Source organism: Chionomys nivalis, chromosome 18 (genome assembly GCF_950005125.1).
Source record: "Chionomys nivalis chromosome 18, mChiNiv1.1, whole genome shotgun sequence".
In the NCBI taxonomy this organism is placed as follows: Eukaryota; Metazoa; Chordata; class Mammalia; order Rodentia; family Cricetidae; genus Chionomys; species Chionomys nivalis.
The window spans coordinates 12,060,356-12,132,444 of NC_080103.1; the positions used below are offsets into that span (position 1 = coordinate 12,060,356).

The 72,089-nt window shown below is 40.6% G+C and overlaps 1 protein-coding gene and 2 pseudogenes across 1 annotated transcript; all 3 read right to left on the reverse strand.

Moving 5' to 3' along the window:
* Nucleotides 1-2,874: 2,874 nt before the first annotated feature.
* LOC130889983 (olfactory receptor 5V1-like) lies at nucleotides 2,875-13,396 on the reverse strand (annotated as a pseudogene).
* A 4,998-nt stretch (nucleotides 13,397-18,394) lies between these two features.
* Nucleotides 18,395-19,354, reverse strand: LOC130889984 (olfactory receptor 5V1-like). Its single transcript, XM_057793878.1, has one exon. The coding sequence runs from the start codon at nucleotides 19,352-19,354 to the stop codon at nucleotides 18,395-18,397; it is 960 nt and encodes a 319-aa protein (XP_057649861.1).
* Nucleotides 19,355-25,706: 6,352 nt separating this feature from the next.
* On the reverse strand, nucleotides 25,707-36,333 carry LOC130889986 (olfactory receptor-like protein HbT3; annotated as a pseudogene).
* Between the last annotated feature and the right edge of the window lie 35,756 nt (nucleotides 36,334-72,089).

The following is a 72,089-nucleotide window of genomic DNA, read 5'->3' on the forward strand; positions in this document are numbered from 1 at the left end:
AATCAAACATTTAAATTGGTCAAAAAGGTAAGAAAGGAGATTCCCCCTGCCCTCGCAATTTAAGCAAAACCAAAAGTAAAAATAGTGCCAACCCTGACTATGCCAGTGACAGCTTCCTCTACTCCCTACCTGAGCCTCCTTTGAACAGGCATCTTCTATTACCTGGGGGTGGTCAAAGCATGGGGTGTGGAATTTGATAATCAATCTGACTTGAATTCTTCCTGGTGAAGACTTAGAAGAGCCCTTGGGGATGCTAAGTTTACAACCTATGGGAGGTAAGGCATGCAGGGAAAAGATTTCCTGATTCTTCCCCATCCTCTTGAGCTATGCTTGGTATTTCCAGTGCAAATTCAGCATAATCAAAAGGTTTCTATGCACTAACCAGTCTATCTGAGACTCTAGAAGGAAAGACAGCATTGAAAAGTCCTTGTATTTTTATATCAACAGGCAAAGGAAGAATTACAAATATTTGAATCCAGTTGAAGACACATTTGTATATTGTGTAGATCCTTCACTGCCCTTAAACTGATTTTCCTCCTGAAATGTCTCCTACAGGGATTATAGCCCAAAAGGATAAACCTTTGGAATGGATCTATTCACATCATAAGGGTCATAAAATACTAACTTCTTACTCTTCTTGCTCAGTTAGTAAATCAGGGATCACCTGATGTCAACAATTATATAGGTTTGATCCTTGCTGTATTATATTACCCTTAACCAACAATCAGTTTTTTTTAATAAGAGAGCTACAGAACTCTATGGGTTTTCAAATTTCATTTGCATATTTTTATGGAAGGATAGAAAATAATTATCCAGCTTGCAAGCTATGGGATTTCTTCTTAGGAACTGAATTTGTAATTACAAAAATTGTCCAACTTTCTCCCAATCCGCAGGCTCAATAAAATACTTATTTTACTGATGGCTCATCAAAAGGCATAGAAAGGATTCATGGTTCAGATATTCATCAATTAAAACTTTTTTTCCCTCAGCTCAACAGGTGGGACTTGTTGCTTTGAGTCATCTTACAGTAAACCTAATTATTGTTTTATTTCACTTCTGTTGTAGGATTATTTCCATCAATAGACTCACACGTATGCACATTCTAACCTTTCTGGCTTTATTGTAGAAGGAAAGAAACAAACTGATGCATTAACCTGCTTGGTGTTTACTTCTCCGGGAGAAAATTGGGAAGGGGTATGCATCTGTCATTGCAGATGGAGCCACCAAAACATTAAGCCCTTGTCGGTTCCTCTGGTCCCAGGCCATCAAGGATAATGGTAGAAGGCAAGAAGACAGTGGAAGTAATCATAAAGATGGCAAATCTCCAGCTAACGGGTAAGAGAAGATATCAACCATATCATTAGAAGTCAAGTCTGCCCACCTGCAGTTAAGTTAAGGCCCTCTGCACCAAGGAAGAAATTGTTCTATGAAATGCACAGAGCCCTGCGCCACCTGAGAATATTTTTCTGGCAATGCTATCTGCTTTGACCTGTGTTTCTTTGGTGAGTGCTTCTGAGCTAACGTATTGATCTTTTGTTTCTCATCCTCCTCCTTTGCTTCAGCTAGTAGATTGGATGGATCCAGCACCTGCTATCTTTACTGATGTCTCTGTGCTTATGACTGGACCTTGGGACCATAATAGACTCATTCATTTCATCTGGAGAAGGAACAGCATTTGATCTTTCCTTGAGATTTAAATCACTTCCTATTTGTATAGGACACAATAACGTTTGTATTCCTATTCACGACAAATATGGGCTTATGTTCTATAAGATACCAGAACTAGTAATTATATGGGTCTCTTTTGAAGCTATTCTCTAAATTTTTTCTGATCCATATAATAATGTTCCCAATAGTACTGGTTATAGTTTGGATCCCTGTTCTCTACAGAGCATTACACACAATGCTTTCACTGTTCCAATGTTATTTATTATGTTTATAATTTGCTTGCTTATAGAATACTCATGCATCAAATGACAATTAAATTTCTCTACAACATCTCTGGTCAAAACCACTCTGGATATTCTTCATTTAGAAAATAAGAAAGGAGATGTTAGAACACAGTCCAAGAATGGAGTCTTGTATCCAGGTAATGGTGGGGCACGCCTTTAATCCCAGCACTCAGGAGGCAGAGGCAGCTGTATCTCTGTGATTTGAGTACAGCCAGGTCTACAGAGTGAGTTCCAGAACAGGCTTCAAAGCTACACAGAGAAACCCTGTCTTGAAAAATAAAAATAAAATAAAATAAAATAAAATAAATGGATTCAGGCAAGAAGAATTCTTAGTGCTTGTGAGGAAACTCCAGGAAGAAGACTCTTGTGATCTCAGTTCCTTCAAAACATGGAAATGTTCTTGGAATGTGGTTTTGTGTTTGTGCTCCTCCCTGGTGGAGCAGATGAGGTGAGTTTATTTCATATTGGTCACTACAGCTGGTTATTGTCATTTGTTTATCTGGCTCTATGGAAAAGCACATTTTTGCCACAGGTACCTTGTTTTATGTTGCATGCCTTACTCATGTTGTCTTCCTAACCCTCAGAATATAAATTGTCCGATGCTCCAGATAAAGGCTATTGCAGCAGACTTTCATCCTCTTCATTTATTGGCCCTGTTCTTCCAGGACCCACCACCTCTGGGTGGTGTGACACCCACGGAGAATTTTCTTCAGGTGATTGCATGTTCCACTTTGAAGACTATTGGTTGAGGCACATCCAACACATGGCCCATGGGGCACAGGTATGTTAGGTTACTTGTGAATGAATGCAATTGAACATAAAATCCTAAACTGACTTAAATGTTCTGAGTTTTCTGTGATTTTTGTTTTGTGACTTGATTCTGTGGCTCTGGGGTGTGAACTCTATAAATGACAATGTTGCATTACAAGCACAGAGTGTTGGGATACTCTCTAGGCCTTGCTATTGCCAGAGAATGTGCACCCTCCAGCCAGCTTCCTCAGAGCACCCTTGACCTCTTTGTTTCTCAGGCTGTAGATGATGGGGTTCAACATGGGGGTCACAACACAGAAGAGCACAGACACTAAGATGTCCATGTCCAAGGAGTAGCCTTCCCTGGGTCTGTCATAATTGAAGTTAGCTGTTCCATAAAAGACCACCACCACGGTGAGGTGGGAAGCACAGGTGGAGAAGGCCTTTCTCCGGCCCTGAGCAGAGGGAATCCTAAGGATGGCAGAGATGATGAGTACGTAGGAGCCTGCAGTGAACAGGCAGGGGCTCAGGCCGATGGTGGCACTGGCCACGTGGAGCACAGATTCATTGACAGAGGTGTCTGAGCAGGAGAGCTTCAGGAGCAGCGGGATGTCACAGAGAAAATGGCTGATCTGGTTGGGCCCACACAGGGTGAGTGTGGCTGCCAGTGCTGTGTGAGTCACAGAATTCACCACGCCACACAGCCATGAGCCAGCCACCAAGCAGACACAGACCTTTGCGCTCATGAGAACCGGATACTGAAGAGGGCGGCAAATTGCCACATAGCGGTCATAAGCCATGGCGGCCAATAAGACACATTCAGTTCCAGCACACGCCACAAAGAAGAAGATCTGGGAGAGGCAACCCTCGTAGGAGATGGTCTTCTTCTCCCTGAAGAAGTTCACCAGCATGGCTGGAATGGAGGTGGTTGTGTAGCAGATGTCTAAGAAGCTCAAATTGCTGAGGAAATAGTACATTGGGGTGTGGAGGGCAGGGCTGACCCTGGTGGCCGACATTATGAGTGTGTTTCCCAGGAGAGTGATCAGGTAAATGGCCAGGAAAACCAGGAAGAAGACACCCTGTAGGCTGGGGTGGTTGGAAAATCCCAGGAAGATGAATTCTGTGACGTGGGTTTGATTGTTCATTTCAGGTGGAGCCAACTACAAACAGAACAAAGGACTCAGAGTAAATACGTGTTGAGGACACCGTCAAACACATGGCTGAGTTACAGGGCCATGCCCAGTAACATTAGGCATGCATCTGTCTGGGCTACTGAGAGAGGTTTAGAAGAGAGTGTCCCCTGATATCCCAGTGGTTTTTTGTATGACTTCCAATTGGTAAGAACAAATACAGACCTGGGAAAAATCCATAACAAATTGTCAACTTCTGTGTTTCTTTGGGTCTGCTATATCTCCTTTCAAACCAGAAAATCGCTCTTAAATTCTTCTTTGCATGTATCTTATTTAAGTAATAAATTGTTATTGTGAAAATTTAAGAATAGCAAAGAATGTTGTAATGGTAAACATACCCATTCTTGGGTCCATGCTACCTTTCAATGTATTCCTTTATAGGCCTCCTTTCTCTGTGCTCATCTTTTAATCTAATTATGTGTTTAAAATATCAGGAGCACAAACCCCAATGTTGCGTTGTATTCTATAACACAAAAGAAATTTCATCTCCGTGTTGACTAGACACTCTGATGACTCCCTTTCTTTTTCTATAAACCTTGGGAGGAGAATACGCACACAGAACATCTGGGAATGTTTCTCATGGCTTCTCCAGAATGGGATTTTTAGTCAGTCTTTAAAATAAGTTGATGTCATTTTTCAATAGAAACCTTGATCTTTTCAGCATTTATAAGAAAATATAAACAATTGAATTACTGATTTTCTCTGAGGTCTCTTGCACTTATCTCTGAGTCATTGTTGGCACTGCTAATTTCCCGTCAATCTTGGAGGCAGGAGCAATTGTGGATTTCCGGTCTTGAAGTGGCTTGAACTCCTACCCCCGTTGTTTGCTGACAGTGGGGGCAGTGCCCCCCTGCATTGTGAAGGGTGTCTGTTACACAATTGTTGGGAAAAGAAACATGACCTTATATTAATAATCTGTGCCCTTGGCATTACTCTTGCCCAGTATCTTTACTGAATTGAAAAGCCCCTCTTATGTAGACTTTTGAGATAGTCTTGTTTGTGTTTGTGTGTTTTGGAACTGCTGAATGGACTCAATATTTTCTTTTGTTCTCTACTTCTGAGACCACATGCAGCCTCATATACTAAAACACACACATACGCGCGTGTGCATGTGCACACACACACATAATCATGAGCTCATATTTAATTTTCTAAAAACATTATTAGATGTACTGGGATGATTTTACTCTTTTGTAGCATGTTGATATTATATGGCTCAAATTTTTGAATGCTGAACCAGTCTTACATTGTAAGGCTTGATCTCAATGACTGTTATGCCATCCTTCCTATATGCTTCTAGATTTGATTTGCTAATTATTTGGTAAAATATTCATATTCATGAGAAATGATACTGGTGTATGGTTGTCTTTCCTTGTTAATTTTGTTATGAGGAAAATCTGCCCATATAAAATGTTTTAGGAAGTTTCCTTTTATTCTTCTAGCAGAGATTATACACATTCTCTATTTTTGTAATATGCCTATTTAAATTTAGCAATGAAGTCATGTACGCTTGAAAGGCACTGTTTTGAAAGGTTTTAAGCTTCAAATTAAAATTTTCAGACATTCATAGAACTACATAGGCTATTTATTTCTTCTTGAGTAAGTTTGTGTTTCCTGTGTTGGGGGGTGATGAACATAGGATAGCATGGATAGCGGCCCATAATAGTCAGTACCTACTTCTCCTCTTTTGCTCCTGATGTGCTTCCTTTTTGAGACATTTTTTAAATGATATCTAATTTAGATAGTAGTTGAGCTAAATTTAAAGTTTATTGTTTCTATGGTCACTCTGAATAAGTCACAAGCTTCAGTGGTAGATGCTTTGCTTTTAGGGACTGGACTAGCGTATCCACACGTATTCTGCTTGGTTTCGGATATCCTTCTGGTTTTAGTTCTCTAGTGATAATCTGTTTGGTAGACTGTTTCTCAGTAATAGAGAGGTGAGTTCTGTTCTAGATGAGGCTCAGCCTGTCCCTTCTCCAGCTATAGCACTGCACCTAGTTGTGTGTTCCTGTCCTCACCCAGGTTAGGCCTTGTTACCCACTCGGTTCCCTTTCCCACACACAGTGGTTCTCATAGTACCTTAATGTGGCAATTTCTGCTACTCTTGTTCTAAAGATTTCATGTTTGGAACTATGGCTATGAAGCATGGCTGGTAGGAGTCTTGCCTACCGCTGTCTTTCCCTCCTCAGCCTCTATAAGAAAGAACACCTTGAAAGACACAGTCCCAGAATATGTTCTGTCTTTCCTGTGAGCACTTGGTAGAATTCATAGAGAAAAATTAAAAAGTAAAAACAAACCATCTCTGATGGCTGTCAAGGACTCCGTGTTCTGGTATTAATCTATATTTAGTCTAGCAATTCACCATTTATTCTTATTTGAGTCTTACTAGCTTCTGTGACATCTAATATCTGTTTTAGGAAAAACATATACGGATTATTTTGGTTGCTGATGTCTCCCAAGATTTCAGTTTAGTTATTTGTTTTTCAATCTCAATTCTCCAATAAATCCAAGAAAAACTATTGATGTGCATTTTCATCAGATTCTTTCGAGGTTGTTGTGACGACGGAAACACCATTGTTTCTGGTTCTCCAAATCTTCACAGTAGAATCAAAGTCTGTACATTAATTTTTAAAGTAACTTGGCAATTTCCAATAAGTTATGGATATAGTTATTCTATGACTTGATGGTTTCAGTTTTAGAGGAGTCTCAATAAAATGAATATGTCACAAAAAATCTTATATGACAACTTAGAGTAGCCCAAGGAAATGGTATGTCTATCAACAGAACAGACAACAAATTGTGGCATATCATAAAATAGAATGATGAATGCAGTTTTAAAAAACACAAAATACTAAAACATTAATAGTATTGTAAGCCTAGACAGTTGTTGTTGTATGAAAGAAGCCAGACACAACAGAATAGCTACTATATTTTTCCTTTAAATGAAGTTCAAAAAGTAGCTAAATCTAAGTTATGATGATCAAGTAAGAATAGTGATTATTTCCAAAACTAAAAAGTAGCTAAATCTAAGTTACGATGATCAAGTAAGAATAGTGATTATTTCTAGAACTTAGAAATGGTGTTGTTTGGAAAAGAGAATGAAGGTGTCTTCTAGACTGAGGAAAGTGTTCTGTATCTTAATTTTGGTGGTTTATATGTGTAAAAGTTTATCAGTGTATGTTCTTACAATTATACTAAATAAAGAGTATAATTTGAAATTTCGAAATAAAATGAAAAATGAAATAAAAACAGGAAAATTATTATTGCAGTTTTCCTCTCAAGATTTGTTAAACCCTGCTTAGTTTTTGAAAAGGTTATTAACATTTTCCTTTCCCTTTTTTGGCATTATTTATTTTCTTTTTTATTAACCATAATTTAGTATGTAACACATTTACAAATGACATGTACTTCTTTTCTGACAATGGCTTATTTGGGAGATTGAATGTGATTGGTGGGCAAATGGAATTTGGGTAACAGATTCAAAGTGTTCGTATATGTCTCTGTGTGTATACATATGTGCACACACATTATGCGTATTTCTTTGAGCATGTCGTGTCTGAGAACACTGGTCTGTAGCTAAGGGGAGGTAAGCTGGCCTCCCAGGTGATGCTAAGGTGGAAATCCCAAGGAAAACAATCTGGATCTATTCATCCAAGACCAAATAAATTCAAAGAAACAAAACGTGTGAAGCTCTGTCAAGCCTGCCTTTTTGGACAAAGTCAATGGGGGCATACCAGCTAAATACTTCTGCTCTAGGGATTCGGTAATTATTGTCCCTCTTGTATGGAAGCCAGACTGGTGTGAGAGTGGGCAAGAACACAGAGTATAAACAATAGGGGACCATAGATAACCCTTTAGATGAGGGCAGACTGAAAGTGGGGGGACACCTGGAGTGAAACAGCTTCAGTTTTAGAAAATCATCAGCTTTGAGAATATGAAAGCAAACAAACAAACAGTATTGCATGTCTAGAAAATGCATGAACATCCATTCATTAAACCTTGCATGAAATTGTGAAACCCAATGAACAGAGTCCCCCACAGTTCCAGTGCCTCAGATATAAACTGCTTTATTTAGTCCAAGAGACTCTTCTAAATGCTAAAACAAGAGCCAAATGAAATGGTCCATAGCTAAAAGTATAACATCTTGGAGCTTGGGAAAAGAAATAAAAACACGCTCGGAAGCACCATAGAGTCCGTGAGGACATGGGGAAGACACCCATCAGTTTGGGATCACTCTTTAAAATGGGTATCATGTTAGATGTAGTAGATTTTGGAGGACATTGTAGATTAGATTTGAGCGACGCTAAATGCCAGTCAGTATGGGATATTCGCAAAAGTGACCTCCAGACAGGCTAAAATTGCTGATGTGCTTTCGAGATTGATCATCTCAAAGGCAACTGCTATAGCAGTGGGTTTGTACTGGGGAAAGCAGAGGGAACAGCTGGAGAGGAAGGCCAGGATGAGCACCGAGATATTAGCGTTTATAAGATGGACTGAGCATGTGCCGAGGAAGGACTAAGAACACCAACTTGGCTAGGTTAGCCGTGTGCCTTGCGGTCCCTAAGTAGTCCCCGTAACTGATGAGCGTGTCTCTTGTCAGCACTGAAACTGCACTGGGAGCCACATGTCCTCTTATTCAAGGGCCTTATGTGCATTTTCTTCTGTCTGCTGCACAGATGAACTTCAAGCTATTCTAAAATCAGGGGCAGGTATTTGCTTTGTTTACACTTTCCTTATGTGATATCTCCTGGTATAGGAAGATGTCCAGATGTATACACCGAAAGAAATGAAAGTCTTTACCACCTTTTCTCCATCTTTATCCTACTTAGGGGAAATTGGTACATGAGCTGTGGAAGTATAAACTAGGAAAGTGTAAATAAATATCCACGGTTCAAACAATGTATGTTTCTTCCTTTTGTTTGGTCTGAGATAAGCTCCCACTATGTAGTCAGGACTGGACCAGGACTTAGAGGCCCTCTGCATGAGTTTCTGGATTAGAATACAGTTTCTGAAGCTGTATATTCTATCTATTCTAAAGTTCGTAGAAACTGCTGATTGGGTGTCATCAATTCCCAGGGAATACCTCCACGAGGCATTATTTAGCTGTGTCTCCATATGGGTGTTTCCATGAATTTCCTTAGCTAATCTAACTTCTCCTGGGTCAGGAGTGAGGTGCGGTACGTGGTGACATCCATCCTGTTTTCCTTATCCCTGATGCTGAGTCTGCCAGCGTAGGGCAGCTAAGTTGAACTACTGTCATCATCAAAATGCGTCAAATGTCACCACTTACACATAACACTCTAAGGCGATGCGCATTCACCCCTGGGAATTTACACGCTACTGTACAGTGATCAGTAACCTTGATGGTCAGCCTTCTGCTGTGTAATAGTGATCTTACTTTCCACAGTCACTCAGGGTGTATATATCACAGAAAAGTGAATTCGAGAGTGAGTTTTATTTAAAGATTCTTTTTAACTTTTATTTTTGTGTGCATTGATGTTTTTACCTGCATGTATGTCTGTGTGAGGGTGCCAGATCCCTTGGAACTGGAGTTACACAGACAATTGTGAACTGTCATGTGGGTGCTAGGAATTGAACCTGGGTCTTCTAGAAGGGCTGCCAGTGCTCTTAACTGCTGAGCCATCTCTCCAGCCCCTAGAGTGAGTTTTCTTAAGGTGTTTCAGTATATGTGGTTGTCTGGCTTTTTTAAAACGTTTTGTATAATAGTTTAAAAGAGGTACATTTTTTTCTTTAAAAATTAAAATTGAATTTAGTATAACTATCCAATTAAAAACTCAGTGTGTTACTGTGAAAAGATATGTTTTACATACCTGAATTTACCCAGGATTTTCCAAGCTGAATGAGAATAGAGAACACAGTAAATCTAACGCTGCGCCTACATGTGCTTATTGTGGTAATCTTTCACGTGAACTGCATCTAGGACTCAGACACGCTTTGGTTCATTTGGCTTTGCACAAGAACCTAGGAAAGGATGCACCATTTTGCAAATAAAGAAACTGGGGTACAGAGAGAGTTTATTTCATAACAATCATGACTTATGACAATATTTTGCTACGGATAATGGTATATTTGTAAACTGTTTTGTAGTCTTCAAAGCCCAAGAATTCTTATCTTTGCTTCTAAGAATTCAGTGCACATGATTAATAGGCCAACACAGCTTTCATTAGAAATTCCAAGTCTCAGAGCCTTAAGGAGCTTAAAGTATTTAAATTTCAATAGAAAGTTGGAGCTAAAGTGAAGCATAATTTTCAAATCTAAATATAAACAAACTGTGGAAAATAAATAACCCTAGAGGTCTTAAAAGAGATTTTTTTGCAATAAATGAAATTTTCTGTTGACTAACCTTAAGGGGTTCATTTCCCCAAAGGAAACAAAATGGGCATGAACGAAACGAGAAGCTGGCGACTGTGAAGCCCCCGCAGCACATTAGAGAAACATCTATTCATATTTGATTCCAATAGCACAAAGCAATGATTAAAAGTTTAAAATCTAATTCTCATGGAGCCCAGTAAATTGTTAACCTACTTAACACACACGCGCGCACACACACGTGCACACATGTGCACACACACACACACCACCACCACCACCACCACCACCACACATACACACCAATTTATCTAATTGAAAGTTCAAATGATTTCAAGGGCTTGTAGCAACGTTAAAGTATTAACTGGAATATATGAGCTTTTGCTTTTGTTTTGCCAGGCCCTAAACTCAGCGCAGTTCCCTGGACATGGAAACTGAGGAGCAGATGGAACCTTCAGAGATCCTATCGCAATGCTACTGCTCCACTTTGAATGTTCGTGTAAGCCTTCCGCAGCTCTCATGGGCTCTCAGGCGATGCTGATGTAGCCGGTCCGAGGACCACATGTTGTTTAGTTAGACTGGCCTGGACCCACATAACAGGCAGAGCTGCACCTACTATAATCTGTGGGTTAAAAGTCTTAAAAAAATCACAACATTGCTCAGAAATTTATCTTAGCTTGTAATTCGTCCAGCACGTCATACTTCCTTTGTACTTCTCCATGTTTGGGGGAAGGAAAGACAAATGACTCTTTCCTTTGATATCTAAGGGCCTTCAAGCCACAACATCCTTTGAATTATGAATTCTTTCTTCCTCTCAGTACTCGCCCTCAATCTTTCCTTGATACAGACAAATCTCAATGAAATCCATTCAGTTCTGTTGTGGGATCTAATACAACCCTGTGCCAGTATTGGGCAGAAACCCAGGATCTGGCCCTCACCCTTGACCCCATCGAAAATAAAATAAATCCTGAGGCATGCTGTGCAATTCTAAAGTTATTCTTTGTTTATCACTTGCTAGAGAGCCCCTACTTGACTACGGATTACCTGCCCGGAGCCCCACACTCCATCTTGAGTGCAAGCTCCTTGAGGTCTTAACTTGGGTCTTTCAGTTCTGCATGGAAAAGCTCTAAAGGGCCTTGTGCGAACGGAAACTCAGCAAGTCTCCAGTGAATAAAGAAGAGCTATCCAGTGCATTTATGGAAAAGAGACCTCAAAAGGCTCTTTAATGACAGCCTTGAGTGAGCACTAGAAGATTTGGACGGGGATGGGAGAATGCTGGGGGACGTTTCTGTCCAGCAATTCTCATGCAGATATCCTAACGACCTGAGGACCTAATGGCTGGCATGGGCAGAAATGTGGCACTCTGACCCTTTGGTCTGTGAAGGATTTACTCGGGGTCTAGCTCCTCCCAAGAGCAATGGTCCTGGTGGAGACTGTTTGGAGGCATTGACTTGGTTCCCAACTGAAAGCAACAGCTCTGCTTCTTTCTTTCCCAACTGACAATCATCTCCAGGAGAGATGATGGAGGATGAAATGACTCAAGAGTAACTCCAGATACATGACATTTCTAACAGGATGTGGGGCAAAAGCAATCACTCAAGAACTTGAGGTCTTACAGCTGCTAATAAGCTGCTTGCTACCCGTGCCCTAAGCATCACTGTGTTTCAACAAAAGACGAAATCCCTCAACAAATGAATCCAATGACTTTTTGTCTTATTTTGCTTCCCCCATCTTATTGGTCTTTGGCATATATATATATATATATATATATATATATATATTCCTGTTTTGTGTGCATGTGTGTGCATGTGTGTGTGTGAATGTGTTTGTGTGTTTCTTGTTTTTGTTTGGTTTTTTTTGAAGAGAGTAAGAGGAAGAGGACATAAGGTTAGGTGAGTAGGGACTTGGGGATGGGAAAACATGATCAAAATATATTGTATGAAAAAGAATTTAAATAAAAAGAAAAAGCCTTTTGTTGGTGAATAAATATATCTCTAAACCCATTTGTACTAAGTTAATTATATTTGTTTAAACAAATATTTTGCTCACATATATCATCATACCGTACAGGAGCCTGGTGAAAATGTGTCTCTGTGCTTTCTCCATGGAAATTATTTCTTTCTACCATACTTTTCCAAAGCATAGGATAAACACTCAGCATTGCATATTATTTACCACAAATAAATTTTCCACTCGTACAATTTCACTTAAGAAATGCAAAAACCCCTGGGTTTTATACTAGGTGATCTCTGAAGTGAACTCCACCCTGGTTTTATAAGCACCGTTGCAGAAAGTTATACATATACAGAAAGATATTTAAAATGTCATTACATAAATGCCACCAAAACGGTAATGGAAATGCATATACTACCCTACAATGTTTTTCTTAAGATGTAGCTATATCAGATACTTGAAGTCTTTTTCAATAATGACAATAAATACACTTACTCTTGACTCTTACCAAAAGCCTTAGATTTCTGTCTTTGGTGCAGGACTTGCTGCTTTTCAAACTAGTACTTGAAAGTACATTCTTCGCTAAAAGCTGAAAGTTGACCTCCAAGCATCGTGAAGGAGATTCTTCATTCTGGAAGCTTCATAGCGCACATACACCAGCTAATACAGGAGCTGGAAATTCTTTGCTTTTTTCCACAATTCACTTTTCCAGAATGGCCATTTATAAAGGCCCAACCTTTTGGGAACGTCCCATCTAATCTGCCTCTGAGCAGCTGTTCTGGGACTCCTTGCTGTGCAAGCACAAGTCAAGGGCAACAGCCTGAATAGAAATTGTAGAGATGAAGAGCAATTCTCTCTTGGATTCATTAAAGTCTTGGCAACCATCTTTCCCAAGTATACAGTGCGGAGATCAGTTTCCTATCTCTTTGGGGACATTGGTAAATGAAGTTCACTACCAGATTTTTGCTAAGAGGCAGTGGATGGCTAAAAGAACAAGGCTGGCTTCCCCTTACCTTAGAGAGAGCATGTAAGTACTGATGTGTGTTTTCCTAGACAGTCTGCAAGCTGGGTACTGCAGTATGTCTGCTGTCTTTAAGGCTGGACCACACCCAGATAGGACTGCTCAGCTGGACACAGTCTTGCCTACGTCTCTGCCAGTACCCACTCTGCCATTACCCATGCTGACTGATGGTCCCTCAACTTCTCATGACCTGCTGACATGCTGCGGAGGGTAAAGGAGAGGAAGGCAGAGCCATCAAGCAGTTGGGCAGAGCACATGTGGAGAAGAAGCCTGTAAAGCTTTAAGTCTTGTCGTATTTTACTAAGCAAAAATAAAAACATTAAGCCATGCCAAAAGTCAAGTCTTTAAACTCAACCATCTCATTAATAGCGTGATTTCCATATGTGTGGTGGCTCAGCACTTAAGAATGATTTAAGAAAATCATTACTGATTTTTCTGAAGACCTGATTCCAGCTCCCAGCATCATATTGGGTGGTTTATGGCTACCTGGAACCTTAGCTCCAAGGGGATCTGACACCTCTGGCCTTCAGCACCACCTTAACACACACACACACAGTCTTAACATTTTCAAGTGTTTTTTTTGAAAAATAATCTCTAGTAAATAAAAAACAAAACAAAATAATGAAACTACTTTAGATGCATTGACCATTAGGGACTGCTCTTCCTCTGAGCTATAACCCCAGCTATAAACTTGGAAACTTCATTCTAAGCGAAAGAAGTCAGATCCACAAGGCACGTACTATTTCAGAGCTATGAAATACCCATGATAGGACTATCTATACACCTAGAGTATAGACATAGGTTTCTCATAGGTGTACAATAAAAACATCACAGAAGCACAAATTATAGTTACATTTGTTATAACTCTTCACATGTGCTGGTGGTGGCAGCAAAAGTTGGAAAGCTGGAAAGAGTTATAATATAGTGTTTTGAAGGGAGAAAATGGTGCAAATATTCTAAAAGGATCGGAGGACACAGAACACATGAGATAAACACCCTGCAAACTGTTGAACCCAGTGTACGGTGACCATTGTTATAACCACAGCTGAAATCTGCCTGATTGTCTTAAATTAAGAACATTCCCAGAATGTGAAATGCTATCTAGAATTCAGAGAAGGGAGACAGTGGGTTAGGAGCACCTATAATTTTCCTGTGCTTCTGGAGTTCTGGCATAAACCATCAAGCAGCTGAAAAGGCTGAGTACAATAGTGACTAGAAGACAGAACCAGGCAAGTCTAGAAAACAGTCAAAGGACTCTAACTAACATCAGGCACTAGATCATGTGGCAGGGGAGCGGAGGAACCCCTAGCAAGTGGAATTTTCCTGGAAGAAAAAAGGAAAGCATTGGTGATCTCTGTAGAGACACAGTCTGGCACGCTAGAAAACAGAGTTAAGGTGAGGGATCAAGATGGGTGAGATGACTCAGAATGTAAGTGCCTGTTGCTAGCCTAGAGAACTGAATTTCATCCCTGAGGCCTAAGTGGAAGAAGAAGGAAATTGACTCCTGAAAGGTGTCTGTCCTCTGACCTCCACACATGCACTGTAGCATGTGTGTGCTTCCAATAAAATAAACAAAGTAAATGTAAAATTATGAGAAATAAATGAGAATGTGCATGCAGTCCCTAAGATGGATATGGTGGGAACAAAAAAGCAGAGTCCTTAAATTGGCCAAAAAAAAAAAAAAAAAAAAAATTGCAGTAAAAATAAGGCCCAACTGTTTTTTGTTTGTTTTTTTTTTTTTTTTTTTTTATTTTTTGTTTTTTACAAGAAACAGCCATGGACTGATTGACAAAGACACACCCATACTGAAAGTAAAAAGATGGAAAATAATATTTCAAACCAACAGGATCCGAAAGTAAGGTGGGGTAGTGATCTCACAGAGCAGACATCAAACCAAAATTAGAAGAGATAAAGAAGGTCACTATATAATAGCCAAGGGAAAAAAAAAACAATCAAGATACAACAATTATATATACATAAATTATATATATATATCACTAAAATAGACAAAATAATCATACCGCTCATTTGGAAATACAAAGAAGCCTGATTAGTCAATCTAATTCTGTGCCAAAAGACCAATACTAGAGGTGTCAAAATATATAAATTCAAATTACATTACAATGCTATTGTCTTAGTATTCTATTGCTGTGAAGAGACATCATGGCCACAGCAACTCTTATAAAAGAAAACATTTAACTGGGGTTTGCTTATAGTTTCAGAGGTTTAGTCCATTGTCATCATGGCAGGAAGCATGGCAGGATACAGGCAGACAAGGTGCTGGAGAGGTAGCCGAGCGTTATATATCCGGATTAGCAGGCAGTAGGAAGAGAGAGCCACTGGGCCTGGCTTGGGAGTTTGGAAACCTCAAACTCCACCTCCACTGACCCATTTCCTCCAACAAGACCAAACCTCCTAATCCTTTCAAATAATGCCACTCCCTGGTGACTAAGCTTCAAATTTATGAGCCTTTGGGGGCCATTCTCATTCAAACTATCACAGCTATAGGGACAAAACCAGCATGGTACTGCCACAAAGAGACCCCTGGGACAGAACAGACAATTCAGAAATAAGGCCACACAGCTATGATATCTATAGCAGTGCCATACAGAGCTGCTGGATAGCCACATGCTGAAGTCTGAGACTAGATAGTTAGCTCTCACTCACTAAAAAATCAGCTCAAAATAAATCAAATGCCTCAAAGTAAAACCTAAAGATTTGGACCTATTCAAGGAAAACATAGAAAAAGATTCTTCCAAGATAAGAATGGAGGGATTGACTAAAATTCCAATTGTTCAGAGAAAAGAAGCAAGACTTGGCATTTGCATAACTAATTAAAAGGTTTCTATAGGTAAAAGAAATGGTTAGTGGGTTGAAGAGACAGGTAACAGAATTAGAGAATATCTTCACATATCATTCATTTGACAAAGGATTAATACTTGTAATATGTAAAGGACTAAAAAGCCACCTCTCAAAACCAAATAAATCAATTAATAATAGGCAAATGAACTGAACAGACCCTTTCAAATAAAGAAGTACAAGTGGTCAATCAAAAAAAAATTTATGTATTTAGCCATCATAGAACTGCAAGTGAAAGCTATAATGATATCCCATCATAACCATTCAGGATGGCTTAGAATCAAGAAAAATAAACAAGAAATAAAATACTGGGAGAGCACGGGGTGGGAACCTTATAAACCATTGCTAGGAATGTTAATCAGTGCCTCAGCTGTGGAAATCAAGATGAAGATTCCTCAGAAACTTAAAAACAGAACTTTTCTATGATCACGTTTTGTAACTTCGGACTATAGAGCCACAATTACTCATACTTATTAAAGTATACGGATGTTTATTACAACACTTTTCAAAGAGCCAAACTGTGGAATTAGCCTAGGTGTGCAACAGATGAATGGATAAAGAAAACTTGGCAAGTACACGCAATGGAGTTTTAGTCAGAAATAAAGAAGAATAAAATTCTGTTTTCAAGCAAAGGAATTAACCAGGAGACCATCATAATAAGGGAAATAGATTCATAATGACAACCATCACGTTTTCTTTCATATCCCAATATGAAAGAAAGGGATAGACAGGAATGAGAGGTAGAAGGGAAATAGGAAGGGTTATAGAGACTAGGGATGTAGCTCATTGGTAGAGACCTGCCTACCATGCATAAAGTCCTGGGCTCAGTCCTCGTATCTGCATAAACTGGGTGTCATAATTCATGTCTGTAATAACAGCACTCCAGAGGTGGAGGTAGGAAGATCAGAAGTTCAAGATCATACTTGGCTACATAGTGAGTTGAAGGTACATAAAACCCTGCCTCACGAAGAAACAAAAAAGAAAAAAGAGAGACAAGATCATAGAGGAGATATATGAGCAAAGTATATTGCATGCATGTATAAGAATTCATAATGAAACATATTAGTTTGTATAACTAAGCCATGTCAGTAAAAGGCTAACAAATAAAAACCCAGCACCAGGAATGGGTGATCTCTTTTGCAATCGTTGGGCAGTCATGTCCCATAGATCTCCAAACATTACAGATGATTGCCAGTGCTGTTGGTTCACTTCCAGAGCTTGATAGGAGGAACCTATTGTAGAAGACACCACATACTTGAGTCATAGAATATACACGAGAATATAGCTAGCACTGACCTGGGAGTTTCATCCCTACTGGCTGACTTTTGTATTGCCAGAAGATGCTGTGCATGCTACTGGAGGTGAAAAGTCATCAATATTTATCAACTGTGAACTCTGAGAGCTGTGAAAGCAACTTGCCTGGAAAGATGCACCAACTGGTACAATAGTGGCACAAACGTTATGGGGATGACCAATCAATTTCTGATTGGACTGAAGTCCTGCTCCTCAGGTTAAAACCCATTCGCAGCATCATTACTGGGCCAAGAACCTGTGGCTAGGTCAGGCATAGGCCCTGGGGGGAGGGAACCTGCTACTAGTAATCTGACACATGGATATAGTATTAAACCAATTCTTCATTATTCTCCATCATAGTCATAGATTAATATATCTCTCAATCTTCTATTTTCAGTAGAAGCTGATTAATGCAGAGACTGATAACTAATCAAGATGCAAACAATCAGAGATTTTGGAAGGCTCCACATAAACGGGACATCTGCATCACCTGTCTCACATCTCCTCCTCCCCAATTCAGGGTCGCTGATAAGAGGAGGCAGACAGAACATAGTAATCAGACACAGTGGTTGACTGCCAGGAAATAATGTCTTCAGACATAGCTGGGAAGCTGTAGGAACTCACAGTGGCTGGGATAGCATGCACAAGATCTGTGCAAGCCCAATACAGCCCAAATCCCAGCATGAAGATGGGGAGAGCCATCCAGTCCTACCCCTAGCCAAGGAGCTGCTGGCAACTGATAGCTTCCAGGAAAAGAAAGCCCAGTTTTTCCTTTAAGAGTGCTACTCTTAGTAAGACAACCACACACCAGGGGAAGGCCGCACAGTCAAGAAGACATGTGCATCATAAATTGAATTTGATGGATGTTTAAAAGAAAAGAAAAAACATAATATTGGGTAGGTAGTGCAAAGGGGTGTAACTGGGAGGAGGTGGAAGAGGGGTTGAATATGATCAAAATACATTGTACAAAATTATCAAAGAACTAAAAGTTATTTTAATGTACTAGGCAAAAAAAGGAGGAAAGAAAGAGATGACAGATATGTAATCTAGTTGCTGATTTTACTGGAGAAGCCATGTGTTTTAGTAAGCTTCCTCAGGGCACCCTTGACCTCTTTGTTTCTCAGGCTGTAGATGATGGGGTTCAACATGGGGGTCACAACACAGAAGAGCACAGACACTAAGATGTCCATGTCCAAGGAGTAGCCTTCCCTGGGTCTGTCATAATTAAAGTTGGCTGTTCCAAAGTAAACCACCACCACGGTGAGGTGGGAAGCACAGGTGGAGAAGGCCTTTCTCCGGCCCTGAGCAGAGGGAATCCTAAGGATGGCAGAGATGATGAATACGTATGAGCCTGCAGTGAACAGGCAGGGGCTCAGGCCAATAGTGGCACTGGCCACGTGGAGCACAGATTCATTGACAGAGGTGTCTGAGCAGGAGAGCTTCAGGAGCAGCGGGATGTCACAGAGAAAGTGGCTGATCTGATTGGGCCCACACAGGGTGAGTGTGGCTGCCAGTGCTGTGTGAGTCACAGAATTCACCACGCCACACAGCCATGAGCCAGCCACCAAGCAGACACAGACCTTCGTGCTCATGAGAACTGGATACTGAAGAGGGCAGCAAATGGCCACATAGCGGTCATAAGCCATGGCGGCCAAAAGAACACCCTCTGTGCCAGCACATGTCACAAAAAAGAAGATCTGGGAGAGACAGCCCTTGTAGGAGATGGTCTTCTTCTCCCTGAAGAAGTTCACCAGCATGGCTGGAATGGAGGTGGTCGTGTAGCAGATGTCTAAGAAGCTCAAATTGCTGAGGAAATAGTACATTGGGGTGTGGAGGGCAGGGCTGACCCTGGTGGCCAACATTATGAGTGTGTTTCCCAGGAGAGTGGTCAGGTAAATGGCCAGGAAGACAAGAAAGAAGACACCCTGTAGGCTGGGGTGGTTGGAAAATCCCAGGAAGATGAATTCTGTGACGTGGGTTTGATTGCTCATTTCAGATGGAGCCATTGCTGCAAATGAGAAGAAAGGACACAGAATAGAAGTGCTGAAGGCACCATTAAGCCTGTTTCGACACTGGCAGAGCCATCTCCAGTAAGGGCTCATAAAGGCGTCTGGATGGTGGTCGCCTGTGGGGTTAGCCTTGCAGTGATCATCGTAATAGGCCAAGCCAACTTAGGCCCCCAAACCTCCCACAAACTGGCATGGTGGATGAGGGGCAAGAATAAATGGCAGCACACTGAAAGCCAGCACTAACCCCCAGTGACTGCATTGCTGTCAGCTCATTGTCTCAGTGCCATCCCTCCATTATTATTGTGCCTTTTTGTAAACATCTAATCTTTCTCTAAAGGCATGAATTTTTATTGCAAAAAAAAAAATAAAGACAATCACAAGAATTCAGTAATCTACAGATCAGGTTGCTTCCATTTTGCAAGAGAGAGAGAGAGAGAGAGAGAGAGAGAGAGAGAGAAAGAGAGAGAGAGAGAGAGAATGTCCGTGGACATGAACATGTACACATACTTATACATGCATATGGATGTCACAGGTCAGTCTTGGGTGTAGCTTCTTAAGTGCTACCCACATTGGTTTCTGAGGTGGGGTCTCTCCCTGAGACCTTGGGTTGGTTAATTAGGCTAGCCTGACTTGTCAGTGTCTGCTTCAGGAGCTCTGTGTCTGCTCACCCAGCACTGGACTTACAAGTGTATGCCAACAATCCCCAACTTTTTATTTAGGTGTAAGGATTGAACTCAGGCGCTCATGTTTGCAATAGCAAGCATCTTACTGATGCATTGTAACATGAAGGGCTGGGCCTGCTTGTTTGTTGTTTTCTGTCCCTCCTGGTGCCCCTCAACTGTTTAGCCCCAAAGAAAATCACACATAGATCTCTATAAGTTATAACGCTGATTGGCCCATTAGCTCTAGTCTCTCACTGGCTAACTCTCACATTTTGATTAACCCATTTTTCTGATCTATGTTAGCCATGTGGCTCAGTACCTTTTTCAGTGAGGCAGATCACATCCTGCTGCTTCGGTGTTCTGGGCAGGAGTGTGAGGAATCAACTTCCTCCTTCCCAGAATTCTCCTGTTCTCATTACATCATTTCTACTTCCTGTCTGGTTTTCCCGCCTATATTTCCTGCCTGGCCAATCAGCATTTATTTAAAACATGATTGACAGATTACAGACAATTCTCCTGCACCACTTCCCCCTCTTTAAAAAAAAAAAAAAAAAAGAAGGAAAATATCCATAGTTCATTTTTTGGGAATGTGGGCTTAGTATTCCAGGTTACTTCCAGCTGGTTGGGGGCACTGATAATTTTATGGGGACCTAAAGAAAATTTAGAGTTCTGATCATGTCCTGACTGAAGTATCCTGTGAGTCTTGATCATCTCAGGCAGTGGTCTTGAACCTGTTCTAGATGAAGAACTCAGACATCTGGGCCATCTATTCCTGCTGGAGATTTCTCAGGTTGTCTTCCTTGATCAAAGCTGATTTTTCTTAACTCCGAATACACCCACAGCCTCTCATTTTCTGTGGAAACAAAAGCAAAATCTCTTCTCCAAAGTAACATACCTTTTGACTTTAACTGTGAAGTCAAGGTATTTTCAAAATACCTATCTTGGATTAATTCTGCAGCATTTATAAGCAAATATCTTTTAGCAGCTGTTGCTCCTTCCTCAGCATTTAAACAATTCAAAGAGAGTATAATAACATACAGTATCAATATTCTCTGTATATTTTCCATCTTTACATGGCTTTATTTTAGCATCAATTTCTTTTATTTTTACTTTTAACTTTTGGCTTTTTGAGACAGGTCTCTGTATATCTTTGTCCTGGAATTCCCTCTGTAAACCAGGCTATCCTTGAACTCACAGAGATCCATCTGTCTCTGCCTCCCAGGCTTCTTTCTTTTCTTTCTTTCTTTCTTTCTTTCTTTCTTTCTTTCTTTCTTTCTTTCTTCCTTCCTTCCTTTCTTCCTTTCTTTCTTTAGAACTTTAATCTTTAGCCTGTATATATTTTTAACACACTGTAAACCACTTAGAGATTTTCTTACTCTTTGAATCTTTCTTTACTGTATATCTCTCTTTTTCTGACCACATGGGTCTTTAATTTGCTAAGGAATATGAGGTTTTTTGCCACAACACTATGGTGTTTTAAGGTCCTTACCAGGAAGCAAGCTGCAACAGTGTGTAAACAGCACTGAAAAGCTCCTATGGCATTTTAAGGTTCTTGCCAGGAAGCAAGCTGCAACATTGTATCCATAGCTCCATAGTCTGGACTGCATGCTTGAAAGAGTCAAGAGTTTTCCCTGGCAGGAAGGCCCAGAAAGCAGGCATTTAAAAACAGCCATCTTTTTTCCTGGTACGGCTGAAAACCAAAATGCTTTACTCTAGTCTTTCCTAAGCTTTCTCAGGCTTTTTGTGGATGAAGTTACCAATGATAGCCTGGTTTACAGAGGGAATTCCAGGCCAAAGATATACAGAGAACCTGTCTCAAAAAGCCAAAAGTTAAAAGTAAAAATAAAAGAAATAGAGGTTAAAATAAAGCCATGTAAAGATGGAAAATACACAGAGAATCTTGATACTATATGTTATTATGCTCTCTTTGAATTGTTTGAATGCTGAGGAAGGAGCAACAGCTGCTAAAAGATATTTGCTTATAAATGCTGCAGAATTATTCCAAGACAGATATTTTGAAAATACCTTGGCTTCAAAATTGAAGTCAAAAGGTATGTTACTTTGGAAAAGAGATTTTGCTCTTGTTCCCACAGAAAATGAGAGGCTGTGGATGTATTCAGAGTTAAGAAAATCCAGTTTGATCAAGGAAGACCACCTGAGAAATCTCCAGCAGGAATAGATGGCCCAGATGTCTGAGTTCTTCATCCAGAACAGGTTCAAGACTGCTGCCTGAGATGATCAAGACTCACAGGATACTTCAGTCAGGATTTGATCAGAACTCTAAACAAGAGGAAATATCAGTACATAACAACAGCTCTGAAGGAAATCCAGAGAATCATCAGGTCACACTTCAAAAACCTGTACCTCACAAAATTGGAAAACTTAAAGGAAATGGAAAATTTTCTGGTTGCCACATACCAAAATTAAATCAAGACCAGATAACCAATTTCAATAGACCTACAACCTGCAAGGAAATAGAAGCAGTCATCAAAAGTCTTCCAAGCAAAAAAAAAAAAAAAAAAAGCCCAGGGCCAGATGCTTTCAGTGCAGAATTCTACCCCAGAATTTCAAATGAGAGATTATGCCAATATGCCTCAAATTGTTCCACACAATAGAAACAGAAGGAACATTGCCAAACTCTTTTTACGAGGCTACAGTTATCCTGATATTTTTGAAGAACATTGATGCAAAAATACTCAATAAAATGCTTGCACACAGAATCTAAGAATACATCAGAAATATTATCCACCATGTTCAAAATTGACTTCATCCCAGAGATTCAGGGATGGTTCAACATATGAAAATCTGCCAATGTAATCTACCATATAAACAAACTGAAATAATAAAACCACATGATCATCTTATTAGATGCTGAAAAAGTATTTGACAAAATTCAACACCCTTTCATGATAAAGATCTTGGAGAGATCAGGGTTATAAGGAACATATCTAAACATTATAAAGGCAATATACAAAAGCCAATAGCCAACATCAAACTAAATGAAGAGAAACTCAGAGTGATTCTACTAAAATCAAGAACAAGACAAAGCTATCCACTCTCTCCACTCTATATCTACTCAATATAGTACTCGAAGTTCTTGCTACATCAATAAGACAACAAAAGGAGATCAAGGGGACACAGGATGGAAAGGAAAATGTCAACTCTCATTATTTGCTGATTATATGATAGTTCACATAAGCGATCCCCAAAATTTTACCATGGAATTCCTACAGCTGATAAACACCTTCATTAATGTGGTATGATACAAGACTAACTTTAAAAAGTCAGCAGCCCCTGATTGCTCTTAGGGCTGACGAGGGAGGGGGACTTGATTGGGGGAGGGGGAGGGAAATGGGAGGCGGTGGCGGGGAGGAGGCAGAAATCTTTAATAAATAAATAAATAAATTAATTAATTAAAAAAAGTCAGCAGCCCTCCTATAAACAGATGATAAATGTGCTGAAAAAGAAATCAGAGAAACATCACTCTTCACAATAGTCACAAATAACATAAAATATCTTGGGATAACTATAATCAAACAAGTGGAAGACCTGTATGACAAGAACTTTAAGTCTTTGAAGAAAGAAATTGAAGAAGACATCAGAAAATGAAAAGATCTCTCATACTCTTGAGTAGGTAGAATTAATAGAGTAAAAATGGCATGACCATTATCAGTTGTCATCAGAGAATAATCTCTCCTGGTACTTAGCAAGCCTGCCAACATTTGTCTCTTTCCCCCTGGCCAGTGGCAGGACCCATCAATCCCTTTGCAAATGAAACAGGCCTCGCTGTGTTCAGTTGAAGATGAAAGCGTGAGTTCCACAAAGAGACCCAAAATCAAGTCACCGAGAGATCTTAAGAGGCCCACTAATTGAGACTTTTCCCACAGAATGGCTAATCTGAGCCCACCCGCAGAATGATGAGCTCAATCCTTCATGCCTCTTCCCCTAGAATCATTGCCATGGATTCATATATGTGTCTTCTACTGTGCTCTTGGCTACAGGAACACAAAAGAGAACATTGTAGAGAACAGTTCCAGTGGTTATGGTGCTGACACGCTTCAGCGGAAGGGGGCAGGGCAGATGCCATGGTAAGTAGGTTGTTAATAAGACACCTATCATGCACACGTCTTGGGTCCACTTCCTCATCTTCAAAGACAGCCGCAGAAGAACATCTTTCAATGTGTTCAATGATCAGTGTTTTGGAGGTCGGTAGTAAGTCAGTTCCCATCGTCTGTTCAATATGGTGTGCAGTAACTGAAGTATCACACAAGTATTTAGTGATTGTGTGTTCTTTAAAATATTTTTTTTTGGTCCAAAATAGGTGAAACTATTCTGTGATGATTAATGGACATACCATTTCCTCTTTGGATGGCATTGATTGAAAGACAAAAGGCACACTAGAAGGGCTTCTGAAATGACGGGAAAGTTGTGTTTCTTGATTTGCATAGTGATTCCATGGGCTCAGACATTTGCAAAACATTGTTAGTTGTAGTGGCATATTATTTGTATTTTGATAAATACATCTTGCCTGAAGACCAGAGGCAAAGCTAAAGCCACTAGAGGTCAGGCGATGGTGACATACACCTTTAATCCCAGGATTTGGAAGACAGAGTCAGATGGATCTCTGTGAGTTCATGGCCACGCTGGGTTACACAAGATCAATGTAGAAACAAATCCAGGTGGTGGTGGCTCACACCTTAAATCCCAGTACTAGGGAGTCATATGCTCTTAATCCCAGCACTAGAAGGAATATAGTCTCTCTCTCTCTCTCTCTCTCTCTCTCTCTCTCTCTCTCTCTCTCTCCCCTCCCCTCTCCCTCTGCTCCCTCCCTCCCTCCCTTTCTCTGAGAAAAGGCTATACTTAATGAGGGAAAATCTCTACCAGATGAACTTCAGACAAAGCATTAATATCTAGACTATATAACGGACATAAATTAGGCAAGAGCGCTTGCACCCAAGAAATGCTTTGTCAGCTAATCTTAGGTGTTTGTGTCCTGAAGGAAACAGACCTGGCATAAAATAAGCCAAGGGAATTTGTTTGGCATTTAAATTCTTTGAACACAAGGAAATGGCATTTTCATTCATATCTGATTCTGTCATGCAAATCAATAATTTTAAACTTAATTTTCATGGCTCCTGGAAAATTGCTTTTCTACTTTACACACACATACTCACGCACACATACGTACATGTACACACACACACACTATTTAGAAAAGCTTTTCTAAAAGAAAATCTAGAAGATTTTAGGTGTTTGGCCAAGTTCATCTATTGTCTTTAGCTCTAAACTCCTTTCACCTGATTCGCGTTACTGTTTGTATAGTTTCACATGACATGGGCATGCGGGACCAGATGAAATATTAGCATGCCATGCAGTCAAACATCTATTCAACTTCGTATGCAAATTCAGAGCATTTCCATCAGGAGAAGTGGGTGGAGGTCTCTCCCATCTCAAAGAGCCCAGGGTTCGATGATGAGCTGGCCTTCCTGTTCTCACCTGTGCAGCTTTGGCCTCTTAGCAAAATTCATGATTTCCAGTGGAAGCCACCGAAAATTGGGGCACTGCTTCTCTATCCACCTCTACCTGTAGCAGTCTCCCACTTGGATCCTCTTGACCATGTCCCGTTCGTCAGGCAGTCTTTGTGATTACCCTCACCAACCGTCACCCACTCAAACCTATTAACAGTACTATGTCTCCTGTTTGGTGGGGGTCTTCCCATCGCTTGTCTTAATATGCATGTGCAAATGATCAAATGAGACGCTCATGTAAACGGTCTCAGTCCTTTTCTTCACAGTCTTCTCCACAAGTCCTGTGATTGGCAACAACAACAGCATGGAAGCACAGCAGTACTGTGTACTGAACACTGATGCCGTACCAGACGCCATGCTGAATGTCTGTCTTGAGTGTCCATCATAACTTTACATACATGTTTAAAGTTGCACAAGGACTGCGGCTGGAATTTTATAGTGTCCATCTGACTTTGAAGGTCATAATCTTCCTAGGATGCTATCCTACTAAAAACATTTCATGGAATAAGAAAATGGGAGGATGGAAGGGAAGGAGGCAAGCAGGAAGGAAGGGAGAGAGGAGAAGAAGGAAGGGGAGAAGGAAATGGGAAAGTGGAAATAAGAAAAAACCTATAATTTTTCAAATTTTCTGAGAACTCAATCAAATCACCATCCTCTCCCCAAACAATAAAAAACAAACACAAATAAAGTTATGGTAGTATGAGTCCATTTCTATTTCTTGGAATTATAACTATAAAAAATAATTGAATGATTAGCAGTCATACTCTCTATCAGTGGTCCCTATCTTCAGGTAACCTTGGCAACAGTTCGCAGTGCTTGCCAGGCATGAGTTTCTTGAGTCCCCATCTCAATCATAATAAAAACCACTGTTTTTTAACCAGTGTAGTTAATCTCAGGATTGAGAAGAGGATGACTGTATGGGAAATTATACTTCTACACCAGCTCACAGCCTAGATAGTACAGAGCCAATATCCAGATATATGTGGGAGTAGGCTGGAGGGCTGGCTTGGTGGTTAAGAGCACTTGCTGTTCTTGCAGAGGATCAGAGTTCCCAACATCCATGTGGAATGTTTCACAACTACTTGTGACTCCAGCTCTAGGAGACCCAACACCCACTTCTGGCTACTGGGGCATCCTCTCGTGTGTGGCATATACTCACATAGACACACAATACGTATAAATGAAAATATATCCTGAAACAACAACAAAAATTTGAGTCCCTTTATACCTACACATATGCCAGAGTATGGAAGAAGTGCCTTCCAATGACCCCTTTGTGAGAGACACCCTCGGGTCATTGACCATCATGGAGCCATATATTCCTGACAGTACCTGATCTCCACGCCTACCTGAAGCTGCCCAGGATGCAAAAGTTGTTAATTAACCATCCAGGTTGATGTTAAGACCCCCAGAATCCAAACAGTGAAAGGAGAAAAATCGTCCTCTGATCTCCACACCACACTGAAATGTGTGTGCATGTACACACAGAGAATTAATTAATTAGTTAATTAAACTCTTTCGCCAGACCCATGAGGGATAAAAAAGGTTCAAAGGAGACAACTGGGTTGAACTAGAATGGTTCACCCCCATTCAGCAGTTCTGGTTCAGAAAACACTTGAGAAAGATCACAGCTCTTGAGCAGGTCAGTTTGATGCTGTGACTGCTTGACCTGTGAGATCTTGCTGCTCACTCTCTATGAGCAAAGGCCCCCACAGTGACCATGCCACAGTGACCATGCCACAGTGACCATGCCACAGTGACAGCCTTTTCCCAAGCCAAACCAACTCTTCTCTCTTTCCCAATCCAAATCACCCCAGAAGATAAGTGACTGAGAAAAATCAAAATAAGCCAGTTTACAAAATTTCTTCCTAAAGCGATGGAGGGCAAGGAAATAATTTGCAGACTTTAGAGCTTTACAGAGCAAACAAGCTGATCGCAGCACATCTCCCAAGGATCAGTGCGCTGTGAAATCAAGATAAGAGCCCTTGGCTGAGTGGATAAAAAGGTTTCTGATTACAAGTGTTATGCAAACTCAATTACACTTTATTTAAACAAATTTCCGTCTGCTCCTACCGTCAAAGCATAATAAATTAAAGGAGAGATGTGACCTTATGGGTTTTTTCCCCTGAAAATTATAGCCACATTTGTGCTTGTCAAATCCATAGTTGTTAACTGTGAGCATATTTCCCACCGGATTATCTCACCTAAGGAATTCCTTAGGATAATAAATAAACAACTAATGCCGTTTCAATTCTGGCTTTCTTATTGCTACTTTAGTAACTGATGCACATAAAAATGATATTAAGACTATTGCTATTACATAAATGTCATGAAAGGGATGATAAGAATATGTGCCATGTTCCATAATTGATTTTTCAGGGTTGATATCATAAGCTGGGCAGAGTTTTCACATGTGTGAAAGTTAATAAATAAACTGCTTACCACAGACACCTGTTGGAAGCCTTGCGTCTCTGGCTCTAGTGTGAGCGAGCATAGGTGTCGTCCACAACATGGGACTTTGGCAGAAGTGACTGCTGACCTTCCTGCATCACGACGGCCTGCACTACTTGGGGTCTGCTCATTGCTTTGCAAAGGAGTCAAAGCTTGTGATTTCTCCGCTTTTCTAGGATGGCAATTTATAAAGGTTCATACGCTGACCCTTAGGGAGTAGCCTAGCTGATCTCTCTCTCAGCAGCTGTCTGGAACACCTTAGCACACAAATACAAGAGCAATAGCCTAAGTAGAAGCTGTAGCAATGAAGAGCAATTAACTCTCTTGTGCATTCATTAAGGTCATGAAAAAAATCTTTCCCCAAAATGCAATGAGAACAGTGATCTCTTTTGGGACATTTGTTAGTGAGTTTCAGTCCTAAATGTACTGTTAGATTTGTGGCAGCTAAAGTCTGAAGACCTGTCTGTCCTCCTTCCTAGTGGGCATGCAAGCATGTCGGCTTATTTGATTGAATTCTCCACTGTACAAATGACTAGTAACCATGGCCAAGAGATTCAGATCTAGACTTCCTGCTATGAGCCCTGTCAGTTGGGTCTGTATATGAGCCATGGTTCCAACAGCATAGCTGCTTTCTTAGCTGTTAGTTAATCCAAGCAGGGCTACATTTTGGGTGGATGGCTTCTTTCTGTTCCTTCTCAGCAATGCCTTATACCTTATGCCAATTCTTTGTCTTTTTATTGTTCATAAAATGGTATTGACACCGTTTGCTCTTGTGAAGTTTAAAGGGAAGGAATCACGGCCATCAAATGACTCTATAGGATGCAAACAGGGAGAGAGCTGTGAGTCTGAAAACATTACAATGTTTTATTGTATTATTTTTTAATTAAAATATTAGCCAGAACTGAATGTTTGCGCAAGTCTATCTTCATTGTTGACTTGACTGGATTTGGAATCACCTAGGGGACATACCTCTGAGCCTGTGTGTGAGACAGTTTCCAGAGAGGCTTAATGGAGGGCCACACCATGCCAAGGACCCCTGTTGTGTGACACTGTTCCTGACAATAGACAAAAGTTGAAGGTGGTGAACCCATAAAGTTTTTCCGTGGGGCAGGAGGGTTATTTAGAACAATATGGCTGAGGAGCTAGTTACCAGAGCAGAAACTATTCAAAGAAAGCTGCGTCACCAAAGTCCACCCGGCATGGGTGACAAACTCATGGAAGCTGGAAAATTAGAAAGCACTGCATTGCATCCAGGCAGATCAGCAGGCTAGGAAGTGTGCTGGTTAGGGTTTTTTGTTTGTTTTTGTTTTTCATGAACTTGACACAATCTAGAGTCATCTGGGAAGAGGGAACCCCGACTAAGAAAATGTGTCTATTGGCTGGCCTGTAGGCCTGTCTGTGGGACATTTTCTTGATTAATGATTAGTGTGGGAGGGCCCAGCCTACCCGGAGTGGTGCCCTACCTGGGTGGTTCTGAGCTGTATAAGAAAGCGAACTGAGCAAACCATGAGAAACAAGCTGGTTAACAGTGGTCCTTAATGGTCTCTCCTTCAGTTCCTGCCTCCAGGTTCCTGCCTTGACTTCCCTTCATAGTAGACTATGATTGGAACATGTAAGACAAATACACTCCTTCCTCCCCAAGTTACATTTGATCATGGGGATTAACCACAGCGATAGGAAGCAAACCCGGACAGAGGGCATCTTTTTCAGGCATCTCATGTCATCTGAGCCTTTTCTAAGCAGCTTGGCTGATGTCTACTTCTGTCCGGGACTCTCTGGAAAAAAATCTCAGCAGTCTTTACAGGTTACATATTCTCAGAGAGAGAGAGAGGGGGGCCTGGTAAATCTGGTCTGTTTCAGGGACATCCTGAAGTTATTACATTGATCATTTTCTGACCTAAAGGAACTTCTTGCAGAATGGAATGTTTCACTTCCTGTTAGAACACCATTTTAATTAGTTTCCCTCCAAGATGGAGGTTTATTTCAAAGGAAATTGCTGCCCAATAACTGGGAACCCAGACAGAACAAAAAAGGAAAAATGAGAGAGGAAATCGAATATCAACACTGAGTATCAGTCTCTACTTCTAGACTATTGCAAAGTAACCAGATGCCCACGCTTCTGTTGATATGACTTCCATGCCTTAATGGGCTGTGTCCCACAAATTTGAACCAAAAATAAACATGGGCTTCACTAAGGTGCTTGTTCAGGAATTTTTTCACAGTATAGTAACTATTACAATCTCTAAAGCTCACAAAGTCTTGAACATGGAGCTTTTTCACATATGAAAGAGAAGCACAAAAATAGCCCCCCACTAAACACCTTGATAAAGGCAAATGGAACCAGCTACCATTACCTGCTATGATGGCAATGGTAACCGTTCACACACACACACACACACACACACACACTCTCACATACACTCACATGCAAAGGAAGGGTGGGAGGGAGAGACAGAGACAGACAGAAAGAAAGAAAGAGAGACAGACAGAAAGACTTTAGAAAGCAATTTGATAGTCATTTGAAATATTGATTACAAAGCTGTCACATGATCTGGCTATCCCCTTTCTATGTACAAAAGCAAACCCACTTAAGCTTGAGCAGAAATAATCGGAACAATGCTATTTATGACAGAAAGCAAGTGGAAACAGTTCAAATGCCAGTTAACTGACTAATGGAACAATGTTCTACTGCTATATGATACATTATGGTTCGACTTAAAAAGGAATGAAGTTCTGATACACATTATAACATGGGTAAAGACTGAGCACATTGTGTCACAGGTAAAAAGTCAGACAGAAAATGCCATATATTATATATTTGCATTTACATTTACATTAAATGCCCAGAATAGGCAAATTCAAAAAGACATAAAATAGATTAGGAGTTTCTCAGAGTTGAAGGATTTGGGAAACATAAGTAATGACTAATGGATAAGGGCCTTTGGGATCCAGTGTTGAAAGCACTCCAAAACACTGTTTCGTTGGTGACCCCAGGGTACACGAGTTCAGCGTGTGCAATGGACTCCAGGGAGGGGACAGAACAGCTGTGAGGAGGGCCTAAGTGGAGAAAGCGCCGTAAAACTGCATCTGGATCGCTCATCTTCTCCCACAACTAACAATATTCTAGAAAACAATGTTATCTGACCAGAGAAGCCATGTGTTTTAGTAAGCTTTCTCGGGGCACCCTTGACCTCTTTGTTTCTCAGGCTGTAGATGATGGGGTTCAACATGGGGGTCACAACACAGAAGAGCACAGACACTAAGATGTCCATGTCCAGGGAGTAGCCTTCCCTGGGTCGATCATAGTTGAAGTTGGCTGTTCCATAAAAGGCCACCACCACGGTGAGGTGGAAAGCACAGGTGGAGAAGGCCTTTCTCCGGCCCTGAGCAGAGGCAATTCTAAGGATGGCAGAGATGATGAGTACGTAGGAGCCTGCAGTAAACAGGCAGGGACTCAGGCCGATGGTGGCACTGGCCACGTGGAGACAGACTCATTGACAAAGGTGTCTGAGCAGGAGAGCTTCAGGAGCAGCGGGATGTCACAGAGAAAGTGGCTGATCTGGTTGGGCCCACACAGGGTGAGTGTGGCTGCCAGTGCCGTGTGAGTCACGGAATTCACCAAGCCACACAGCCACGAGCCTGCCACCAAGCAGACACAGACCTTTGCGCTCATGAGAAGTGGATTCTGAAGAATGGTCACATAGCTGTCATAAGCCATGGATGCCAACAAATGCTCATTGGTTGCTGCTGTCACAAGCAAAAAGATGTAAGAGATGAGATCTTCTTAGGACAAGGTCTTCTTTTTCTAGCATACCTTGACTATGGTATAGAGCATGTCTAAGAAATTCAAGTTATGGGTGAAACAACACAATGGGACGTGGAGGGAAAGATTGACTACAGACACAGTTTCCCAGAAAGTTTGCCAGTGAAACAAACGAAGACCACTAAGACCAGAAAATTTGGAAAAATGGCCCCTGTGCTTCAAGACGGCAGGAAATTATATAAGCTTTTAGCCATTGTTGTTTGGATCTCCATTTCTTTGAATTCTGTCTCAATTCAAGCGATAATTTGGAAGCAAAGATTTAGAACAGTAAGATGTGGTGGCCAACACTGGAAGAGCCCTAGATACTGCAGCTTGACTTTGAGAACAGGCTCATTCCTGTGGGGTCTTCTTTATTTTCACGGTCCATGTTGTCACCAGTCCATGAGCACAAAGGAGCAGAAGCGATGACAGATATCCTTGAAAGGCCTGTGAGCACAGCAGAGGTAGCCTTCTGGGGTAAAGCTTCAGTGAATCGGCTCAGTTTTATTCCAGAATACGGGGAATATATAGGATTGGGAAGCGTGGGGACTAAGCCTAATTTGCGTTAAGTGGCACGCTCCTATCATAAGGCTTCCTATGTGGCAGCAGGGTCTATACTATAGCAAAGCTCCTAGTACAAATCTTAGTTACCATGTGTGCTGCAGCGGGAAAGGCTTCTAGCAGGAAACTGTGCCAAGGGTGATGCTCGAGATAAGCCAGGCATCCAAGCTTAGAGATAGCTTTCAGATTCAGTCCTCAGTGCCCAGAGAAGTTCTTCCGACAAGGGCAGGTAGAGGGCAGGAAGTCTTGCTGGGGATGGAGTCTGCCATGTTGCTGAGCTTTGGAGAGAGCTGCCAGGCCACAATAGACTACAACCTCTGACCAGCAAGTTCTCCCAACACATTCCTGGATTCCCTAGCTCTGGGTTTATTCTTGTATATATTATCATGTCTATTAGCTTTTTTTTTAATCCTCTATAACTATCTAAATTCTACTAGACAAAGACTTTTTTTTAAAAAAAATTATTTAAACATTTTTTAATTTTACATAATAGCCCCAGTTCCCCTTCCCTCCCCTTCTTTCACCCCTGCTTGCCCCCCATCTACTCCTCAGAGGGGATAAGGCCGCCCTTGGGAAGTCAATTAAGTCTGGTATGCCAAGTTGAGGCAGGACCAAGACTCTCCTCCCTGTATCAAGACTGAACAAGGGATCCCACCATAGGGAATGAGCTCCAAAAAGTCAGTTCATGCACCCAGGTTAAGTCTTGGTGCCATTACTAGGCCCCCCAACAAATCAATAACCTAAGAATTTATATTAATTCACACATGCTGTACAAACTGGTTAAAAGAAAGGAAGGAAAATGAACTCAATGGCAAGGAGGAGTCCAAGTGAGCAGAAGATAAAAGGATCTTCCTTTTGTCCCACCTTTTTCTGGTTGCTGCCAAAAAATGCTACCCACCATTGGGGTGGGGCTTCCCACATCTATTAAGGTGATAAAAAAGCATTTCAGGTGATTCTAGTTTATATCAAGTTGACATAAAACCCAGAGTTATTCTTCAACTCAAATACATTTCATCCCAATCTCCTTCCAAGAGAAAAGTCACAATACCAGTTTCTGCCTTATGGACTGTGAGGTCATCGCCATGACCTCCAAATCTTGTGGACATGAGGTAACACTGCAGAAGAACATTTGCAGGTGTCATTAAGATTATTGATCATTGGTGCCTAGCCCAACCATCATCCACTAGGCTTCCTCCGGCAGCTGATTGGAGCAGATGCAGAGACCCACAGCCAAACATTAAGCAGAGCTTGGGGACTCCTGTGGAAGGAGTGGAGGAAGGACTGTAGGTGCCAGGGAGGCTGAGGGTACCAGGAGAACATGGCTCACAGAATCAACTAAGCAGGGTTCACAGGGGTTCACAGGAACTGAAACAGCAATCATGGAGCCTGCAGGAGTCTGCTTTAGGCCCTCTAGACACATGCTGTGGTTATTTGATTTGGGGTGCTTGTGAGACTCCTAACAGTGGGAAATGGGGTGTCTTTGACTCTTTTGCCTGCTCTTGGGACCCTTTTGTTCCTACTGGGTTGCCCTGTATAGCCAGCCTGGATATAACGATTTGTGCCTAGTCTTATTGCATCTTATTATGCCTTGTTTGGTTGATAGACTTGGGAGGCCTGCTCTTTTCTATAGGGAAACAAGAGAGGGGCAGTGGATCTGGGGGTGGGGCTGAGATGAGGGGAGGGAGGAGAGGCTGAGGTTGGGATATATTGTATGAGAAAAGAATTAAAGCAAAGATTTTGATCATATGACTTTAAAATACAGAGGTTATAGGCCTGGAGAGATGTCTCAGGTGTTAAGAGTGTGTACTTGAAGAGACTGCAGTTCAAGCCCAGCATTCAATCTGAGTGCCTAACAGTCACCTTTAACCCTGGCTTTACACTGTGATCGGACATGTTTGTTCTCCAAGGACATGTGTACTTGTGTGTACATACTTCTACACAAACATACACGCGTATCTACACAATTTAAATAATAAAATATAAAATGCAGAGATCGGTTTGGATTGTTTGAGTGTAACTGTGTTAGCTATTTCCAGTTGTTGTGGTGACATATGATGATCAGGAGCTACTTAGGGGAGAAAAGGCATTTTGGCTGAAGTCTCCAGAGAGATAAAAATCCACCAAGGCCAGGAGACAACGTTAGGAAGCAGGCATGGCTGCCAAAGCAAGAAACTAAGAGCTCACATCCTCAATCTCCAGCAAGAAGCAGAGAGTAAACTGGAAGTGGCACAAACCTTTAAACTCTCTAGGCCCGCCTCCGGTGACGTACTTCCTGCAACAAGGCTGCACTTCCTGAGCGTCCCCAACAGGAATGGGGACCAAGTGCCCAAATGACGGAGCCTATGGGAGCATTCCCCCCTCAAATCACAGTGACTACTTAATCAAAGGAGCATTTAAAGGCAGAGATAATTCTTCAGAGGAAGATGAAGTCCAAGATTAAATCCACACCTAGCATTCAACATTCCATTGCTAGCTGGAAATGAAAGGGACTAACCAGCCAGGCAAAGGTAGCTTTTGTCACACAACAACGAGAAACTGAATTTTTGCCAGCTTGAAGAAACTTGGAAGTGGGATCTTCCTCAGAGAGTTTTTAAACACTCTCCCTCCCCCATCCTCTTTTTCTTTCTTCCCAGTTCTACCACTCAGAAAACAAAGAGAATATAAAAAAAAAAAAGCCAAATTTATACCATTCAATTTCCTATTTAGTAGCTCCATAAACAGAGGAAGATAACCAGGGATCTGGAAACTTCAAGCAAATTTATAGCCAAAGTCATCATAACGTGTGTGTGTGTGTGTGTATGCATGCCCACGTGTGCGCACAAGTACAACAAGCATGTCATTGTACCAAAAATCATGAGTGGCGATCAGAGGGCAGCTTCTAGGAGTCAGTTCCTTCCTTCAGCTCTGGCTTTTGGCAATGAGACTCCGGTCCTTTGGCTTGGTGGCAAAGGCTTTACCCACTGAGCCGGCTGGCCAGCCAATACTGCCTCATTTTGAAACAAAGTTTAGTAGAATCATAGCCACGCCATTCACTAACTACATCCTCTGGCTGGTTATGTCACAGTGGCAGTACTGAGCACTTAAGCAAAGGACCACAGTCATCGAAAGTATATGTATTCTCACCCTACAAAGAAAAGTCCCCCAAGTCTTTGCGCAGCCTTTTGGGGGAGGGTGCTGACTTTAGTAATACTGTTTAACCTAATTTGAATTTCAAAATCTTCACTTTGTCACTTGTTAACCTTGACCTTAAGCTTTTGAATTAGCTTTGAAAGTGAATTTTGTCTTGTGTAAGATGAAATAATGTGAGATTTACAGAGTTTTTGTGAAAATTAAGTTAAGAAATGAATAACAGAGTAGTGAACTCTTGGGAGGTGCTCACTGGGGAAACACAGATTGTCCTAGGGTTTCTATTGCTACAAGGAAATAGCATGACCAAAAGGCAGGATGGAGAGGAAAGGGTTTACTTGGCCTATACTTCCACATCACTGTCCATCATCAAAGGAAGCCAGGATACGAACTCAAGCAGGGCAGGTACTTGGAGGCAGGAGCTGATGCAGAGGCTATGGAGAGGAGCCTTTACTGGCTTGCTTCTCATGGCTTGCTCAGCCTACTTTCTTATAGAATATGAGACTAGCAGCCCAGGAGTGGCCCTTCCCCATCAATCATTACTTAAGAAAATGCCTTTCAGATAGATCTTAAGGAGTCATCTTCTCAATTTGAGGTTCTGTCCTTTCGATAACTCTAGCCTGTGTCGGGTTGACATAAAACTAGCCAGCACGCATTCTGTCTCCCTATTCTGTCCCTGCTCCACTCTAAGCTTCCTGTGAGATGTTTCTCCAGCTTAAATCATTCCTACTTCTATCACCCCTTCCAGCTCCACCCAGAAGCAATAGTTCATAATTAAATCCACACATTTTTCCTTTTCATAAAACAAATATTCATGAACAACCCCTACCTTTTGTCTTGTGTCATGGTTACGCATTCTGAGCATATTGTTATATGGATTCCAGTAAGAAAGAAAGGCAGATTCATCACTGACAGTTTTCTAGTAATATGATTTCCTCTAAAAAAAAAATGGAAATATGACTCTGCAAGTCACGCTATAAAATGTTTAATAAGATTAGGGCGAGTGTCTCTTCATTTCCTCTCACAACATGCTCTCTCAGTGGGAAGCCTGAGATTGACATTTTCTGGTTCATTTCTCTCTTCCCCTGCCTGTGTCTAAATCTTCAGCAAATGTTGTTGATTCACCCTTTCAAATATACTTCAATTTATGAGTTTATTTCTATTCCTGTGATCAAACATAAATAGAATTTACAGCCTAGATCTTTTTCCTTCTTCAAGTCTCAGCTTGAATATCACTTTTTTGGGATTTTAAAGTTGTATTACGTAGGATCACATGAGGTCACATCCATGCAAGTGTATAATGTAGTGTAAACGTTCTCCATCCCCCATACTCTCTCTTCTCCTCTCTCCCTCCCATTAGCCCCCTTTGTTCTCCTAGATGCTTTCACTTCTACTATTATGCCATATGCACATATATGACTTTATGGCTTTATAAAGTTCAAGAACAGTGAGTGAGGGTGAGTTCAATATTTTTCTTGAGACTGACTTACATCACTTAATATGATCATTTCCGGTTGAATCCATTTTCTTGTAAATGACGAAGCTTTATTCCTTTCTGTGGCTGAAAGATTCCACTGTGATTATGAGCCACTTAATTTTTTTTTTTTTTTGTGTGTGTGTGTGTGTGTGTGTGAACTTACGTATGCATGTGTTCACATGTGCCTGGGGAGACTGAGGTCAATCTAGAGTGTCATTCTTCAGATGCCACCCACCTTGTCTTTTGACGCAAGTCTCTTGAAGGCCGAGCTCACTGAGTAGACAGGGCTGTTTGGCTAGTAGGTCCCAGAACCCTGTCTGTCTCTGCCTCTCCATGTCTGAGATCAGACCTGGAGACACACCATACCCTCAACTTCTTCATATAGAGTCTGGGGCTCTGACTCATGTCCTAAAACTTGTACAGCAAATACTGACTAAACCACATCCCCAGTGTCCAGCCATATTTTCTTCCCAGCTGACTCTACAAAGCTGCTCTCCCGAAGAGTGCTGTGGCAAAGGCTGATGCCCTGTCTCTGTGTTACCTTGACTTAGAACCATTTGTGTAAATACCCAGGCATGATATAGGTGGGTATATCATTTCTCTTTTGAGGAATCTCCACGGTGAATTCCACAGTGTGTACAACCCTATCAATGTGCCTGAGGCTTCCCTTTGCCCACATCCTCCCCAACACTTGTTAATCGTTTTCTTGATGACTATCATCCTGATAGGGTTGAGATGGGATCTCAGTATCATTTTTATTGCATTTCTTGAATGGTCCTTTGCATCTAATCTTTTAAGAACTGTCGATTATAATGTATTTAAAAACACCACAAACAGAAGTCACACCATGCAACAAGGCTCACATAGAAGGTTTATTTGAAGAGGAGAGAGAAGGGGGTGGAAGAGACCGGTTCCTGGGAACAAGAGCAGTGGAAAAGAAAGAGGGGGTGGTGGGGAGAAAGGGAAAGATGGGGGTTTTCAAGACAGGGGTTCTCTGTAGCTTTGGTGCCTGACCTGGAACTAGCTCTTGTAGATCCAGCTGGTCTCAAACTCACAGAGATCTGCTTGCCTCTGTCTCCTGAGTCCTGGGATTAAAGGCATGCGTCACTATAGCAAATGTCCACAGGAAGTGCTTTATTGGCTACAGTTGAGGACGTACCTCAAGGGTAGACCAAACAGATGCCTGAATCCTAACGTCCCTGCTTTTGTTTATTATAAAAAGGCGAGAAGTTAGAAAGATGTAGCAGGTGAGGCGGGTATTGGACACCGTGTTCTTGAAACCGCTTCATGCTGACGGGGGCGCGGGGGAGTGCGCAGTCTTTGCGGGACCTGAGAAAGCTGAGGTGCTGGGGTATCTGACTGTTTCATTTCAGTGTCCGGGCTCTGTGGAACCATCAGGTGCCACTTGGACCTGGCAAAATGCTATTCCAGGCGGATCCAAGTTGACTCCCTGGAGATCACAAGAACTTTAAGTTAACAAAAGGGATAAGTTTTAGAGACATTAGAAAACAACCAAAGAGAATTGAAAAATCCCGATCTTGTGGCTACGGTACTACAGTGGTAGAGTGTCGCCTTTAGTGCTCTGCCAGAACTAGACTATAGCTTCATTATTTATTTAAATTCTCTAGAAGCTTGGTGTTGAACGCTTGGCAAAGACATAAGTGCTTAGGTGTTCTAAACCAAAGTTACCGATCCAAAACATTTGAGGCTTGTTGCTTTCTTCCTCTACAGGAGATAAAATGAACAGAGAACTCATTAGAATTAAGAAGTGTACTCTTTAACCATAGTAAAAGATGGCTGCCAACCACATAGCTGCTGACATCATGATGAGGTCACCAGCCAAGACGCAGAAGAGCCACATGGGTGCTGTTTAGATCAAAAGAAAGGAAGGTTCAGTGTGTGCTAGCAAGAGGAAGCTGACTTCTCCATCCGACCCACACGTTACAGCAAACAAACAGGGCATTTAGAGAGGGAGAGCAGACAGTAAAAGAAAGAGGAGAATTCTTTCTTAGTTTCCTGACTGCTTAACCCAGGGTATACTGAGGACAGATTTGATTTGAAAGGAGTGGTCGGTGGGTCTCCAAAAGACATCCCAATGGGAGTGAGGAGCTGTAGACAGTGACACAGCTCCCATGAGTGAGCAGAGAAGTCAGACCCAAGGGGCTGCAGTTCCTAGTGTTCCAGGAATTCAGAGAAGATCAGATTAAGTAGGTATGTGAAACCACACAACAGGGGCCAGGGCTCTGAACCTGAGAGAGACACAGCCGCCTGGTACCAGGACTTTGAGAAAAGCCAGAAGGTGAGGAGAGGACTGTGCTTGAGAAAGGAGGCCTCACATCCAGGGGAACGGTCAGAGGCGGGTAGCCCCACCAGAGACCCAGTTGCCAGTATTGAACAGAAGGCAGATCCGCCAGTGAATGAGAAAGCAGGTTTGCTGTAGGCGGAAGAGAGCAGATCAGAAAGCAATATCTAAGTGGTCTTTGAGCCAGATCTGACTGCAAAGGTGGATGAGTTTAGAAGTCCTTAAATCCGGCACTGAGAGCAAAAGTTGGCCGTATAGACAATGACAAAGTTCCCATAAATTAGGCAGATAAGGGAGACCCAAGGGTCTGTAATTCCTAGCATCCCAAGAATTCAAAGAGGGTCACTTTTGAGAAGATGCAGGCTGCTCGATGATTTATCAAACAGAACAGAGGCCAAGGGCTCTTGGACCAGGACTTGAGGAGGCCAGAAGGTGAGAAAGCATGATTGAGAGATGAATCCTCACTCAGAGGTGGAGAAGATGGCTCACGAGTCATGTCAGTGTTAGATGGAGGGGCCCAGTGATCTGCTAGTTGGAAAAGTGAGAGTGTCGTATGTGGTTTCAGGGTCTTGGCATGCCTCAAACTTCCAGCAGGCCGGAGGAAGCACCAGGAGAGCCTTTCCTGATCAGGGAGACAACGTTGTAATTTTAAAAATGCTGTGGAGAGTCAGCCGTACAACAAGGCTCACCTGGGAGGTTTACTGGAAGAGGACAGAGAAGAGGCAGAAAAAGTGGCAGAGAGAGGGGCAGAGATTGGTCCCTGGGGACAAGAGTGGCAGAAGAGAAAGAGAGGGAACAGGGAGGGAGGGAGGGAGGGAGGGACGGGGGGGGGGAGGCCATATCCTGTCAGGACCCTAAGGGCAGACCAGTGCAGGTGCCTGAATCCTAACACTGTCTGCTTTATTTATTGATTGGGTTGCTTGGTTTTTGGTGTTTAGTTTTTCTAGCTCTTTGTGTATTCTAAATATTGACCATGTGTATAGCTATGCGTATATATTTATGTATGTATATGTATATATATATATGTATAGCTAATAAAGATTTCTATTTATTCTGTAGCTGTCTCTTCATTCAAGTAATTGTTTTTGGTTCATAAACTTTTTAATTTCTTTTTTACTGGAAATATTTTTTCCATACACTATAGTTTGATTACAGTTTCCCCTCCCCCAACGCTTCCCAGGTTCTCTTCTCCATCCACCTAAATCCATATCCTTTCTCTCTTTCATTAGAATATAAACAGGCATCTAAAAAAACAACAAAATAAAATAAGATAAAATAAAAACAAACAGACCAGAATAAGACAAACAAACAAACAGAAAAATGAGCCAAAGAAAAAGTACAAGAAAAACATATAAACTCAGAGACACACATATTCGCACATACAGAAAGCCCCAAAAAACCATTCTATATATGCAAAGGACATGAAGGGAGGACCATTTGCGAGTGGTTATCAACTGAAGACAGTTTCTAGTTTAGAGAGGAAGGTGCTTTTTAATTTCTTGAGACTCCATTTGTCACCTGCTGGCACTTTCAAGTCTCTCAAGTCACTCAGACAGTGTTTATCTAAACCTTGGGGAGTTTCCCTGAATTTCCTTCTGTCTTTCAGAGTCTCAGATCTTGTATTCAAGTATTGATCCATTTGAAGTTTGTATTGTGCAGAGTGAGACTAAAGAATCAAGTTTCATTCTTTTATTTTATGTCGTGCCTGCCTCTACCAGCAAGGAAGACGTAACATCGCCGGAGCTCTTCTTGCAAACAGTTTATTCAGGACCTTATTGACAGCTTCTCTCTCTTTCCCTTTCTCTCTCTCTCTCTCCTCGGGCAAACCTCTCCCAGCCCTTAAATAGGCACGGGCCGCCAACCCTGGATTGCCACATGGGCACTGTCCATAGGTCCATGCATATGCAAGCAGCTGACGATCATTGCGTGATAATAGCATAAGTCAGGCCTTAGCCATATAAGGAGCTGATTATTACAGAGAGCCACCCGCTTTCGGGATCGTGGAGGGCAGAAGCCAGCACCATCAGGTGAGGCTCCACGCAGCTCTCTATACATCACCATCAGGTGCGGCCCCACGCAGCTCTCTACAATTTTAAATGTATTTTATTTTTATTTTATGTCTGTGAGTGTTTTGCCTGCACAGACCCACGAAGATCAGAAGAGGTCATCTGATCCCTGGTACAGGATTTTAGGATGCTGGAAGCCACGGTGTGGGTGCTGAAAACCAAACCCAGATCCTCTGTAAGAGTGGCAGGTGTTGCTATAATAACCACTGAGCCACCTGTCTCTCCAGCCCCTTTTTTCTTTCTTCTGTATGTGGATAACTAGTTTTTCCAGAACCCTGTTTTTGAAGCCGCTGTCTTTTCTTTAATATGCACATCTGTTGGACGTGGTTATCAAAACTCAGTGACTGAGGCCATGTGGGCTATGTTTGGATCTTCTGTTCTATTCCATTGATTTGCAGCTTTGTTTTCATGGGAGTCCCGTGTGCTTCCATTACAATGGCTCTGCAGCGTGATGTGAGCTGAGGATGGGGATGTTCTGTCTCTGGGTTTTGTTGTGGCTGCTTTGACTCTCTAGTGACTTCTGCACTTTCATAAGAATTTAAGATGGCCTTTTGTAGTTCTGTGAATAATGCCACTAAAATCTCGAAGGAGGTTGCGTTGAATCTGTAGATTGCTTTTGGTAGTATGTCCATCTTCACGATGTTAATTATCCTAATCAATAACCATGGGAAGCTTTTCCATCTTCCAGCTACTTCTTCATTCTCTTTCTTCAGTGTTCCTAAGGTTTTATTGTAGAGATATCTTTCACTTCCTTGCTTACATTTATTCTTATTTTGTGGAGAAAATTATAAACGGAGTTGTTCTTATTTTTTTCTCAGCATATTTATTTATTTATTTATTTTTGGATTTTTCAAGACAGGGTTTCTCCGTAGCTTTTGGTTCCTGTCCTGGAACTAGCTCTTGTAGACCAGGCTGGCTTTGAACTCACAGAGATCCGCCTGCCTCTGCCTCCCGAGTGCTGGGATTAAAGGCGTGCGCCACCACCGCCCAGCAGCATATTTATTCTTAATATAAATGACGGTTGATGGCTCAGTGGTTAAGAATACTGCCACTCTTCCAAGGGACCCGAGTTCAATTCTCAGCACCCATATGGTTGATTCACAAATGTCTATAATTCAGTTCCAGGGATCTGAGGCCCTTTCCCAGCAACTGTAGGCACAAGACAGGCATGTGGTGCACAGATATACATTCAAGCAAAATACTGATACACATAAAGTAAAAATGAATAAATCGTCTACATATATGATAAATAGATAAAATGTTAGATACATAGGTAGGTAGGTAGAGATAGGTAAAATGGTAGATAGATAGATAGATGATAGATAGATAGATAGATAGATAGATAGATAGATAGATAGATAGATAGATAGATAGATGATAGGCAATAGAGATAGATAGGTTACTGGGTTGTTAGGGTTTTTTTTTTAGATTAATTTTGCATCCTGCCACTTTGATGAAAGAGTTAGTGGTTCTGTAAGTATTCTCATGGAGACTTCAGGGTCTTTCATGTATAGAATCACGCCATCTACAAATACGGATATTTTGAAACTTATATACCTTTTATTTTGTTGTCTTTTCTTATTACTCCAGATAAGATTTCAAGTATTACACTGAAGAAGGGGAAAGAAACTTAGCACTCTTTTCTTGTTCCCAATGTTGGTGGCAAGGCTTTCAGCCTTTCTCCACTTCGTGTGTTACCTGTAGGTTACCATCTGCAGCCTTGGCTGTGCTTTCCTAGTTTCTTCAGGGCTTTTATCAGGAAGAGACATTGGATTTGTCAAAAAGTCTTTTCTCCATCTAATGAAATTGTCATTCTTGAGTCCACTTATGTGGTACATTGCGTATATTGATTTGTGTACATTTCTGATGCCTGCGTTTGTGAAGTGATGCCAAGTTGGCCGTGCTGAATTTTGAACGTGTTCTTGAGTTATATGTGCAAGTATTTGGCCACCAACCAGCTCCCCAATCATGATACAGAGACTTCTTTTTAGTTATGGATGCTCAACCTAGCTTAGGCTCATTTCTAGCTAATTCTCTTTAAATTAAATTAGGCTGGTTTCATCTACCATTTGCCTAGGGACTTTTTAACTTTCTTTCTGTATGTCTTACTTTCCTGCTTCCTCCAGTGTCTGTCTGTCTGGCAGCTGCCTGACTTTTGGCCCAGGCATTTTCCTCTCATACTCCCTTGTTCTCTCTCCCTTCTTCTTTTCCTTTGCCTATATTTCTCCCCCTACCTAGTCTCTCTGCCCTCCACCCCCACCTATCCCTCTCCTGCCTAGCTATTGGCCACTTAGCTTTTCATTAGACCAGTCAGGTGCCTTAGGCAGGCAAGGTGAAACAAATGTAACACATCTTCATATAGTTAAACATACGCAGCATAAACAAATATAGCATACTTTCACATGGTTAAAGTAACATTCCGCAGCATAAACAATATAACCATCTTTACATAGTTAATATTTCACAACAGACATTTTATTGAGAAAATTTGCATTTATGCTAATCAGGTCTTGACATCCTTATTTTTAATTTTGTCTTTTTCTGGATTTAATATCAGGATGATCCTGGCATAAAGCAAGAAGTTTGGTAGTGTACCTTTCCTTTCAATTCTGAAAACTAACTTTTGAAACTGTTAATGTTTGCTATTTAAAGGTCTGGTAGAAGTCAGTAGTGGATCCACAGGGGCCCACATCTTTTTCAGTTGGGAGATACTTTTTTAAACATTGCTTTAATTTCATCACTGGCTGTTGGCTAAGCTGTTTATCTCATCTTGGTTTAGTTTTGGTAACTCACATGAGTCTTGGAATCTACTCATTTCTTTTAGATTTTCCAACTTTGTGAAATATATTTTTAAAAACTGTTCTAAGGATTTATTGAATTTCATTGCTATCTATTGTAATGTTTTCTTTTTCATGTCTTAATGTTGTTAATTTGGGTTGATTTGCCCAAGGATTTGTTCATATTTATTACCTTCCCAAAGAACTAACTCTTTAGTTCATTGATTTTTGGTATCGTTTTTTTCATTTTTGCTTCATTAATTTCTTCCCTGATTTTGTTTCTTCCTGTCCACTGGTTCTTATTTAATTAATTTCAAAGGCAGAGAGTGTGTCACAGCATATGTGTGGAGGTCAGAGGACACCTTAGGGGAGCTGGTTCTCTCCTTTCACCATGTGGGTGCTGGGGAACTGAACTAAGATCATCGTCATCCACCGATCTGTATCATTGGCTCAGTCTTCTGATCTTGAGTTTAGCTCATTGTTTTCCAAGTCCCTAACGTATGAGTAGGTTATTCCTTTGAGAGTGTCTTTTTTTTTTTTTTTTTTTTAAATATGTCAGTACTTGTTGTTAGGATTCCAGCGTTATTCTGACCTCCCCACCCCCGCAGTCCACTGGCATTCAGGCAAACACCTAGCCTGTCCAGGGGCCCCGCCACCATACGTCTTTACGTCATGTGTTGCGTGACTGTGTATGGCTCTGTAAGCATGCACAAGCTTTACCTTTTAAGGAAGCTCCACCCACTCCCAGTCTCTCTTTCCCACTGTTTCTCTGAAGGGACAGGCAGGACTTTTCTTCTTTTCTTCTTCCTCGTCCTCCTTGTCCTTGTCCTCGTCCTCCTCGTCCTCCTCCTCCCTCTCCCCCTCCCTCTATCTCTTTATCTCTCTCTATCTCTCTCCCTCTCTCCTTTCATTTTCCCATTCCGTACCCTTCCCTGAATAAAACTCCTCACGTAAGCTCTGCCTGCCTGGCCCTCCTTCTTTCTCCACTCCGCCCACTTCCTTCCCTTTACCCCGTCCTTTCATAATAGATTCCTAGTGGGGTTGTTGAGCTCTGTGGTTCATTCCTCACGCCAGGAACGTAGGTCCAGCCTGCCAACACTTGTAGCTGTGCACACTTCTCTTCTTTTTACTTTCATTCTACCCCATTGGTTTTTGTATGCTGTTTTTTCATTTTATTCAAATTCTAGGGGAAAAATTAATTTCTTTTTTGATTTCTTCAATGACTTATTCACCATTCGGTAATGTGTTGTTCAGTTTCCATGAGTTTGTGTGTGTTCTACAGTTTTTCTCACTGTTGATTTCTATCTGTATTCCATTGTAGTTAGATAGAGTTTATATTTTTTTCTTGTATTTATTGACTCATTTTGTGTCCTATTATATGATCTCTTTTAAAAAAAAAGTTCTATAGTATGCCCAAACTTGCAGTGCTTGAGTTGACTATCCTGTGTGAATCTATACTAGGTCTATTTGATCTACTATGTAATTTAACTCAGATGTCTCTCTCTCTCTTTCTCTCTCTCTCTTTCTCTCTCTGTGTGTATATTTGTTTGTGCATATTGTGTTCTATGTGCATTTGCACATATGTGGTATGTGTGCATGCATTCATGTGGAGGACAGAGGTTAATACTGGGTGTCTTTCCTTGATCCCTCCCCCCCTTATCCTTGGAGACAGGTTCTCTCACATGAGCATCAGAAATCTGGTCCTCACGTTTTCTTCACTGAGCCATTTCTCTAGCACTTCTGTTTGCTTTTTGTTGGAATAACTTGTCTATTTGATAAGAGTAGAATATTGGAAGTCACCCTATATTACTGAGTTGGGATTAATCTATGTTTGTATATTCAATAATGTGTGTCTTATGAAATTCAGTGCATCAGGGTTTGGAATTGTATGCTTAAAATTGTAATATCTTCTTAGTGAATTGTTCCCTTTATCAGTATAAATGTTGTTGACCCCACAAATAACCCCATTCCCTGCCACCACGGTCAGTTTGTTCATAGGCTCATTGGGTAGTGGCAGAGATGGCTGAATACTGAGGAAAGAGATTGACTATTATCTGCAGAAAGCATAGATAAGAAATATGGGTTGCTTAAAATGTAAGAGTTAGATAGTAATAACCCTGAGCTATTGGCCGATCATTTACAATTAATATTAAGTCTCTATGTCAGTTATTTGGGAACTGATGGGTGGGAAAGAAATGTCTGCCTACAATATATGTCATTTGAGCACCTGCATCTTTCACTCATGTACGGAGATGAGCAATGGCAAAAAACCTGTTTCTTAAGAGTATTAGTGACTGACATATCCTCCAAACCTCCTATTGTGGAGGACTAGGTTTTACAGGTAAGTTTACTCCACCATTTCTGTTTACCTGAGCTTTCATCATCACTAAGCCAAGGGCTATCAGGAATCTCCAGCTCACTCAAGTAGGCCATCTTTTGACCCATACTTCATCTAACCGACCAGATAAAACATTATGAACATCTTTGAAAACCCCGTGAGCTACAACGTTAAACCTAGAATCTCCTCAATGAGTCCATACCAGACAACTTAGTCCAATCTGGTTTTATGTTCCTTCCACCATTATCCCGCATCCTTAAACTCCATTCCCACGCATATTCACCATGCTGTAGGACAGGAACATGTTACCCACCTTGCCACCTAGGAGTTCAGAGACAGGCTAGCAGCTGCCACATCTCACAGGTCACACAGAAACCAGATCTGTACTTCTCATCTGTCATGTATCTCAGCTTATACATTAGCCAGGCCCATTGTTGTGCATAAATCCCCATCTGACTATTTATGTAAGAATGAGCTCTGGGTTTTCTGAACAAGCACTCTAGACAGACTGGCGAAGTATCTTCCAGCCTCATCTAGGGGCCTTTTCCTTCCTTCTTGTGTACATTATCTACAATGCTCCACACTTATCCTAAGAGATCCTGAGAGAAGACGCCTTGCTCTATCAAGTGAGATGTGGGTCTGCTCCAGATGCCACGCTGCTGTCAGCATTAATAAATCTTTCGTCTGGAAAATGGACAGTTGCTGTGTCTCTCTTTTGAACACATCTCCTCCCTCTCCTTCCCTAAAGTCTAACAGTAAGCAATATTACTTGATTATATAAATACATCAGCAGCACATGATTGACACTTAACAAATCATTAGTGAAGGCAAGGAGAAAAGGGAGGGAAGGAGAGAGGCACACAAATCAGGTCATGATGAATGAGGGGCTTTGAGTAATACAAGTAAAAAAACCTAAGCACCCAAGGTGGCTCAAAACTGCAACACAAGATGAAAAAAAGAGTTAGGTCTTGACTAGAACTTAAATAGTTCACATCATGAGTTACCTGTGCTCTCCATACTACTAGAGGTGTCTACTAACTTTAGGCAAGTTGGACAGTCAATTCCAAATGCTCCCAAACCTAGTAGAGAAACTTGTATTTATATTCTGTTTTCTAGAACCTCTCATGGTATTAGTCTGAGTTTCTTAGAGAAAATAACCGATAGTATGAATATGTACACATATCTATTAGAAAAGGGGACTTGTTAGGCTGGGTAGTCCAACAGTGGCCATCTGCACCCTGGGAAGGATGAGAACCTGCTAGATATTTATTGTACCATGTTGAATGGCACTGGAGGGAGGGTTGGAAGATTTCTGGAGAATTTCTGCTTATCAGTCCACAGCTGAAGGCTGAAGAAGATGAGTTCGGATGCCATTGGTGGATGGCAACAGCCATAGCAAGACAGATGCACTCAGCGGGGGAAGAAAAGGTAATGCTACCAAGCTTTCAGGTTTTTACCCATTTGAGGAGAGCATTCTCTCCTGGGCAAATCCTTCCTGCAAATGTTTTGAGACCTGCCCAAAGGCATGTCTCTGAAATGATTTCAGATGGAATCAACATAACAATCAAGATTAAGCATTGCAGTCCATTAATATTCAAAGTTCCTATCATTTCATTTTTATTTTATTGTGTTGAGTTCTCCCTATTCCCTCACTAGTCTTCCAGCATGTTCTTTTCTGTAGCCTCATAGATGAATTAATATTTCTCTTTAGTGCGAAGAGTGCCTTCTATATAGCTGGTTTAGTGATCATCAATTCCTTCAGTTGACTTTTAATTATAAAAGGATCTTTCTCCTTCAGTTATAACAATAGGAATCTGTGTTGGCTGTTATTGTCTTACAGAATTATAATCCATCACTCTATACTTCCTGGCTTTGATGGTTCTGTTGAGGATGTCTCTAACTCTGACAGTTTTGCATTTATATAATATTGTTCAGTTGGAGCTTCCAGATTGCCCCTGCATTGTCTTGGAAGCCCTGTTCCCTCCCTTTTTCTCTCTCTCTCCAAACCCTGACCACTCAGAGAGTCTCCAAAGGAAGCAAAAGTGCCAAAAAAAAAAAAAAAGCCCAGTTCTGCTTTCTTGATAGCTATTGCAAACTTCCTCCCCCGAAATTGTGAGACCCCCAAGTCCCTGCCTAAGCTTTCAGCTTGTGACTATACTTGGGCACCAACCCAGCTTGTGGTGGACATGTTATCACCCTTCACCTACAGTCTATAAAACTTTCCTGCCCTGGCTCAGGTGCCGGACTCCTCCGGCCTCTGTCTCTGGGATGAGAAAACCCATCTAGGAATTGCTCTCCTCAAGATTCCTGTTATGCTTTTTCAATTCAGCTTGATCTGGTTTACTGCATTGGCAGAGAAAGTTATTATGGGGGGCAGTAAACCTATTAATTATTTGATATTTTCCTCTTACTGTTTTCAACATTTTTCTTTGTTCTCTGTGTTTAGTGATTAAATTATAACACGTTGGAGGTCCCTCAAGGTCATGTTCATATAATGTTCTATGTACTTCCCAACTCTAGAATGGTTTTGTCTTTCTCTAGTTTGAAGTATTTATCTGTTATAATTTTATAAAATATGTGTTTTATGCCTTTAGCCTGATGTGGGTTTTTTTGATTTGCAAATTTGGTCTTTAAATAGTGATCTATGGAATCCATGTGTTATGTTTATATTTTCTTATTGTTTATCTCTGTTGATGTCTCAATATTCTAATTCCTCTGTCTTATCATCTGTCCTTGATATTTTGTTTTCCATTTAGTCTATCCTATAGGTGAGCTTTCTACTGAGTTTGTTATTTGACTAAGTTTTCTTCATCAAAAATTTCAATCTATTTTCAGTATTCCTATTTTTTATTCTATTTCAGTTTTACATCCTACATTGACTTTCTTTTTCAATTCAGTTACTTGTATTTCTTTTAGCTCATTTTGTTTGTTTGGATCTTCTTTGTTTTCATTAAACATTCTTATGCTTTTTCTTTTAAATACCTTGTATGGGGTTTTATCTAATTAACTCTCACTGGGAACCATTCCTGTGAAAATGGTAGTTTTGAAGGGGTCATGCTGACTTGATTTTTCATGTTTCTTACATTATTGAATTGAGTCATATGCTGTTATTTCATTAATTGGATTTTTATTAGGTATATTCATTCAGTTAAAGAATTTACAATATTTAAGTTAAGGGACAAGGTTGTGATAGTGTGTGTAGTCCAGAAGTTAAGCCCTGAGACCATATACTCCGGGCACCTAGAATGACCTCTATTTTACTCACAAAATAGACTATTAACTGCAGAAGCAAAGACAATTGATGCGAAGGTCCACTATGTGTATGTCCCATTAGTCAATTAAAAGCAGTGTTCTTGCTAACATTGGTAACATTCTCAGGGAACAAACAAGCAAGGGCAGTACAATTTATAATAAGACATTAGTTATTAAGATTGTAAGTGAAAGGAATATGGACTGGGTAAAAATGGTATTAGGTATTAGATCAATTAAGTTAAGAAATCAAGAAGAAAAAATTACCCAAGAAGAGAGAGTTGGGAGTCTATTATGGACCAGAGAATTTATTATTAAAGATTTTTAAGTTTCTTGAGGTCATAGTTAAGAAATAAAAACAAAAAGGATACAAGGAGGCGAGAAAAAGGGAAAGAGGTAGGAAACGAGTTTTTGTCTGAATAATTTGTCTATTGACAAGAATAATGGCATCACCCACTATTACTATATCAGGACCTATCCATCTCTGATTTTACCATAGTTCTCATTTTATAAAACTAAATCTACTTATGTTCATGTTAATAATTGGTATCCATTCTTGGTGGGTTTTTCTTATGTTCATCTGTAATGACCTTCTTTTTTTCTTCAAAATAATTCTGGATTGAAATTTGCTTTCCCTGATAGGAAAATAGCTACTCTCACCTGCCCTTAGTTTCCACATGCATGGCATATCGGTTACCACCATAAACCTTCAGTCTCTGTGTGCTTTTGTGCATCCCTTGTCGCTTACAAGGGACTAACGGTTGCTTTTTTTGTGTGTGTGGGGGGTCTAAGCTGGTCTGCATGTTTTAAAGAGGGTTGAAATCATATTTTAGGGTTATTATTGAGAGCTGTTTGCAGATTTCTGGAATTCTTTTTTCCTTCTTTTCCTGGTTTGTAAGAATACTATTTTTCTGCCACTGGACACCTTGGCTTCTCCCCTAGTTTATTCTTTTTTATTCATTCATGCATGAAATTCATTTTTTCTGTGCTCTTGTTTTGGTGACTTTTTTCCTGCTCTGTGTATAGAATTCCCTAAAGTATCTTCTATAATGGTAGGTTAGAGGTCATAGATTGTTTTAATTTGTAGTTTTCTTCAAAGTCCTTATTTATTTACCAATTTTAAAACACTTTTTATGGGTATAATTTGGTCTGTTAGAACTTATAGCAACAGGGAAGTCTGGTGTGATTTGAATTTATGCTAATTTTTAAAGAAATTGACATTTTCATCTAGCAGTTTTCAATTTTGTTCATTTGTTCTATAGTCTTAGCATTTTGACTATGGTATGTCTTGAGGGAATTTCTTCTTTGCTCATGTCACTTGGGGTTCTAAATGCCCCTTGTATTTTCAAGTGCATATTTTTCCCATGGGTTTAGGAAATCTACTCTTCTTTCGTTCCCTACACCTTTAGTTTGTATATTAGCTCCTTCTTCTATCCTACAGGTTCTTAGTTTTGCTATGATGACCAGTTCTAAAATTCTTGAATGTTGTACTCATACTTGATTTTTTTTAAATCATGGATTAAAATTCAATCCATGACCATGGATTGAAACTTCAAGAACTTTAAACCAAAGTAACTTCCCTATTTTAAATTGATTAGCCGGATACCTCATTACAGTAATGGAAAAATGACACCCACATTTAGAATTTTCAAGTATTTAAAGAACTGTAGCTCTGAATCCAGTCATCAAAATTAACTCTTTAACAACAAAGGGGAAATCAAGACATTCCCAGATGAAGGAGCACTATGAGACTTTATCACCGGAAGAACTAATTTTTTTTTAAATATGCTTTTTATTTATTTTTAAAATTTCATACCTGTGTTCTGTATTAACATCATTTTCTCCTCTTCCCTCCAGTGCCTTCTGTGTCCCCCTGCTTCCTCTCAAATTCATGACCTCCTAAAAATATTATTGGTGCATACATTTACATAAATATGAATAAATGTATAAATACAACCTGATGAGTTTATTTAGTGTTGTTTGTATGTATATGTTGTAGGGACAACCAGCTGGCATTGGATAACCAACTAGGAGGCTCACCCTGGTGAAGACTGATTCTCCCACTCTCAGTGGCTATTAACTGCCTGTAGCTCTTCATCTAGGTATGACACCTTGCCAGAGTGCCCGTCACACTGGGATGCCAACAGTTGTCATGGTAAGATACCCTTTAAAAGGAGTTCTTAATGAAGCATCTCTAAAGAGAATGGAAACTAAAAAAAAAGAACTAATCTTAGTAGTACAATGAAGGAAGAGCAATAGAGAGACTATACATATGAACAAGGAGCCTTTCGTTGTCCCCACAAGCCCTTTAAGCAAAAAAGTGTAGCAATATGCCAATCTATGTAGTTGTCGATGTTTGTATGAGGCAAGGCAATAGCGCAAGCACAAGCAAGCGCATGCAAACTCACAATGAGTCAGCAAAGTTGACCAAGACTACTTGCCAGCAGACCAAAAGCATGGTACTAATGACTCATGCTCCTAGCTAATCACAACACACCAGCAGTGACCACCAGTTTCCAAAGGACCAACCAGAAATGTTCCTGCAGCAGCTTAATTTCCCAAACCCTATAACAAACCTCAATCTGTTTTCAACAAAGAGCCTCTGCACTGGAATCTCCTAGAGTCTGTGCCATTGACTTTGATTCTTCTCACCCCTTGCGCCCCCTCCCGAGAAATGGAGAGTGCACAACAGGCAGCAGCAACAAGCCTGCGAAAACTACAACTGGCGCCCAATGTGGATGGACCTTTTCTTTTTGCTCTCTTTTTGGGTCCTCCTTACCCTTTTTGGGCTTCTTTCTTTTTTTCTTTCTTTCCTTCCTTCCTTCCTTCCTTCCTTCCTTCCTTCCTTCCTTCCTTCCTTCCTTCCTTCCTTCCTTCCTTTCTTTCTTTGCTGCTCTGGATACTGTCCTCATTCTGACTTTTCTCTGGCATTTTGAGTTCACCCCCTTCGGCTGTTTTTAGTAAGTTAACCCCTATTTTTGTTTTATAAGCTGGGCTTTCTTTCTTATCTCTTTCTTTTCATTCTCCTGTTTGTCTACCACCTTGATTCCGTTCATCCTGGTACCTCCACATTAGGGCTGACCACCCAGGAGATAGAAACAATAAAGGACCCTCTGATAGGTCCTTTTTAAGCATACGGAAGCAGCCTACCAAACCACCGAAGTTCCTTGCTATAAGCAGCACACAAATCTGCAAACACTATTTTCCCTTTCCCTTCTGTCCTTGACCTCCGTGGACTCTCTCAGGTTGTGAGAGCAACTGTCGACTTTTGCCTGGGGCCACTCTCTGGGACTGTCTGAAGGCTCCCTTGCTTTATGCAGACTGTGGACAGTTTGACTTCCTCTCCTAGTCTCTCTCAACTAATCAGTTCTACTTCCACTGGCTTGACCCTGGAGCTGAGTGCGGGGATCTGGAAGCAGGTGTTGCTCATGTTCAGTCAGCTTCCTGGGACAGTCTATGAAAATAAGTCATTTGCTGCCCTTCAGGCCAGTCAGCAGCTGCTCATGGTACTTGGTGTACTCCCTGACCCAGGAGTTACAGTTAATCATAAGAAAAGGGCCATACCCAACCCAATCCTGGATCAGTACAACTGGAGGAGTTATTGGTAGTCCTTAAACACAACCTTTTACCTGATTTACCCTTGTCCAGCTGTGAATATTTAACTAGAACTTGTACCACATGTGCCCCATTGGCCCTGCTGGGACCTCTGAATAGGGCAGTTGTAAACCCCAGAGGATTGGTTCCCAATGCACTTTGACAGATGGATGTCACTCATTATGTCCCCTATGGTAAGTTTAAATAGATACATGTAATTATTGACACCTAGTCCTCTTTTGTGTATGCTTTGGCCCAAACAGGAGAGAAGGCCACATAAGCCATCAAGGCATTAAAGACAGCAATGTTAGTTATTGGTGTACCCTGGGCAATAAAAACTGACAATGGTCCAGTGTATGCCTCTCAAACCTTTAAGGACTTCTTACAGAGCTGGAAAATCAAACACCCATCAGGGATTCCCTATAATCCCCAAGGCCAGGATACTGTGGAAAGAATAAACTGCTCCCTAAAAGGAGAGCTGGCCAAGGTCTCCTCAGAAGATAAAAAGGATCCTCACCAAGCCTTGGTGGAGATCTTCACAAACAAATTCTTGGCCTTTGATGAAGAGGGCCTTAGCCCTGTTATAAACACTGGGTTGTTTGTTGTTAAAGGAAAAAAAGGAATTCATTCATTTGGATGAGAGCACCCTCGGCTAATGATTCCATAAGCCCTAACAAATTTTCCTACAGAAATCCTGCACAGGTCAATAGGCCAATGTTTGGCAATTGGCCCCTTTGTGGAAATCATGTTTGCATAGACTTTAGACCCCTCCTATTCTTATGGGGAGGCAATTATCATAATAGAAACGTTAAGGGCAATAAATCATTTAAGAACTCTGTCCAAATAACACTAAAAACAAATTTTACTGTCAAAGGCATGCCCATCATGTCAAGCCCAGCTTTCGTCTTTTTACTAACCGATGCTAGTACAACAGATGTAAATTGCATAACAAACCTCTGCATGCTGGGTGCCTGCTAGAATCCTAAAGAAGTTTCTCGTGCAGTCCTGATACGTATTCCCATATTCTTATGAGTTCTTGTTGCCAGTGTTACCCATTATCAGAAGGTAGAGCTTATGAATCCCATTAGAATAAAGAGAAACTTTGAAATAACTATAGCACCAAGTATGGGACCACATAAAAATCCCTGCTAGACCTCTCTACACTTGTTACATTGTGTCTTATGGGAGGGGTGATGGTGGCTCCTACAGCTAAGATCCTGACAGCAGTGGGTAAACAAGGCAGCATTCCAAGTTAATGGTTATAGAGCACACTGTATTAAACCCTCCAAGGGAGTAGGTCCATGCTTGGCTAATGCAAATACAGGAGGTCATTTAAAGCCCTAGTTCTCCTAAAAGTCTCCCCTTCCTTCTGACTGATGGAGGAAGGTCATTGGTTAATTAATAAAGAAACTGCTTGGCCTCATAGGTTAGAACATAGGTGAGTGGAGTAAACAGAACAGAATGCTGAGAGGAAGAGGAAGTGAGCTCAGATGCAGGGCAGCTCCTCTCAGAGCCAGATGCGATGCAGCCAGCCGCCAGGTCAGATATGCTGAATCTTTCCCAGTAAGCGCACCTAGTGGTACTATACAGATTATTAGAAATGGGCTAAATTAATACATGAGAATTAGCCTAGAAGAGGCTAGATATAATGGGCCAGGCAGTGTTTAAAAGAATACAGTTTGCGTGTTGTTATTTCGGGGCATAAGCTAGCCAGGTGGCCGGGAGCTGGGCGGCAGGAACGCAGCCCGCAACTCCCACAACATCTGACTTCTTGGGAACTTCTGGGGACCCAACCTTTTGGGGACTGGTAGTCAAAGACAGGTATAAGCCTGTCTGATAGGCCAACCTAAGACAGGTACAGCCCAAAAATGCTGGGGGGACTCCCAGAGGTGGGGTTATGAAAATCCATAACTCCCACTAGGTCACCCAATAAAAATAAAAATAAATAAAAAGGGTAAGATGAGGCAGGGCAATGGCACAAGCACATGCATGTGCATGCAAACGCACAATAAGTAAGCAAAATTGGTCAAGACAACCAGTCAGCTAAGCAAAAGCATGGTAATTAATGACACGTGCTCCTAGCTAATCACAACAAGCCAGCAGTGACTACCAGTTTCCAAAGGACCAACCAGAAACATTCCTGCAGCAGCTTAATTTCCCTAACCCTATATTAAAAAAAAAAACTGTTTTTAATAAAGAGCCTCTGTATTGGAATCTCCAGAGTCTGTGCTGTTGACTTCACATCTTCTCACTCCCTGCCCCTAGGGAAATGAGGACTATACACAGGCAGCAGCAACAAGACAAGAAAAACTTCAGTATATAGACCAAGTATTTGATATAAATAAACCATTAGTGTGCAGGGTGAAAGGATGTGAAGGAGGCAATGTTTCTTTGCAACTCTTGGATTGACAAATTGTTGACACACATAGAATGATAAATTATGTACAAATAAGGAAATAATTAAAAAATTAAGCAATCTAAACCATAACTAAAAATGTACTAAGAGACACATTGAAACACTTTAAGTAAATCAATATGAAATATCTAATCCATAAGAAGATATAAACAGAGCAAATAGATGATAAAGATAAAATTGTATAATTAATACTTAACTTACTATGTTAACATTTAACAAAATTGAATTTAAATGGTGTAGATGCTCAAAGTAGAAGACAGAGATTGTAGAATAGGTTTTTAAAAAAGAGAACTGTAGTGATATTTAATTTGTATTTTAATAACTAAACCTTGCCTAAAGTTCAGAAAGTAAAACAGCTACACTGATCAGACGAGGCTGTGGTGACACACAACTTTAACCCCAGTAGCCATACTAGTTTGCCATAGAAACTGGCCGGTTGTGGTACACATCTTTAATCCCAGCCCTAGAGAGGAATATAAAATGGGAGGAGGCAGGTCTCAGTCAGTCTCGTTCTGAGATTCCTAGAGGAAGGATCCCCATTTCAGACTGAGGTAGAGGTAAGAGCCAGTGGCTGGCTGTTTTGCTTTTCTGACCTTTAGGTTGAACCCCAATTTCTGTCTCTGGGTTTTTATTAATTGTGCTACAGAAAACAAACAAAAATAATCATCTAATTATATGTGTCTATAAGGATTTTACATTAAATATAAAGGTATGCTGGGAGTAAAAAAAATGAAACAAAAGAGAGTAAGAGAAGGTATATTACTATCAAAATCAGAGCAAAGGATAGACAAGAACTGTTGTGGTTTTTTTTTTTCTCTTTACATTTTAGGGTCCTGACACCCAGCTCCCAAACACACACAAAGAGGCTTAGTCTTTCTCATGAATGTCCAGCCTTAGGTTGGCTTGTTTCTAGCCAGCTTTTCTTGACTTAAATTATCCTGTCTACCTTTTGCCTCTGTGCTCTCATCTTTCTCTAGTTCTGTATATCCTTTCTCTCCTTATTCCATGTCTGACTGTGTGGCTGGGTGACTGGTCCCTTCTTTTCTCGCTCCTTGATCTTCTCTTCCCAGATTCCTCCTTCTATTTATTCTCTCTACCTGCCAGCCCCACCTATCCTTTCTCTTGCCTAGCTATTGGCTGTACAGTTCTTTATTAGATCAATCAGGTGCTCTGGACAGGGAAAGTAACACAGCTTCATAGAGTTAAACAAATGCAACATAAAAGAATGCAACACATTTTTGCATCATTAAACAAATGTTTCACAGCATAAACAAAAGTAACACATCTTAAAATAATATTCCACAACAGTCATATATTATGACAAGAGTCAATCTACTGAGATCAAGTAATTTTTAATATATATATTATTTAATATATATTAGTCAAAGCAAAAGATTGACAAAAGCTGTATAACAAGGCAAGAGTCAATTTACTGAGTTCAAATAATGTCAAATATTTATAGTGTTTGTATATATAGAACCAAAGCAAAAGATTGACAGGAACCATATATCATGATGAGTCAATCTATCAAGATCAAATAAACACACACACACACACACATATATATATATATAGTATATATATACATATACATATATGTGTTTATTTGATCTTGATATGGTAATATCTTGTTTGTACAAATAAAGAAGCTTGCCTGAAGATAAGAAGGCAGAGCTTGCCACTAGCTAACCATAGAGGTCTGGAGGTATGTACAGACAGACAGGAAGTGACATGGCTGGGCAGAGAGAGGAAGTAATAAGATGGGAGGAAACAGCAACTCACTTTCTTTTTGGCTGGGAAGTGGAGAGGTAAGATGGCCTGTTGTTTTGCTCCTTCATCTCTCTGGCCTCTCAGCACTTTCCCCTATATTTGACTCTAGACTTTTATTATTGAGACCTATTAGAACTTGTGCTACATGTTAGTGCCCAACTTAAAGGCAAGAATTCATGAAAAAGTCTCTTGCCTTATAGCCACCAGCACAGGCCAGAATTGTACCTGGGGCTCCTGCCCCCACCAAACTAAGCTTTCTTTTCTTTTTGCCCCATGCCTTTGAGTGAGTTTGGGATTTTCCTATTGTAGCCTCTCTGAAACAGTCTCCATCTGCCACCCAAACTCCAGAAGAACCTGAATTCCTGCCCTAGACCAACTGGCTCTGCCTTTACACAGCCTCCCCTACCATGTGTGTTTTTTTTTCTGCACAATCCCCTGCAAGTTTTTTTTAGATGGTCAGCTCTCTCTCCACCATGGGTTGCAGGCTTTCCCTAGACCCTTCTGCTCAGGCTGCCACTCGCAGCTCATGGCTACATGCTAGTACATGTATGAACAGCTAGGCTGTTCACTGCCTGTTTTCTTCACTCAGACTATTATGCCTCAAAGTTCACTGACATTGTTAGCAGATTTGGTAAGACACTTGGGATTTCTTAAAAGGGGGAACTGGTTAAAAGAAATTTTTTCCCACATTAAAAAATGAGGAATACTATTACTAAGAAGAGATTTAGGTCTCTGTATGGTAATATGCTGGACAGTTTGAAAATGGAACGGTTAAATGAGAGGGTAACTAATTTAGGTGGGACTTATTTTTTTAAATATTTATTTATTATGTATGCAATATTCTGTAGGCCAGAAGAGGGCACCAGACCCCATTACAGATGGTTGTGAGCCACCATGTGGTTGCTGGGAATTGAACTCAGGACCTTTGGTAGAACAGGCAATGCTCTTAACCTCTGAGCCATCTCTCCAGCCCTAGGTGGGACTTATGTAAAGTCAATTCTAAACTATCGGTTTTATCATTTTTGTTTTTTCGCTAAAAAGTTGGTAAATATGAGTGCTGAGTTACAAATTTTAGAAAAACTTAATAAAACAGGTCATAGAGATACTCAGAGTCAGATAGAAGAATTTAATGTAGAACTGATTTCAGCATTGCATTATAAGGTTAGAGAGGAACAGCCTAAGATTTTCAAAAACCAACTTTAAATTATCTAGTCATCTTACAGTGGCTGCCAAATGACAAGGCTGTGCAAGAGTTCAGTGGAATCCTGTGGAAATGTTAGACTTAAGGAGATTCAAGGAAAAAAATAGTTTCATATGGCATGCATTTGCCTTTTGTGTACCAGATGTTAAACTCATGGTCAGCTTATAATAGAATTATCCCTAGAGACTGGAGAGACTTAAGTTAAAGTGGTCTTGGAATCTGGTCCTCAATTCCAATGGATGACCTGGTTGAAAGAGAGACTGAGACCTTTGAACAACTAACTAAGGCTAGAGGCTTGGAAATCTCCCAAGACCAACTTCTTGGAGAGGGAGATTTTGCTGATGTACAAAGGCAATCTCTATATAATGACCACATCCTAGATTTATGCCACACAGTAGCTTTGAATGCTTGGGAGAAAATTGGAGAAGTAGAAAGGAAAATTGAATCATTTACTAAAGTTATACAGGGCCATCATAGATTTCTTAAAAAGACTAACTTTAGCAGTAAATAGAATGATATCAGATTCAGAATCTAGACAAATAATAATTGAATCTTTGGCTTTTGAAAATGCTAATTCTCAATGCAAAAGGGTAATTAGGTCTTTAAAGGCAAGATCAATGCCGTTAGGGGAAAGGATCCAAGACACAATCAATATTGAATCTCATGACCATGATGATACAAAGATAGAAGATTTCCAGAGTTTTGAAGAAAAATCAAATGTTAAGTGTTTCAATTGTGGCAAACATGCTCACCTAAATAGGGAATATAAACAGTGCATTCCTAGAAATAATGTTTTTCCTAAGTGTAACTCAAACAACACCTCTCCCTTCTGGATTATGCAAAAGGTATAGCAGAAACAGACTTTGCACCAATGAATGTAGGTCAACAAGGGCTAGTCAAGGTACCACTATGCCATCGGGAAACTTCTTGAGGGGCCTCTTGCAAGCTCCCATGCGAAATTTGGTTTAGACATTTCTTGTAACTAAAGAAGGATTTCCTTCCCAGAGCAATTAAAGAACCTAATGCCTATTATAAGAAATTGAACTGCTGTGAATGATAGAAAAGCTACAGAGAGAAAAAAATCAGGATAAACTATAAAAAATATTTTGGCAAACTTCTATAAATGAACAAATACAAAAATTAAAAATACAAATAAATGACATTCTTTGAAGGCCTTGTATACACTGGTGTGGATGTCACAATAATTGTGCCAGCATCTTGGCATGCAAATTGGCCTCTTCAGGATGTATATGTTAAGCTTTTTGGGACTAGAACTTTATCTCAGGTAAAACAGAGAGTGAAATGGGTTGAATGTATAGGGCTAGAAAGTCAGAAAGGAAAATTAAGTCCATATGTGGCTAACATAGCAATGAACTAATGCAGACATGATTTGTTATGGCAATGGAATACTCAGATTAACATTCTTTCAATCTCAGAAATGAACCATACATTAATGCATGTTTTTGGAAAAAATATTATAAAGTATTATAAAGAACAGTTGCTAACCATTCAGGTTGTACAAGAACAAGGTACAACAGCTGCTAATCTTTTAAAGGCACCAACAGCCCTATCTTTAAATTGGTTTGCAATCAAACCTGTATGGTTTCTGCAATGGTGTTTACCAACAGAGAAATTGCAGACCTTAGAACAGCTGGTACAGGAGCAGTTAAATGCTCAACATACTAAAGAAAAAAACAGCCCTTGGAATTCTCCTGCATTTGTGGTTAAAAAGAAATCTGGAAAATGAAGAATGATAACATATCTACGAGCTATTATAAGGTGATTCAGCCAATGGCTCTCTACTATTTGGCATTCCTTTGCCTTCTCTTTTACCTAAGAAATGGCCTCTTATAGTTATTGATTTAAAAGATTGTTTCTTCACTATACCTTTAGAAGAAAAAGACAGAAAAAATTTTGCCTTCACGGTGCCTACTTATAATAATTCTCAGTCCTTTAAGAGATGTCATTGCAAGATTCTCCCACAGAGAATGCTAAATAGTTCCCACCCTGTGCCAATATTTTGTAAGTCAGTCATTGGAAATTATATGTAAGCAATTTCCTCAATCTATAGCTTACCGTTACATGGATGACATCTTATTAGCTGATTCAAATGTAGATACTTTAGAAAGAATACTTAAAGAAGTAAAGAAAATTTTGCCTTGTTGTGGATTATAAATTGCTTCTGAAAAATAAAATTCTACTAATTATTTAGGTTATAAAATAAGTTTACAAAAAATTAGACCCTCAAAAGTGCAAATTAGGAGAGACTGATTGTAGACTCTTAATTATTTTCAAAGATAGCTAGGAGACATTTCCAATATGTGACCCTCTATTGGGATAAAACCTGATGAATTGATTAATTTAAACAAAGCATTATATGGTGACAATGACTTAAATATTCACAGGAAATTGTCAGATGAAGCTGAGAGAGAATTGGTTTTGGTAGAAGAAAAATTACAGATTGCACATGTGGATTGTGTGGACCTGAGGCATAACTGCATTCTAGTCATATTACTCTCTAAGCATTCACCTACAAGAATTAATGCAGAGGGAAGAAGATATTATCTTAGTATGGATCTTTTTTACCACATAAACCGAGTAAAAAATTAAAAGCTTATGTGGAACATGTCTCTGAGTTAATTGTAATTGAAAATTGAGACTTTGTCAATTAGCAAGAATAGATCCAGTAGAAGCTGTAGTATCTTTTAATAATGATGAAATTGACAAATTATGGGCAGAAAGTTAAAGCTGGCAAAGAACTTGCAGTAATTTTTTGGGAGAGATTAACAAAAAATATACCAAAAGTAAGAGAATTCAACTTAAAAAGAGAGGTAACTAGATCTTTCCTCACATGTTTAGGAAACACCAATAACTGGAGCCCCTACATTCTATACTTATATAAATAAATCAGGAAAGGTAGGTTACAAATTAGAAAATTTAAGTAAAGTGGATCTAAGCCCTTATGATTCTACCCAAAAGTTAAAATTATAAGCTATTCTCATGGTACTAATAGATTTTTAAGACAATCTCAACATAGTTACTGATTTACAATATATAGAAAGAGATATTTTGAATATTGAAACCACTGAATTTATATCAGATGATACAGAATTGACTTTATTATTTATTCAGTTACAAGATATAATCAGGAATAGGAATCATTTCCATATACATAACACACATCCGATCCCATATGGATACATCAAGTCCTCTAGCATAAGGTAATGCAGAAATTGAACAGTTATTGATTGGAAATGTACTAGAGGCCTCAGAATTTCATAAAAAAATCACGTCAGTAGCAAAGGTTAAAAAAGATTTTTCTATCACATGACAATAAGTCAAGGAAATTAGAAGAAAATGTCTTACTTGTTCTTTATACAACCGAACACTACTACCTGCAGGAAGTAATCCAAAGGATACTCAAAGGAATGAAATCTGGCAGATAGATGTGTTCCATTTTCTTGAGTTTAGAAAAGGCTGATTTGGTAGTCATACATTTTCTAAAAAGTTATGGCCATAATGGGTATACCTGTACAAGTAAAGACAGACAATGCTCCAGCATATGTCTCTAAGAAAATAAAATAGTATTTGCTCATTATAATATAAAGCATATTACAGGTATACCACAAATCTTACAAGGCAGGCAGTTATAAAAAGAGCAAATTGATCTTTAAAGGATAGTTAAATAAGCAGAAAGAGATGATAAAGATCACCAGAAATATATTGTGCAATGTTTTATTAACTTTGAATTTTCTAAATGCCAATGAGAAAGAAATAACAGCTGCAGAGAGACACTGGATAGCAGAAAAAACTATGGAATTAAACAAGCTGGTATACTTTAAAGATGTGTTGACCTCAGAATGGAAACCACAATATGTGTTACATTGGGGAATGGGTTTTGCTCTTATTTCCACAGAAGAAAAGCTATGGATACAGTCAACATTGATAATGATTAGTTTTGAACAAAAGACATCCCTTGACTAGAAGAGGTAATATTTAATCAAACAGCATGGGCGTTCAATCTAAACTAACAAATGCTTTTCATTTGATGAGCTATAACTTGCCACAAGGGAATCTCTTCCAAAATTAGGGTTGAGGAAAGGTTTTGTTTTTGTCATTTCAGAAGAATAAAGGCATTCTACAAAGTCCAAAGGCCTTTGGACAAATGGGGCAACTGAAGGAAAAAAACCAAATCATCCAGTAAAAAATGTCCCAAGAAAAAGAGTAAATTGGCCTATCGGTTTATCATATTTCCAACAGGAAAAATTTTCATAAACCTTCCCAAATGTTTGTTTCTGCTATTCTCTACAGACATATAATGCAAATAGTCCTTTTGTTATTCCAGTTCAATTAAAAATTAAAGCTGGCTTTGGAGTTGGAGTGTGGCTCTCTCCTTCTCTAAACCCAAGCATGCTTGCTAAATTCTGTCTCATGGCAGAAGAGCCACCTGATATGGGACAAAAGAAAAATAAAATTAAAGGACTATTTTTATTGCTGCTGATCTCATAATCCTTTGGTTCTCTTTTGAGTTTTTGAAGTTTTTCTTTAACTTCTTTGAGATCTGCTGCAGATGACATTTAAAATGTTTAAATTTTCTGCAGTGAACGAAGACCATGCCTAACAGTAACATTTGAAGTCTCCAAAGGGAAAATGAGGTCCAACAATGACGATTCCATGAGGACTATGATAACATCACTAAGCTGAAAAACACCACCTAACATCGGCTTTGGACTACAAACTGCTCAGGACCATTTTGAGGTGGCTAGCTGAGATGACTTAGCTTTACAGATTACTCTAGCCAGGGCTTGAGACAAGCCCCGCACTTTCCCATTATGCAGAGACTGGACTGGACAACAAATTACATAACTACCCTTCCAGGACTTGACAATAAACCCAAATTTTTCTTTTTAGAATCCCCTAAAGATCCCTTCATCTCCCAGACAACAGGAAGTAAATTTAAGAATATGACGTCCCCATTCCCAAGAGGTGGGGTAGGTGGGTTGTGGATATTCTTCATTGTTTTGGGGGGTTGGTTACAAGTTGTTATTGGTTAAAGTCAGGAAGAAAGTTGACCAAAAGAGATTAGATTCAGAGTTCTTGGTTTTTAAAAAAGGGAGGGGGATATAGATATGATGGGGTATAAGGGTGGATAGATTATTGAATATACTCTGAAAAGAAATAAGTGCAGGTATAGAAATAGCATGAAAAGGTAGATTATTGAATCTACTTTTAAACCAAAAAAGCAACTACTAATTTTAAATATTTTACATTGGCTAGGATTTTTTTGTATATTGATAGATTATTGAGATTATTTTGATTAGAACATACTGTGCATACATTTCTTGTTCAAGATATGGTACCTATTCAAGTCATTTAACAATGTGATGCAAATTTCTAGCCCTTGAAAGTTAATATTACCAACTATTTAGAATAATAAAGAAATGCAGGTTAGCAATTAGTCACCTATTACCAAGTTAGCAATTAGTCACCAATTACAATTGAACTTGGAGTCATATTAGGTATGTTTTCAAGGTCAAACAGATATATCTTAGATAGACAGACCATCTTCAAACACTTTAGAGATCTATAGAATATGGCATTTAAGATGTTTTAATACCCTAGGTTCTTTTCCTTTTTTATGACAATGAGACATGTCTGCTCTCGGTACACCAATCTACTTCAGAGAAGATGATGGACATCAAAGAAACTCTGCATGGAGTTTACTTTCTTTGAGGCAAAGGTTAACCACTAGGCAAGAAAGTGTTCTTGCCTCAACTGCTGACAATATGCTGTACAAACTGGACAAGCAGGACACTGCCGAACTTTGCCAAGATAAGGCACAACAGCCCTGCGACTGTCCTGCTTCACAGAAAAGTCTGTCAGTTGTGTGAGGTCTACAAGCTAAATATGGCTGCCCCAATGTTGCAGAGGAACCTGGGGTGACTGTCCAGCCAGCCAGCTGTTTAGGTCATTTCTCATTTTTTGGAAGTCACTTGTTTGCACTTCCTGCTTACTCAGGTAATATTATTTCTTTTTCAAGTCTCTGATGGAGTTAAAATCTTTATAGTTATAGTTTTCCTTGTTATCAGATTCAGAAAAGAAATTCACTAAAGAAATGTAAAGTGTATGATACAACTTTGGACTCACCACGATAAAATAGATAAGGAATATTTTCTCAGAATTTGTCAATTGTTAATGGACTAGACATTGTTGATGTATTTATTGCTTATATATATTGCATAAAGTTATTGTACTAATTATATATAGTTTTTTATATTAGTTATACTTTCTTTTCCAATTTTTAGACAAGAGGGGGAAATATGGTGATATCTTGTTTGTACAAATACTTGCCTGAAGTACAGAATACAAAGGATTGAATACAAATCTTGTCTGAAATTTAGAGTGTGGAACTAGTTACTAGCTAATCATAAAAGTCTGGAGGTCTGTAAGACAAACAGGAAGTAATATGGCTGGGCAGAGAGAGGAAGTGATAAGGCAGGAGGAAACAGGAACTCAGCCTCTTTTAGGCTGGGAAGTAGAGAGGTAAGGTGACCTGTGGTTTTGCTCCTTCATCTCTCTGATCTCTCAGCATTTTCACCTCTATCTGACTCTGGCTTTTATTATTAAGACCTATTACAACTCATGCTACATATGAAATATGTAATATATATGGTATCCAGAGTTGGGTGGTAGCAAGATGAGCAAATTATAGCAAGAAACTAGTAAGCAGCATTTCTTCATGGTCTCTGCTTCACTTTTTGCCCCCAGGTTCCTGCCCTGGTTTCCTTGTATGTTCTCAATGTTGGACTGTGACCTTGAAATTACAAACTGAAGGAAGCCCTTTCTTCCTCAGTGTTTTATTACAGCAACATAAAATAATCAATACAGACTTTCTTCTCCTTTATTTATTTAGGTTTTTTAGGAAGGATCTCTATATAGCTTTGACAGCCATAATCTCACTATGTGGACCAGGTTGGCCTTGAACTCTCAGAGATCTAACTGTCTCTGCTTCCTGAGTGCTGGGATTAAAGTGTGTGCCACCACCCCTAGGTTTAATAAAAAGTTCTATGAAGAATATGAATGAATATTTTTGAACTCTAAGATAACTAAATTTTTAAAAATTCAAACAGACACTTTAGCAAAGGTGTGTAGAAAGCAGATAAGCATATAAGATGTGATCAGCCTATTTGCTTGGGTGACCCAAATGAAAACCCAAGCAAGCCACCAGTACACCTCCTCTAGGATGACTACAATTTAAAAGACTGAACTAAATGTTAGCAAGAGTATGGGACAATCAGAACCTGGTATAGCCATATGCTAAGATATCTTATGAAAAGAAATGCATCAAGAAAAACAAAAGAACAGAAAAATACAACCTACTGACTCAAGCAACAACACTGGGTAGCTCTCCAAATGATTATGCTGGCAAGATTTTCTTAAATTGTGTCTGATTCCATTTAGATAAGAGGTTTCTAAATATGAAAACATCTAATATGTAATCGCAAAATGGGAATCAGATCATCTCACCAGTGTGCTTGTGTCCAAATTTATCAGACTATACATATAGCGTGCCGTGCACTGTATATCAGCTATACCTCAATACAGCCACTAAACAGATAAGGATCGTTTCTCTTATTTTTAAGGCAATCTTGAAAGACTGGCGTAGAGGTAACAAAATTAGTCCATAGTGAATGCCACCTTCTGTGATGATTCATAAAGAGTGGAGAACAATCTTGCCATGGGAATCATTAGTGTCCAGGGCCAGAGAGAAAGATTCAACGCAGAAGAAGCATTAGAGAAATTAAACATGGTTTTATGGAGTAGTATAATCTTGCATCAAAGTACTGAGCCCCACAAACTATATTCATAGTTTATTACAAAAACATAGTTCTGTAAATTAAGGAACCCAAGAGTTGCTTACCTAGTGCTTGATTGGAAGTGTACCAAAGTCCCTGGAATTATTCCATCAACCTTGTTTATATGAGACCAAAATCCTCATGACTCAGAAACTGGAGTCTGAGGCTTCTCTCAGGAAGCCATCATCAGGTAGAACTCATGTTGCCTAGGTATATGAGGTTTTCCAGCTTTTGCTATAAAGTTTTCCCTGGTCACTGTTTTGGCCAGCTGAGTAATACTCCACTGTATAAATGGTTCACATTTTCTTTATTCATTGCTAGTGCAATGGAAAATCCTGGGAATGCAGGAGGATGACTGCAACTAAGACTCTTAGCAGCTGAGAATATGGAGCCGGAACCAGCCATCTCCCGTAACCAGACAAGGCTCCATGGGAGGCACTGGGATACCAACCCAACTATAAAACCCTCAATCTACAATGTGTCCTGCCTGCCTACCTACAAGATGTTCTGCGGTAAGGATGGCACAGAAATTGTGGGAGTGGCCAAACAATGACTGGTCCAACTTGAGACTCATCCCTGACACTGCCTGGAGGGCCTGGACTCAGAGGTGGGGTAGCCCAGAGATCTAGGAGATAGCCAAACATGAAAAAAAGCCAATGAAATGATTGCTAATGATATTCTGTTATACCCATAGGTTGGTGCCCAGCCCAGCTGTCATCAGAGGCTTCACTCAGCTGATGGAAACAGATAAAGACCCACAGCCAAATATTAGGTGGAGCTCAAAGAATCCAGTGGAAGAGGGGGAGGAAGGATTTGTAGGAGTCAAATCAACAAACCTGAACTCATAGAGGCTCACAGAGACTGAACCAATAAACCGGGAGCCTCCATGAGACTGACCTAGGCCTCTACATATATGTTAAAGCTGTGTAGTCTGGTCTTCTTGTTGAATTCCTAACAGTGGGAGCAGGGGCTGTCTCTGACTCTTTTGCCTGCATTAGGGACCCTTTCCTCCTACCAGGTCCGGGTTTAATAGGCAAGGAGGTGCTTAGTCTCACAGTAACTTGATATACCATGGCTGGTTGACATTCATAAGAGGCCTGCCCTTTCCTGAAGAAAAATTGTGGAGAAGTGGATGGGGCGGGGGCGGGGATTGGGAGAGGGACTGAGAGGTTAGAAGGGAGGGAAAACTGCGGTCAGGATGCAAAAACAAAAGATTAATCAATTAATTAATTACAAAAAGAAAGAAATTGAGCTGGATTGTAACACACTACACCTTGCTCTGCGACCTTCCCATTCTAAAAAGATGGTTAGTGTCCCCCAGGTGTTCAACACTTCCACGTAAGTAGCCTGTTGGGCAACAGCGCTGGGCTGTCTCCAGGATGAAACCCTGTCTTAGTGATGCATAATTCAGAATGAGGAAGAAGGAGAACAGATGGCAAACAACTCTGGCCCAGCCAGCAGAAAGGCCACGGTCATCTCATGTGTCCTTGGCATTGAGAACCGGGGAAATGACTCCAATTCTAGAAATGTATTAGAGAAGCTTTTATGTGGAAGGCTTTTCACCAACCTCTGTGGACGTGTTGGCCCCTGACAAGGCCCAGGAGTGTGTCAGGGACCTCTGACAGCAGGGAGGGTTGACTTGGGATCATGCCAAAGGCCCACGCTTGAGCTGACCTCACTTAGAATCTTCAGATTTGCTTGACCACAAGCAATTGCACATGATTAGATCTCTAAGTCTGTCAGGAGCCATTTCTCCTTTCTCATATATCACAGGGTCTTGAAGGAAAAATCTTGAGACAAGAAATCTTAAAGTTAGCCAAAACATTACGTGCTGACCGTGGAGACTCAAGCTCTAGAAAGCACCACAGAGTGTCTTCATTGCTTCCTGCTTATCACTAACAGCAGGTGTTCTAGCCACTGACCTTGCAACTGCCCTGCTTAGCTGCCAAACTGCCCCACTTAGTTGCCTAGCTACCGAGCCCCTCCTTCCCTTCCCGCTTTCCTCAGTTCCCCCTTGCCCTAGCTCCTTTCTGAGGAGTATTTAAGACATGAAACTTGCTTCAATAAACGGATGCCTTGACAAAGAATACTGCTTGGCATCTGTTTCTCTGTCTTCCCATGTCTTTCAGATAGTTCCTCTTCAAGACCCTGGAGTAACTTAGGACCTGCTGGGCGGGTCATAAGTCTGATATAAACTTCCCTCAGGAAATGAAGACATAATTAAGTTACTACAATAGATCTCATGTGTGTTCTCAGGGTCTTCTTTGTGCGCCTCAGTCAGGAGAGTACCTCTTTCTGTGAAGGGGACTGTACTATTTAGTTATGACTCAGGAAAAATTCCCATGGGCCATTGGAGTTAGCCTGCACCTATTCATTCCTGGGACTGCTTCGATTTTTTATAATAAATAAGCCCAGACCCCAAAAGGTGATTATGGTATGTATTCACTCATAAGTGGATTCTAGCCACAAATAAAGGACATTGAGCCTATAATTCGTGATCCTAGAGAAGCTAAATAAGAAGGTGAACCCAAAGAATAACATATAGTTATCCTCCTGGATATTGGAAGTGGACAAGATTGCAAGATAGGAGTTGGGAGCATGGGAGTGGGGGTGGGGTGGGGATAAGGGGAGATGGGGAGAGAGAAGGGAAAAGTGGAGGATGGGGAGAGCTTGGGGGAATGGGATGGTTGGGATGGAGGAAGGGTGGATATGGGAGCATATCTTAATTAAGGGAGATATCTTAATTAAGGGAGCCATTTTAGGGTTGGCAAGAGACTTGGCTCTAGAGGGGTTCCCAGGTGTCCAAGGAGATGTCTCCGGCTTGTTCCTTGGGCAGCAGAGGAGAGGGTGCCTGAACTGACCTTATCCTATAGCCACACTGATGAATATCTTGCATATTACCATAGAACCTTCATCTGGCGATGGATGGAGACAGAGACCCACATTGGAGCACTGGACTGAGCTCCCAAGGTCCATATGAAGAGCAGAAGGAGGGAGAACATGAGCAAGGAAGTCAGGACCACAAGGGGTGCGTCTACCCACTGAAACGGTGGGACAGATCTAATGGGAGATCACCATGGCCAGTTGGACTGGAACTGATGGAGCATGTGATCAAACTGGACTCTCTGAATGTGGCTGACGGTGGAGGCTGACGGAGAAGCCAAGGACAATGGCGCTGGGTTTTGATTGTACTGCATGGACGGGCTTTGTGGGAGCCTAGTCTGTTTGGATGTTCACCTTCCTGGACCTGGGGGGAGCAGGGAGGACCTTGGACTTCCCATAGGGTAGGGAATCCTGACTGCTCCTTGGACTGGAGAGGGAGGGGAGTGGGGGAAGGGGAGGGAAGTGGGAGGAGGAGAGGAGGTGGAAATATTCAATAAAAAAAGGTTAAAAAAAAAAAGAAATACAATACTGTTGACAGCAGAAACAGAACTGGAGAAGGACACTACTCTTAGAGATGGCTGAAACAGCCATACGTAAAGTTCAGATTTCTATACAATCAATCATAATATGCAAAGGACAGGGCAAACAAGCATCAGATAAAAAGACTAAGGGAGAGAGAGAGAGAGAGAGAGAGAGAGAGAGAGAGAGAGGGGACCGAAATCTACACAACCAGGGAGGGGATGGATGAGGTGATTCCAGATTTAACCTTTGTTAAATCCAGTAGAGGATGTCTGTACAGAGGATTTATTATAGACATTAACTCCAGTTTACAAACAAGGAAGCATGGCTTAGTGTAGTTCATCAACAATTTAACAGAATTAGTTCCGCAAGCATCAAATAACAGCCACATTTTCCTGTGACGCTGTGCTTTTTATGTTCTTTGAGATAAGGTCTCACTACAAAACCCAGGTTAGCTTAAAGTCATTATGGCCAGCCTATAACCCTTCTACTGCCTCAGCCTTCCTAGCACTGGGATTCTAGTAACTCTGCACTATCATATTTAGTTCACAGTGTGCTTTTTACTCTATTCCTCAACCTCTCTTGGCAAGCCGGCTAGGTATACACTTAGTGGAAGTGTAGGCAGATAGAACGAAACATACAACTTAAACAGCTTCCTTGTAGAAGAGGTTAAACAGAAGCAGAAGGTAGCGTGGTGTGACAGTGCTGGTGTAAAGGGCGTCCTTAGTGGGCACAGTGCTGCTGTGAAGAGCCTCCTGCATGGGTACGGTGCTCGCGAATCTTTATTGTTAACTTGACACAACCCTAGAGTCACTTGGAAAGAGGACTCCTCAGTTGAACCATTGCCTGATCAGACTGTGCTGTGGGCATGTGTATGAGAGATTTCTCTGATTGATGATTGATGTGGGCAGGCTCAACCCACTGCAGGTGGCACCAGGCAGGTGAATCTGAGCTCTATAAGAATGCTGGCTAACAATGAGACAGAAAGCCAGTAAGCAACGCTCCTCCATGTTACCTACTTCAGTTCCTATGTGAATTCCTGCCCAAACTTCCCTTAACAAGGGACTATGACCTCAAAGTGTAAGGTGACATAAGTTGTTTTTGGTCATGGTGTTTATTCCAGTGACAGACGGAAGACTAGGACAAGTTCTAAAGAAGAAAGTAAAGGCGTCATCGAGATAGAGGAGAGTCAAAGAAGGATGTCTGAGCACAGTGCACGCTGCTGAGGATTCTGCATAGACTTGACCCCTGTGTAAATGGTATACCAGATGCCTTAAGAGGCTCCACCATTGAAGCAGCCCTCATCATAGTCAACCTGGATCTCCTCCCATCAAAGGTTTTCAGAGACCACAGAGCTTTCCATGAAACATTGGGAGAAATACGATTCTTTGTCAATGAATGGCTTTTGAAGACATCCCAAAGTTACTGGCTTTGGAATACGCTCAGTGATGAACATGAAGTTGGGTTAATAATACTATGTGGGCATGTGGGGTTCTGAGAGCCGAGCTACTGTGTGCCTAGAAAACTGACTTGAATGGAAACAGGGCCAAAGCCAGACTCTCTGTGAGACCTCCTAATTGGGCCTGTAGTCTCAACATCCCATCATCCCCTTCCCACAGTGACCCAGTTGCTGGGTGGATTTTCTGGAAGGGGGTCGATGTTTCATGATTCCCTTCGATGGAGTGAATAATTGAAAGTGGAGAGTGGCGTGTCAGTGCGTCTTTGAAGGGTGTAATTAGGTAATATCATGCAAAGAGGAAGCCCATAAAGTTAATAAAATGCAGACGAGAAGGAGCTGCAGCTCTGCTCATCTGCGTCATCTCATTTACAGAACTGAAGATGAAACAATAGAGATAAACCAGGAAGTTACCCTTGCTCATCAGAATTGCTGCAACAGTCTGACCTCTGGCCATCAATCAAAGGGTGCCTTCCCTACTGAAAGTCTGTCTTTGCTATACTTGATCTGAAAGAGAAAGAAGAATAAAGGTGGCATGCTGAATGTATTTGAAGTGCATTTTGATTATATCTGTAGTTCCCGAACTTTCCTAACTCGTCAGCTGTTTGAGAATATTTGAGCATATGGTCCATCCACACCTGAATTCTCCTGCCTACAAAGATGTCGAGAAAAAATATTTCTATTGCCCCTTCTGGAGT

Excerpts from the sequence above, each read along its gene's own strand:
- LOC130889984 (XM_057793878.1), bottom strand. The coding sequence starts at position 19,354 with ATGGCTCCATCTGAAATGAGCAATCAAACCCACGTCACAGAATTCATC.